The 71,456-nt window shown below is 43.1% G+C and overlaps 2 protein-coding genes across 2 annotated transcripts; both read right to left on the minus strand.

Annotated features, from left to right (window-relative positions):
* Nucleotides 1-15,067: 15,067 nt before the first annotated feature.
* On the minus strand, nt 15,068-43,483 carry LOC309679055 (myosin heavy chain, skeletal muscle, adult-like; the record flags this gene model as incomplete). Its single annotated transcript, XM_082492286.1, has 38 exons — nt 15,068-15,208; nt 18,735-18,830; nt 18,971-19,075; nt 19,162-19,332; nt 19,427-19,552; nt 19,840-20,043; nt 20,144-20,452; nt 20,690-20,814; nt 20,976-21,141; nt 21,228-21,411; nt 21,797-21,993; nt 23,196-23,314; nt 23,485-23,611; nt 23,769-24,158; nt 24,247-24,337; nt 24,425-24,570; nt 24,656-24,832; nt 24,919-25,161; nt 26,045-26,300; nt 26,508-26,644; nt 27,374-27,497; nt 28,469-28,586; nt 28,678-28,765; nt 30,154-30,221; nt 30,311-30,617; nt 31,384-31,554; nt 32,608-32,757; nt 32,861-32,979; nt 39,476-39,614; nt 39,694-39,797; nt 39,891-39,989; nt 40,081-40,144; nt 40,765-40,857; nt 40,944-41,061; nt 41,159-41,186; nt 42,797-42,953; nt 43,047-43,190; nt 43,280-43,483. 38 exons carry the CDS (start codon nt 43,481-43,483, stop codon nt 15,068-15,070), a joined length of 5,805 nt encoding a protein of 1,934 aa, XP_082348412.1.
* A 25,095-nt stretch (nt 43,484-68,578) lies between these two features.
* Nucleotides 68,579-71,450, minus strand: LOC309678894 (myosin heavy chain, skeletal muscle-like). Its single transcript, XM_082492077.1, has 8 exons — nt 71,357-71,450; nt 70,911-71,219; nt 70,550-70,753; nt 70,155-70,280; nt 69,889-70,059; nt 69,698-69,802; nt 69,459-69,554; nt 68,579-68,874 (listed from the first exon to the last, which is right to left on the minus strand). Exons 2-8 carry the CDS (start codon nt 71,106-71,108, stop codon nt 68,719-68,721), a joined length of 1,056 nt encoding a protein of 351 aa, XP_082348203.1. The 5' UTR covers nt 71,109-71,219; nt 71,357-71,450; the 3' UTR covers nt 68,579-68,718.
* Between the last annotated feature and the right edge of the window lie 6 nt (nt 71,451-71,456).

A 71,456-nucleotide genomic window follows, 5' to 3' on the forward strand; every position in this document is an offset into this window, starting at 1 on the left:
CAGAAAATACTGATTCAAGCCGTTTGGGGTGCAAAGAGAATTTGTGAGACCACAGGGGAAGAGAGAAGCTCCCTTGAAGGAAGAGCCTGGAAGAGTTAAACTTAGCAAAGGCTTACTATCGCAGGGTGAAGGCTGAGGTGGGAACAAGAACTGTGAATAAATCTGCAAGATTCTCCTGACACCTCTTGTCTGGGGCAGCAAAGCTTGTGTCCACTCATGGAGATCACTGCTGCATTCCTGTTTGATGTCTTGCTCAGCGAAACTGAAGCTGTGACTTCTCACACTTGCAAATAACAATTCCAATGCTCAAGCAAACAAGAGCTGCATGCCAGGGAGAGGAAAGCAGGAGAACATAAACCACCTAATTCTTCCTTTCTGAAAGGACAGGTGTAAGCTTCTTGAGACAGCTGGGAGAGGACTGTGGTGACTACCCTAGGCCTAAAATATCTCCTTTGTAATATGTGATTGCCAGGGCCCAGGTGTCTGTGACGTGTCCTGACAGGAGAGAAGACGTCCTTAAGCTTCAACTGACCCCATAAAGGAGCTGCTCACCAAACCCCTGCTCAGCTCCAGACCCAAGGTATCATGCTGCAGGATTACCAGCTGCCACATGTTCATGCCACCATACTCGCTCCTGCCTTTGTCTGATATGGCACTTTTCTGGCCCCTCAACACTCCCAATGGCAGTTGAACATGTCTCAGGCCTGCCATCAGTCCTGGTCATTCAGCTCCTGCTCTTGCCAGCATAGCGTCCGTCTTCTGGAGCTGCTCCTTTGCTTCTGGGCTTTGGCCAGTGTCCAAGCAGCACTGCAAGCCACCTGCCTGTTTTTAGATGGGACAGATCCTTACAGCAGCTTTCCATCCACTCCATGAATGCACAGAGTGCTTCGCCTCTCGTGTGCACACTCTGCCCAGAGTCACAAGCGGTAGCTGCGTGTCTGATACTGCCTGTGCTCAGGCCGCCTGCCTGTGCAGACAGAGGGATGTCCTCCCTCCCAGGGACCAGAGCCTGCCCTGGCTCCGGAGCAGCAGCACCTGGCCTGCAGGCTCTCCGAGGGGGACCAACCCGCCTTGCTGCTGCGTGTTGGCTGGTGGTGACAGGCGAGTCAGGACATGGCAGTTGCTCTGGGTCAGTCCCAAGGCCAGCCCCGAGCAGTGTCTCCCTGGCAGTGGCTGAGCCTCGCTGGTGTCTGAGGCTGACAAAGTATGGGAATTATGTGAACAGACAGATGTGCTGAGGCTTTCCCTGAACACTGGCCCGTTCCCCAGGTGCTCCTGGCTCAGGCACATCCCAATCCTGATGCGTTTGTTGTGTGTGGGGTCAGGAGTCTGCACCTGGTTCTCCTCCCATGGATTGGTGTGGCAGCTTTTTGAATGAACGAAAACATTCAGTAGCCACTCTGTTGGTGGTGAGGAGCTGTGCAGATTAGTTATAAGTGGTTTGAAGAATATGTGACAGTAAATGGTCTCCAAAGGATGGTTCTTCTCATAGTGGAGGCACCCTCTGGGGCCATGAACATGCTCCATGGAGTATCTATTTTATTGACCCTGTAGCAGGCTGAAATGAGACAAAGAGCTCTTCCTATTCCACCACACATGAACTGTACATGTAACTTTTTCAAATTTATGTTGCTGGTTTGGAAGGACCAAATGACCTAATTTGATATAGACATCTGCACTGTCTTGGCCTCAGCAATTCTGACAGTGATACATCCCTAATGATCCCAGACCAGACAGTTGCTTTTATGGATGTTGATACCATTGCTCCTTGGGTTTGGGTTTCAGCAACATGGAGTTTGTTCTTCACTGACATCTTAAAATTTGAGAGGGTGGTTATAACTCTCTAGGGAGTGAGTTTAGCATTTGATTCTGTCAGCCGCACAGAAGATATGTTGTGTCTATAATAAGAACACAAGGGTTCATACAATTCAGGACATCATAGGTTCATCTAAAGTAATTACATTTTACTGTATTCAGGAAATTACAAGCATAGAAAAATTAATGTACACCCACATTTGCCCACGCACTCTTTATGATACTCTAACATTTTCCTTCTGTGTTGGTTCTGCAGAGCTTGGACTATTCCCGGGAAGAAATCTTTGCAGGAATGCACAGAGTGGTGACTTTTTTCTAAGAGACCCATGAATGTTTCTGAACACAAATTCCATGATTCCACAGTGTTTCATCTTCCTAGTCCTCAGTTTACTTACTGCCAAGTAAATTCATCCAAATACTCACCACCATTTTTGGTAAGAAAATTGGTTCCTTTGTGTCAGGGGGTGAAAACCTTTCCAGGCTGACATGATGAAAGACTTCATGGAACAGAGATTTCTCCACTGCTGGTTTTCCATGGAGGAGAGGGGACTCATTTTTGTCTTTGGCAGCAGGAGTCAGGTGGTAGAAATGTCCCCCTTGTCTGGTCTCCGTGGAATTCACCTGAACAGAAGTGTTCTGCGTAGCATCAGAGTTCCTTAGGGAACCAGGATCATCGGGTGTTGGGCACATCACAGGTACCACTGAGAAATGTCTGCAGCAGCTTCTCTGCCCCCTCTGTCTTCAGTTTCAAAGATTATAACAGGCAGTAACTCAGCTAAGTTGTCAGTGAGTTTCCTGAATTTTCCATGGAAGATTTCACACAGTAATGTGCTTCATGCTTAGGTGTGTCCTGCCCTCCCTCCGTTGCAATGTTACTAAGCAGTTCCCAGAGCTTTTGGGAAAAGGAGACAGTGAGGGGGGGTGTGGTTGAGGAAAGCCGTCCCCACAGCAGCATGAGGGAAAGAAGAATGAGCCTTGGCAGAGATTTGCTGTCTCTCCACACTGCGGGGCTGAACTCCTGTGCCGTATTCTGCTGTCACCTCAGGCCTACTGAACAGGGAGGAGTGGAAAAGCCTGAGACCTCACTGCCGCAGCCAGCCACAGTCGGCACGGGGCAGTTAGCCTTGGGGCAGACATGATTATTCTAAGGGGGCAGGGATAGAAGGAAGGGAAAACTGGGCCAGAGAGGAGTCTTAGACCTGCTTTGCTGCTGTGGTCCAGTGCAGCTGATGTAACATACCCTCTCCAGAGCATGAAAGCAACACTTACCCTGTGTCAATCTGACAGTCTTTCCCCTACCAGAGAAAAAAGTTCTGGTCCCCCGCCATGACAGGACATCCCTGTTGTGGGTCTCCCCATAGCTGTAGGGAAACACGGCTATTGATGTGCCTTGCATTTAGCTCAGGGGAAGGTGCTGGGCTTCCATCAGTTGTCTCTTGCCAATGCAGCAGTTCCCTCATGTCCTCAGCCGAGATGCCCGTGTGGCAGTCCTGCCAGCAGCAAAGGGCTTGTTAACATGCCCAGGAAACAATCCACACATGCAATGGCTACTTGGATTGTTTGGGAAAGCCTGAGTGGCATGGCATCTACTAAACAGTGGATTATCTGCATAACAAGGAAGTTTGGCTTCTGCTTTATGCAAAGCATTCAGGGCTTTTCTCATGCAGTCCAACGAAGTGTTAGGCATATGCAGGCAGAATGTGATTCCACTTTTAGTGTCACAATCAGGGAGTATAATGTGGCATGAATGGACCCTTTCTGTAGCATGGTATTGTATAACCTCCAGCGGGCAGCTCATCCAGAAGAGAATGCAGGTGGGTGCCAGAGAGTACAGGGAGCAGTAATTTCCTGCTAATAACATAAACAAAGAGAAGCAAAATAAAAAGGAAAAAAAAAAAAAAAAGGTAAGGATGTGCCACAGTAATTCTGGAATGAGGTCAGTGTATCAGTCATTTTAGAAGAACAGATGAAAAGGAACCGACAGTCAGTGCAATATTCCCACCCCTTGTTATAAATTCAATACTGCTATTGCTGAGTTGGGACCTTAGCATATTAATTTGTCTACCTAATAATAACACAGTGTGTGCTCTACGAATCTGGCAGACAGAGAAACTTGACTAATATCCCTGTCATTCATTTGTTATCCATGACACTGCCAAAATTTGTTGAGCAGAAGGGCATTGTACTCCTGACAGACTAGCTGGGACCAAAAAGAAGGTTGAGCTTTAAACTAAAAGCAAGAGTGCTGTCACTTGGAAAACAGAAGGGTGGGAACATAGAACTAGACACCTTCCCAGTCTGTCTGTATTAATCAACGTTTTACAATTAATCCTATAATCTCATCAGGTCCCAAATTACTATCAGTTATAATGAAGAACAATACAGGGGTGGAGAAAAAACTATGATATGGTGCTCACCACTGCAGTGACCAGAATTTGATGGCGTCTTTCCAGTTCTCAATTTCTACAAAATTTATTTGTTCACCTCTAAAATTTTTACCTCTAAAATTGTCAAAAGATGGATATAGCATATTGGTGTTTGAGGATCAGAAATGTACCTCTAATTCTCGAAATGAATTATCATAAGATCTCTTTACATTCGTTCATTTTACTAACATTTTCCTTCAGCCTAAAGAGATTTTTTTCCTCCTTGTTTTTTCCCCTTCAGTAGTTACACAAATAAATCCATCTCGTAACATCTTCATCTCTCCAGACTACACAAGCCAATCTTTTCAAGTCACTCATAAACTAGTTCATCCATTCTCATGGTTGTCTTAATAATGCTGAGCTGCACTTGTTTCAGATAAGTGAATTTTTCTCAACTGTTTCATCAATACTTGTTTTATTGAGATGACTCTATGATGAATGCATTCTTCAGTACAGCTTTTTTTTTTTTTTTTTTTTTTTTTGCTACAATTGACTCCAGGCTTGATAGACTCACATGAGCACAAAATGGCATAAATAATCTCTCAAGCTGGAAGGATGACAGCCACATTTTCCTACTTCACAGGAAGGTGTCTGCACCTTCAGCACAGGCATCAGAACTGACATACTGATAGAAGATGCCGCCTTCCAGCTGGAGCCACACGCAGCAGGATGGCAGAAGTCATAGGCCAGACAAGAAGAAGCCAGAGGCACTCAGAGTAGAGAAGAGGCACTCGAGTTTTAGTTCCTGTTCTTTTAAATATGCATACATTTCATGACTACAATTATGGAAAAACACAAAACAAATATGTAACACATAACATTCTGAAGGTCTTCTCAGCTATGTATCATCAGCTATTTCTTATTCCTTAACATTGTTTTCAGAAGTTAAAGTTTTGACTTGCAATCCCTTTCCAACTTTTTTCTACAGATCTCCTTGCATCTGTTGTTCCACATGCTTCTTCACCACCTTTGGGAGAGGAAGGAAGAATAGGAGTTTTTGAAATTTTTATTCTGTCTTTTGACTTTTTACTGGCCAAAGCATCTTTATCATAGATCTCATGCCTTTTTTTTTCAGGAAAGCTTGTAATAGGATTATGACAGCAGTGACAATATTTTTCTACATCTGTTAAAGCCACTATTCCTGCCACAGGGATCAAGGCATATCTCCTTAAGGCCCCCATTTCCCCACTGCTCCCTGGGAAGGATTCCTTGCATAATTGTAAGCACGGGTCTAAGTCTAAATCAGTTGTTACGTCCAGCTCAACTATCATGCTCCTGTTTGCAAGAACCTAGAGTTGCTTTCATAACAAGATCTAATATTTTAATATATGTGGAAATCTCAGACTTTGCCATTTTGCTACATTATCATTCAGTCTGCAGGATATCTTGTCCTCCTCCTGTTTTCATCAGCTCTTTGTTGACACTGAAATCTTTCTGCATTTGTGAAATTACAGCATCCAGTTGGTTCTGGGCTCCAGATCTAATAATAATATTATTCTCGTCATTCATAAGCCCAGTGATAATATTTGTCCATTTGCCTATTGAATTGCAGCTTACACTGATCTGTCAAAACCAAACCATGCCTAAATGTTCTGTATGAATTTTCAGGTGGTCCTAGAAGTTAAGAGGCTGCAAACATACCAGAAGGCAGTGCTGAAAAAGTGACCCTGGAAAAATAAACTGAAACAGCCACTTCATACAAAAGATGAAACAGGGACAAGTACAAATTCTTCAAATTATGAATAAACAATAAATTGCACAAGATGAAGAGCAACTGGTTAGGTCTCATTTTGCACAGAGAGAAGCAGAAATGCTGCTGCAGCAGGGGCTGGGCATTCCCTGTCAGATGGCTCATCATGGGTACCACAGAGCGCACTGCACAAATTATGTCTCAAAATGGATGATTATAGTGCCAAGAGGCAGCGTGTTAAAGTTTCCTGTTCAGTCAGAGCAATCTCACCTCCACAGCAAAGACAGAAAGAAATCTCAGCAGTGAGATTTTCTGTGATAGGGGTGTTACACTGACGCTGCTCCTCGTTGCAAACTGGAGCGATTACCAGGCTTCAGTAAGAGAGTGGATGAACGGGGTGGAACAGGAGAGACAGAGACAGATCTGTAGTAGGGACAAAGAGGCAGAAGAAGGCAAAAAGCAATAGGGAGGTGAGTAAAAAGAAGGCTGAGTTCAAGCATGGAGGGAAAGCCTTTACTGCTCAACAGTAACTCTAGTGCCCACCTTGTTCAGAGAGAAGTATTTCTTTCTTCCCAAATCAATCTTTTTAGTGATCCAACAATCACTGACTGGCAGTGTTTTCCACCCCACATAAAACTCCCCAGACTGGGCTATGGTCCTCCAGTGAAAAGGCTGGCAGTGTAAGAAGGACCATGATCTCACTGCTCTGTGCTTCATAGTAGTTTGCATGAAGGTCACACTCAGGCTATCTGTATCTCAGTTACCTCCTTGTAAAATAGGTTCTCATGCAGCACTCTTCCTTTGTTGTTTTCAGCCATTTCTTTCGACACCACGGCTCACAAGGACTTGGGGTGTGAGGAGGCACCAGACGCAGCCTGCCTGCCTGCCCCTCCTGCAGTGCCAGGACAAAGCAGATATTTGGCAAATGGATTTGTTTCCCAAGGCACTCTTTCAGTACCCAGTGAGACAGGCACTGAAGTACTCAGGCAATGGGCATGAAATGGGTGGAAGAACACAGAACCTGCCTAAGACTGGTAGATCTTTTTTTCAGACATTTACCAGAGATTCACCTCAATTCTTTCTCCTGGAGTTATACATTTGCCTTTAAAGGTTTCAAATCTCCACCCATCACTGCTTAAATAATATTTATTCATTCTAGTACCCTCTCTATTTTGAAAGAGCTCAGCAACATGTGCAAATGGTGAACATTCTCCACTGTAAAAAAACCTGCCATTATCAAGCCTTAAATTACATCTCAGGAGTCAGATGCAGTTTCTTCCTCAGCATCAGATTACTAGGGTTAAAGCAGTTTCACTAGTTAGTCTTCCAGAACTAAAGTCCCTCAAGAAAAAACACTTTCTGTGGAACTGAGATGTGTTCATCTAACTCAGATGATGGAAAAGGGAATGGAGTTCATATATACTAAGAAATACACATCACTTTCACATCAAGATTATTATGAACTCGAAAGTTTATGCAATACAAACAAGGTATCAGATGCATCTATTTTAAACTTTCTCTCCGAGATGTTCCTTTATGCCTATTATGGATCCATGTTTTTCCCAAGATCAGTTACCTTTGCATCAGCACTTCCCAGCTGACAGGCAGCCTGACTCCAGAAATAGTGTGTCAATGCAAAATGACTCCTGTCCTCCATGTATGGCAGCAAATCATAAAGCGCGGAGAAATTAATTTTCCATTCCACCTCTATTAATATACCATTTTGATCCCGATAATCCTTTGTACTTTATAGGGTGTCTAGTGCAGTTCTGCACAGTGCAATGTGTGGGAATTTTGTGTTTCTTGAATGTACCATTTATAACAGAAATTGGTATTTTTATTTTTCAAAATTTGCAGAGTTTTCCTATGCAATAAATTCCACAATATCAGTAATTTGTATAAAAAAGTGGAACAATAACTTATTAATAAATAAATAAAAATATTTGATTTAAAATATTTTCTGATTGTTTTAAAATAAGTATTATTATTTATATTTTTTATTATTATTATGGCTAATTATGAATTCCCCAAAGTATGATTAAAATCTTTGCCCTTCAGCAAATAGACACAGACCTCAACCTTTTCTACACTTCAAATACAACCATTTTTATGGATTCACAAGAGCAGAATGTAAACTAAAGGCTTCACATTCCCTCCTTTCTTTTACTCTGTGTTATGGAAGACTGTGGGATGACTCTGACCACTTTAAGTCCCTCTGGTGCTACTGGTATCCAGATACCAAATATTATCATTTATGCCAAATAACCCTTTACAGAGTTGAACTTGTTGTCCTCTGTAACATTTGGTGAAACAAAATTATATAAAATCATGGAGTGCTAGAACTACGAGATTGTAAGGGGTTTCAGGGGATTATCTAGTCCAAGCCTCCTGCTCAAAGCAGGATCAAATAGAACAAGAAGCTCAGCTGGGTTTTGAGTATCTCCAAGGGTAGACACTACTCAATCACTCTGGGTGACCTGTTCCAGTGTTTGAACAGTCCCACAATAGAAAACCTTTTTTCTTATGTTTAAGTGGAATCTCCTAAATTTCAATTTGTTCTCAGTGTCTCTTGGTTCGGTCACTGGATAGCATTCAGAAGAGTATGGCTTTAACTTCACTCGCCCCTGAGTCAGATATTTACACATATTGACATCATCCCCTTGAGGCTTCTTTTTTTGAGGCTAAACAATCCTGGCTCACTAAGCCTTTTTCCATAGTCAGATGCCCCAATTTCTTAAACATCCTTGTGATCCTTCACTGGAACTGTTCAAGGGTTTCCCTCTCTTACTTGTACTTGTGAGCCTAGAGCTGGACACACCACTCCAGATGTTGTCTCACCAGAGCTGAGTAGAGGAGGGGGGAGGATTACCAATCCCAACCTGCTGGAAACGCTTTTCATAATGAAGCTCAGGATGCCGTTGGCCTTCTTTGCCACAAAAGCATACTGCCAGCTGACATTCAACTTGGTGTCTTCCAGGTCTTTTTCTGTTTTCCAGCCAGTCATCCCGAAACCTGTGCTGGTACATGGGTTTATACTTCGTCAGGTACAGGAACTTTCATTTCCATTTTCTGAACATATGTCAGCCTGTTTCACCAGCTTGTCAAGCTCCCTCTGAATAGCAGTACAACTATGTGGTGTATCAACCACTTCTCTGAGTGCCGTATCATTTCTAAATTTGCTGAGAGTGCACTCTGTTCCAGCATCCAAGTTGTTAATGAAGATGTTAAAGAATGTTGGCGTTTGTTTTGACCCCTTGAGTACACCACTGTTTTTCTGACAAACTTTTTTTTTGTTTTTTACATCCAAGGAAGTCAACACATAAATAACATTCATACAAATCACTTGTGAGGGGCCACAAAAGTGTGCCACGCTGTTGTTCCAAACAATTTAAACTGTCAGACGCTGAGTTCAGGAAGGCAAAATGGTGTGTCTGCTTTTGCTGCTATGTTGGTGACTACATACCCTTGCACAATTCATAGTTCTCCTGCAGAATGACAGGTACAAACTTTTACAACTGGATTTTAATCTGAAGGGTTTAAGACTCAGATCAATCTGACATCTTGGGAGGGTGTTTTAGCTTGCTGGAAGGACAGACTCCTTTTTTCTTCCTTAACACCCACTGATATCCTCACAGAACATTGTCCTCAAGAGATGATGCTCAATAACCAACTCCCAGGATCATCCAAGATGGATCTCATATCTTTTAGCTGCAGTTTTAATCTGCTGGCTATCATGACTGTCTAGATATTCAAGAATAGCACTGCAATTCAGGACAGGTGACCTCTGCCCTGGAAGCATCCAACAGACCAGCATACAAATCACAGCCTGTCACTCTCTGTCTGCTTAAGTACTTAAATTGATCTTCAAAGTTCCATGGAGTCAAATCATTTCAATGTTGTAATAAAAATATTTTTCAGGATTTTTTTTTTGTTAATGCTAACATGGAGAAAACTATTCTGTAAAAATTATGCTATTATAATTCTGTAATGATCAATACACCAAAAGAGTAACCATAAACAGGCTGAATTCCTGGCACAGCAGTCTTCACCCCTGAGCAAGGTATATCAAAGTATATTCTTAGAACAAACCTTTGTCTATTCTGTGACAATGGAAATTGCTGTAACTCTCAGCAACAGTCCACAGGAAAACATCAAGTCTCTGACATGTTTTCCTGTACACAGATCTTCCTCTGGTTACGAGATTCTCTGCCACAGTTGAGTGCCCCAGACATTTCTCTTGCACACACAAAGTTACTGGGATGTTATCTATATTAAACTAAACATATATTATTACATATATTGTATATATTATATTATATATATTAACCAAAACATATATTTATATATATTAATAACATATTTATAATAGCATGTATTAATAATAATATATATTTATATATATTAAACTAAAAATTTTCTCAATTCTTTGCATAATCACAAGGTATTACAAGAATAAAAACGATCCGTCTAGATCAAATAGTTAAGAAATGCCAGGACAAAAAAAAAGACAATGGAGAGGAATCAGACAATCTGATACATTTTAGGCATGTGTATGAGTCCACTGGAGAAGAACTTCCTACAAACACTGGTTCTTAATAGCGCAGTTCATGTCCCATAGCAAGAGCTCATGCTGGATCAGCAGAAGTCCATTAGACATGACATGTTAGTAAATCACAGAAGAAATTCAACACCGTATTCCACAGTAAAAGAACAGGTGCATCACACTAATGTCTCCAGATCTTGGCAAATCTTCAGGAGTTTTTAATTTCATTTCACAACAGGCAAAACAAAGTTGATAATTTTTCAGATTGGCCAGTAACTTAATTGTCCTTTAACAAATTTTGCCTCTACGGTTACGCAATTAGGCATGCTGATAGTTTCAGAGTGGGACCATGGACAGAATCAACTGAGGCAAAGCAGCTGACAGAGCGCTAAAGCCATCCTAATCTGACATTTCTTCTTCATTTCAGTCTTGAACACAAAAGTGAGGCGTAAACCTAGGTAATGTGTTCTCATGAGACAGAGGGGACACATCTAGTCAAGACACCATTGGGCACCAGAGGATTTGGGGCACCAGGTGACATAATTATCAAGGAAAGATGAATCTGCCATCACCAGATTCTTACTCAGCATGGATGCTGATTTATGCAGGGCATGCAAACAAAACCAGAGGGAAGGCAAAACAAAAAGGGCTGAGAATAATTATGAGGAGTCTGAATGTAGCATTGAGCAAAGAAACAAACCATGTGGTCCTGGGAAAGAGCAGGAAGGAATCTGAGTGTGGAGAAAAGCCAAAGGTCCTGCTGCTGGGTGACAATGGGGGTCATAGCTCTCAGAGAACAAGCATGAACGGAGGAAAGGTTGCAGGAACTGTTTTTTAACAGCTAATTCAGGATGTAGTTCTGATTTTAGCTGCCACTTTTCTTAGGTTGGTCGTAACTGCTTTCAGTTTAGCCGTGGTTTGGAGCAGTGAGCGGCTAAGCCACTCAGAAATGTACCCTTCCCACACAGCATGACAGACTGCTGTGGATGCCACAGGAGATCAAACAGAAGTCTTTGCACCTACCTTAAGCTCAGCCTATTGGTGTGAAGGTAAACGACTATTCCATTTCCTTGTTGACAGCTCCATGGGCAGAATCTCTCATGCTAGACATTCCCTCAGAGAGGCACCCAGATCCACCAGTGACCCACAAGAGGGAAGACAAAGTATTCTTTGAGCATGCATTTGTTTATAAGACAAATCATCTGAGAGAGAACAGCAATACTATAGTGAGAATAACTATACGTTGTCGGTCATGGTGCCTCCAGGACCTCTGATGGATATTTTACTACGTGTTCAGTACTTATTTTCTTGGCTACAGTTTCTTAAGATTTGGTTTCCTTAAAATCATTCTTGAAACCTTTTTGCAACACTGATGTCTCTTTTTCCGTACTTTGTGTACTGAGAGGGAATGAAAAGTTAAGTTATTCAATAGACCGAGTAGTTTTGAAACTGTTAGGAAACTGCTCTCCGAGGTTAATGTACTCTGATCTTGGCAAGTTATCAGGTTCCAAAACCTCCTCTTTGGACCCATTTGGAAGGAGTTTGGGATTGTATTTTCTTTGAGTTTCCAGTATCAGAGATTCAGATTTCTGTGTCTGTCATTAACACAGCCTTCTTGCCCAGTCAAAGGAGAGACAGGTATCTAAGACCAGATTAACTATCCCATTTTTTAGCCCAAACCAACTCACAAGCAAAATGAGGGAGAAAGCTCAGATTCCAGTACATTGGTTCAAAGATTACATTTACAATATATTATTACCTGAGTTTGACATCTCATATTTAGTTTCACCTCACAGGGCTAATAGGAATTATCTGATAAAATAATGGCTCTAAGAAGAAATAATGGATGAATTTTTATTTTACTGTGCTCTATTTCTTTGATTGTCTCATTTGACATCTAAAAATTAAAGTCCTGCACCCCTGACGTCCCATCTTCTGAGCAATATTCTACTTTTTTTCTTAGGAATTAACACAAAACCCCTAATGATATAAAGAACGAATACTCCAGTATTTCCATGGGAGGCAACTTCAGGTCCACACAGGAAATATTGCTCTAGCCAACTGCTATTTAGTATCAAACTTCCTACTTCTGACTCTTTGAGAAGGCAGAAAAGGCCAGCCAAAAGCTATTTAAACCAAGATCATTATTCTAAAACTAGCACGGTCTGGCTGGTGGAATGAAAACACCCCTTTAGTGGCACTGATGCATGGTGCCCTGCTGCCAGGAGATAGATGCAGAAACATCCCTTCTCATACTCCTCCACAGCATTAGCACTGCCAAACATGATAGTACTGTTCAGCTTGAGAAAACGGGCACAGGCATGCTCTAAAGCAATCTGCAGAGTTCCAGAGGGGAAATGTAGAAAAGGCAAACAGCACATTTACTGCCGGATCCTGATCACAATCCCACAAGATTCAGTTCTCAGCTCCAGTTTAATCTACAACTGTGAGTAACTAAGGTAGCAATGTTAATTTTGTCTCCTGACATAGAAGTACACCTGCTAAGTCTTATCTACTCAAAGAAATATGTGGGAAGATTATGTCAATGGAAGTCCAAATCATAGCTATATAAATTATACCTTGTAATCAACATGCCTCCTTTAACCACATATAAACACAAACAGTGTAATTTAAGAGTCTGCTTGCTTTTGGTCACATTTATTATTATCATCCCACATCTAGTCATACTGTAAACCAATCTCAGTAGGTCTAGAATACGCTTGATTACTATATAACACACATGCAGGAAAACACTTATTATAAGATAGACAAACCATTGTTGCCTGGTTGGAGAAGTTTTCCTACCAAAATTGATATAACTGCTACACCTTGGTCTCAGACACTTTAAGTATGCTTTTTCTCCACTTATCCTGCCTTAACTGAATGCCAATTGTGTGTGAATTACTTTCTGATAAAGGATCAGGTGTGCACTAACCTTCACTCCAATGCATTAAAACAAAGGTCTTTACCCTTAATTTGTGCTGATGAACTTTCCTCATGCTATCTACATGCATTAAACTGTTTTTAAAGCTGAGCTCCAATGTAGATTACGCAAAACTTTCTTCAAGATCCTAAAGAAAGACTGAAGTAAGGCCATTCAGTATATATTATTCACTTTTCCCAGATATGTCAACTGATATCAGAACAGGCTAATATTATCTCTATAAAACATCCTTTGTCAGATTTTGTTTAATTTAGATGTGCTTAGTGTATATGTTGTTTCTTTAAGCACAGCCACAGGCTTGGGGGAGTGAGATGCTCCTGTTCTCAAGCAGTGTCACACCTGGTCAGGGTGTAGTAGGTAATGGAGGCACCGCATGGTGCCAGGAGCCTGCAGTTCACTGGATACTGCAATAGCCAGGAACAGCAGCTAGCCTGACGCCCGAGTGCAGGAAAGGGCAACCTCCTGGGCCCTGGTGGGACTGGGTGGACTTTGCTGTTCTGAAGAGAGACATACAAAATAACTAAAGCCAAGTTGGATGCAAGGACCTGCCTGCAAGGACCCTTTGGGCAGGTGGCCAGTTGTTGATAAGCTTTTGTTTGCTTCTATGTCTTCTCTAGTCTGTTCTTCTGTTTAATAATGTAAGCGCAAGTGAGTAAGCCTGACTTTTTATTTTATAAGCCTTTTGGTGTTTTGTGGCAGCTCATTACGAAAAGGTTTTTAGTTGTGCCCCAAGCTATGGGTGGCAGGAGTCCATCTTACTCGTGCCTTCATACAGCACAAAGAACAGGTAATTAGTATCCCACAGGGTGCATCCATGACCTGTTCACATCATGACTACTAAAGGCAGAAAGGATGTGACAGAGTAGGAGGACCACCAAGAATGACTAGAAAGGATCAACTGATATGTCACAGTGTAATATGTTCAGTTCCAACACGGGAAACTTCTTTAATCTGCACTGCTTAGCTTGATATAAATATAATGAAATAAAAATAAAATGAAATAAAACATAGTCTAATAAAAAACCACCTCTCTCCCACTGAGGAAATCTCCAACACAATTGAAACCTTCATCCCACAAACAGTTCTCCCCCTGAAATGTTAAAACTACTAACAGTGAAAGATCTGAATATAACATTACTTGATATAGCCCTGAAAGAAATGGAGATATTGAAAACAGAATAAAACCCATACTGGAGAAAACCTGCTTAGGATAAGGCACTTCCACAGTCACTCAGTGGCAAACAATAGTTTACCCACTTGATGCTTCACTGACACTACTTTCCATTGTCAGTCATGTATTGTGGCATATGGATTATACATATATAAACATGTGTGTATAATGGAATATATATAAACATACGTATATGTACTTACATATATAATAATTTTCCATTATTATATATGAGGATACATCATAACACAGGTATACAATAGACAACAGAGAACGTTGAAGATTTAGAAGAGATTAATGAGATTGTAGAAGAAAAACAAGAAGTCAATTGAAGCACTTACTATGCCAAGGTCTCTACAATCTTTATTTTCTACAAATTTCTAAAGGAACAAACTACAATTTCAGAAAAAAAGTGAGGGAGCTTCACATTCTGTGCATTCCCTAGTGACTTTACAAACTTTCTAGATTCTCATTCTTCTTAATTTTTCCTATAAATCTCATGACTCTTCATGCGGAGCTTGTTGACCTGCAACTCTGCAATGTCAGCCCGCTCCTCGGCTTCCTCTAGGTCATGATGGATCTTGCGAACCTTGATGAGGTTGACATTGGACAGCTCCTCCTGTGAGAGGAGAAGGATATGTGAAAACTGACACTTCCATTTTCCTTTACCTGTAGCCTTGGAATTCCTGAAGGAAGGGGAAGGTCCATAGCCTCTGTTCCTGCTTTCCAGCTCTTATCTAGGCTTTTAATATAGATCTTCTCCATCTTTCTGGTTCCTTATCTACAAAATTCACTAAAAGTTTCATGGAACTCCTTTTTATCGACAGAATAATACTAAAACTATATTTTTTAACCATATGCATATAGCAATAAGGAGACTGAGGACATGCTATGTTGTTTCTTAGAAGAACTTGTCAGATTGGGACTTCAGTGCATCCATGTCTGTCTGGATTTCAGAACTGAATTAAAAAGAAACAATTGCTGGTCACCTGAATATCTACAAATATGATTGTGTTGAATTTGGAATCCTGCTTTTCACTACCCAGACCCAATAACCTGCAGAAGCAACATTCTGTTTGATGCTCTAGACCTGATAAATTTTGGCAACATATTCACAGAAAATAAATATGTGAATGTATATAAACAGAAAGTGACTGTCTCAAAGAAAAGACACAAGAGTAAACACTATTCACTTCCTAATCCAAACAGTTATTAAACCCCTCTTTCCCTCTTTTTGCCTGCCTGCCTTCAGTGACCATCTACCTCTTGTTGATTGGCATGTGTTGCTAGAACAGGTACATGCTACCTCTGAACAAAACACTCGGATAATCATGAACAACTTTTATTCAATCCAAGGACTGGGACTTTGAACTTCGAGGTTGGCAGGAATCTCAGGCCACCATCCAGTTCAATCTCCCACTCACATAGGGTGACGAATGATAGATCTGGTTGCTCAGGGACTTGTTGAGTTTTGAGTATCCATAAGAATGAAGATTCCACAGCCTCTCTGGGCTCCTATTTCAGCACTTAAGCACTTTCCTGGTGAAAATATCTATCGTAATGTTAGTCAGAATTTTGCCGATGCAACTCGTGCCCTTTGGGCACCCATGCTTTGAATGTGCACCTTTGAGACAAGTTTGTCTCCTATTCAACAAAACCACGTTTGACCATTGCAGACATCATAAATAACTCTTCTTGATAAATCCATGCTGGCGGTTTCCAGTCACCTTCTTCTCTTTAATTTGCCTTGACATTACCTCCAGGAGGACCTGGAACATGATTTTCCCAGTGTGTGAAGTAAGGCTGACTTGCTGTGGCTTCCCAAATCCTCCATCTTGCCCTTCTTTAACTGCTTTTCCAGTCATCAGAGACTTTCACTACTTGCAATAACCTCCAAAGTTATTATAGAAATTGCAATGGTATTGGCCAGCTTCCCTAGCACAGTCAGATGCATCCGTCTAGGCTATTGGACTTGTGTATGTCCAGTTTGCTTAAGCGGTTCCTAGCTCAATCTTCTTCTCCAGTTCAGGTTTCTTGGCTCCATCCTTGTATGTACAATGTCCTGATAGTCCTCACAGGACACGCATCCTTGCTTCCACTTTCCATATATTTCCTTTCTCTATTTGAGCTTAGTTAGGAATTCTCTATTCAGAATATATAGCCTCCTGCCAAAACTGCTTGCCTCCTTACACATTTCTGTGCTCTGTAGAGGTGGTCCTTAAAAACACAGCACTTCAGTAATAAGAGCTAGCACACCGTGTCTATGACCTCAGGGAGGTCTATCTGCAGTGACTGTACAGACTTCTAATTCCTCCTGCATGTTCCCCATGCTGTATGAGTTTGTCTACAGACATATGAGATGGTTTTCCTGTCATGCTGTTTTCTCAGTGGAGGTGTGAGAATCTTCCCCAATGTGCTGTCCCCCAGATACTTCCTTCTTGCATTTATTTGTCTGTCTATTTGGGGAATTTTGTTACCATCCCCCAATAAACTAAGTTTAAAGCCCTCTTCATTGAAGCAGCATGCTGGCAAATATACTTTTACCTTATTTGTTCATATAAATTCATCACTCCCCAGAAGTTCTTGTTCCTTACTAAACAAGATGCAGTCATAAAAGCCTGTGACACCAGCCACATAACAAGCTGTTGACCTGAAGAATGCATCTTTTCATACCTGAGCAGTCACCTTGATCAGCAGAATTGGAGAGGACAACACTTGAGCTCCCATGCCCTTCACTGTAGTCCCCAGAGCTCTGTAATCTCTGGGCACTGTTACTGAGTATCAGAAAAAGTGATTAACTCATGACGAAAGGGATCTCAGCAGCTTATCTAGTCCTGCTTCCTTCTTAAAGCAGGACTCATATGCCTAGGAGTAACAACATTTGATAATCTGATAGCTAGCCAAGATTTGTTAGTCCGATTCTGGATTAGAGCCCTTGGCAAGTAGCAAACTTCCTGAGAAAGCAGATCTGGTTGTCAGATTAGTTCCTCCACCCTATTTGGAAAGGAGTGTCCGACCACTTTCACCATCACTTCATGACGCATGGACCCAGGCTCACCTGGCCCAGATGCCTCCTCTGAAGGAGCACATCTCACTTGTCACCAGATTCTGTATCATCCAATCTGTTGCTGTACATCTGTGGATGGTGAATGTGCCTTCTCCTAATGACAGATGTCAAAAGCTTCCAGCTTCTTGGACGTCTTCATCAAGTGTAGTCTGAGGAAATTTGTCCTTCCATGTAATGCAGGGTTTGAGTTCTTGCACCTCCAGGGTGTCTCTGAGGACCTGTTGATTATTCATGCCTGCTTAGCATTCCAGAAACAACACAGCCTGCTCACCTCTTCCTGAAGCTCCTTCACTTGACAATTCATCACCTAACAAGAATGTACCAAGCCAAGCCTCAGGAAGAAAACCTGTGCACTCCAGGGAGAAAAATCCATTTTTCCTCAGGATCTCTCTTTTGATTGAGAACTCTGAAGTGCTGGGATGATCATTCCACCTGGTGCTGGAAACTGATCTATAGCATGTTGCCAGCATTTTGGGGGCAATTCTAGGAGGCACCAACAATCTCGAGCAGCACCTCTGAGCCCCCCATCTGTATTTAATGCAGCATGAAATGTTAAAATGCTGCTTGCACATCGTGGTCTCTCATATTCCCTAGAAATGATATAAACAAGCACAGCAGCCTTGTAAGAATTCAACTTTTTCTCAAATGTACCTTTCCATATCACATGTAACATGCATAAGTCTGGCATGCTTATCACAAACACATTTCTATTATCAGGGGACAGAAATAACAAATAAGACCATGATATTAAAAAAAAAAGAACCAAAACAATTTAAAAATATTATATAAGTCAGAGAGCTAATAGGAAAGTACTTAATTACTGTGTAGGAGAGTTGAGAATTATTTACATTTGAAAATAATTTAATTTATAATCTGAAAAAGTCCTCATATTTTCAAATGTAACTATTTGCTTATTATTCTGTGAAATCCTAATCAGTCCCAAGGATACATTATCAAACCTGGAACATATAACGATAAAAAGAAAAAAAAACAAATCATAAATGCTCAAAATCACATCCTCAGTACCCAAGTTTCCCACTTTGAAAGTGTCTTTACCACCACTCAGAGTGATACTCACAGCCTCCTCAGCTTGTCTCTTGTAGGATTTCACCTTCATTTGCAGCTTGTCCACCAGATCCTGGAGCCTCAGAATATTCTTCCGGTCTTCCTCAGACTGGAGTGGTTGGCAAACAGGAAAGAGAGTGCATTGGTTTCCCCACAACGCAAAATTACAATTCTCCTTTGAGTTTATGTGAAAAAGCTTTGGTTTCCTGGGATGAGGGTGTATCAGCCCAAGGAGTCGTCCTGCCTTACCTGGTAGGTCAGCTCCTTCACCCTCCGCTCGTACTTGCGCACACCCTTCACCGCTTCAGCGCTGCGCTTCTGCTCAGCATCAACCTCCCCTTCCAGCTCCCGCACCTGCAACGAGAAGCCCATCTTTGGAGCTTCCCTGGTATCTCTCCAAGGGACATACCCACTCACGCACAATTACCAGCCCTACGCACTCTGGCCTCCAGCTTCTGGATTTGCTTCTTGCCTCCCTTCAGGGCCAACTGCTCAGCCTCATCCAGACGAAGCTGCAAGTCCTTCACTGTCTGGTCCAGGTTCTTCTTCATCCTCTCCAGGTGGGCGCTGGTGTCCTGCTCCTTCTTCAGCTCTTCTGCCATCATGGCTGCCTGATGAGAGCAAAGACTCAAAGATATTTTGCCGCTGGAGATATTTTTGGCAGAATAAATCCACCACTAGCAATGAAAGCAACACCCGACTCACATCTGTGATGGCCTTCTTGGCCTTCTCTTCAGCATTGCGGGCTTCCTGGATTGTATCCTCCATTTCACCCTGAATTTGGGCAATGTCTGTTTCCAGCTTCTTCTTGGTGTTGATCAAGCTGGTGTTCTGTGCAAAGAGAGATAGCAAGATTTTTATTATAAAGCCTACAATACCAAACCTTCAGCCTGAGCAAACCTTTAAACTTCAAGCTTGCAATTAAAAATCTGCAATCCTTTTTAAAATGGTTGAATATAAAATGGCAACCGTGGGCTCAAGTGATGGGTTCTGAAAATGCCTTCCCTGTAGGCAACAGCAGAGAAGTTATTCCAGATTATTCCTTACAATGTGACCTCTAGAATGTTTCAGGTCTCGACATTGCATCTACGTCACTTGTTTCCACACAATGCCCTTACCTGGGTATGTAGCAGCTGCACACGTTCGGTGGCATCCAGAAGCTCCTGCTCAGCCACTTTCCTCGAGCGCTCTGTCTGCTCCAGGGCTGCCTGTAGCTCCTCAACTTCAGCCTGCAGCAGGTTTGCTCTACGTTCCACCATGGCCACCTGCTCCTTCAGGTCCTCCTGTGTCCTGAGAGCATCATCCAAGTGTATCTGGGTATCCTGTAAAAGAGGCAAGAGACATTGCAAGGTGGCAGTGTGCCCTTGGGTGACAAAAAAGCCAGGGATGTCATTTCTCTTTCTGTAGCTTTGCTGAACAGACCTTGAGCACTCCCTGTGTGTTTCTCAAGTTCTTTTGTGCCTCTGCAGCCACACGGTTGGCATGGCTCAGCTGGATCTCCATTTCATTCAGGTCTCCCTCCATCTTCTTCTTCAGCCGCAGGGCTTCATTCCTGCTCCTGATCTCAGCGTCCAGGGTGCTCTGCAAGGACTCCACAATTCTGAGGTGGTTTCTCTTCAGCTGATCAATCTCCTCATCTTTCTCTGCTACCTTCCTGTCAATCTCAGATTTCACCTGGTTGAGCTCAAGCTGGAGGCTCAGGATCTTCCCCTCTTCGTGTTCTAGGGAGGCCTGAATAAGAAAGAATCACTGTGTCAATAAAAGGGTTTTACCTACAGCTGTTCTCTTCCAAACTACATCTTACAGGGGAAATGGGACTTTTTGCTCTGGATGATGTAGTAACTGAGGCCCAAGCTTCAGACCAAACAGGAAGAGAGCAATGACATTTCCTCAACAGTCCCAAGATTTTATCAATCACACTGTTCCTCAGTTATCACTCTATGGCAAATAATGATTATGGGTATGTACCTCAGCTTCCTCCAGAGCAGCCTGGATTTCAGATTTCTCCTGCTCAATCTGTTTCTTGATTTTCTCCAGCTCATGAATCGCCTTTCCTCCCTCGGCAATCTGCTCTGTGAGGTCAGAAATCTCCTCTGCAAGGAAGGATAAAAAGACAGAGGCAGAGACCTGCATGGGAAGGGCCCTGCGGTGGTGACAAGCACCTTTGCTGACCTGCAGGCACAGACCCATGCGGAATGCTCAGTAGACAAGACTGTGAAAAAGCCCTGCCAGGAGCAGAGGGCCAGGGACTTACGCTGCAAGTTCTTGTTCTCACGCTTGAGCGTTTCCAGGTGGTCCAAGGACTCCTCATAGGCATTCTTCATCTTAAACAGCTCCGTGCTGAGAGAGCGAGACTCCTTCTGGGAGGCTTCCAGCTCAGCCTGCGTTTCCTCATACTTCTGCTTCCACTCTGCCAGGATCTGAAGAGAAACGGGGCGTGAGTATGGATGTGGAAACCAGGAGGGGACGCTCTGCCCTGGAGCCCCTGGCCTGGAGCTCAAAAGACCTTGTCAAAGTTCCTCTGCTTCTTATCCAGAGCTGCGCAGGCAGCATTTGATCGCTCCACGTCAATCATCAGGTCCTCCACTTCATTCTGCAGCCTCTGCTTTGTCTTTTCCAGGGAGGCACATTTGGCATTCACAGCTTCCATGTGTTCCTCTGCATCCTGCAGGCGCTGTGCCAGCTTCTTCCTGGGAGGAGATAAGCAAAGCTCATAACTGGGGACAAAAATGGAGATTGTGCTGTTCATTTCACCACAGTGCTGAGGCACTTTACAGCATTTATTACCCACACACAAAGTACAGAGTCTGTCCCAGGCTATCATTATATCTCTTTTCCTTTCCCAAGTGTCTAGACATCCCTCTGCCTTCTGCACGCATTATACATTGCCTTTCTCGTGCATTCTCTGTCATATAGACTTCTGAGATTTTAAAACCACACCCTTTATATTACATATTTCTATTTGATGGAACTCCTCTCTAACATACTACTCAGCTTTCACCTTTTAGTATCTCAATGGTCTCTTCAAAATTCCATTATTAGTCCCTGCCAGCCTTCCTCAACTTTCCCACATACTTGGCCTCCTCCAGCTCCTCCGTGCGCTGGATCGCGTCTGTCTCATATTTGGTTCTCCACTGGGCCACTTCGCTGTTGGCCTTGGACAGGGCACGCTGCAGCTCCCCCTTGGCTTCCTGCTCCTCCTCATACTGCTCCCGGAGCAAGTCACAGTCGTGGCGAGAAGACTGCAAGGCGTGGGCCAGGGCATTCTTGGCCTGTGAGGACATAGGGATTGGTAACCTCAATATTTGGCTTGAGATGCCTCTTGATAATGAAATTGTCAGTGAAATTAGAATGAAACTCTTATTAGGCAAATGAAGCTGGGAGATGATGAAGCCTTCATCAATGTGTTCCAGAGCATCAGGATGTGTTAGTGACAGGTGCTCTGGGGACAGTAATCCATTGTTTCTGTAAGTGTTTCGACATATGTGTAAGGTCTTGCACTTGGGACAGTATAATCCAGGAGTGCAGCACAGACTGGGATCTACCTGGCTGTGGATCAGCTCCTTGGAAGGGGACTTGGAGGACAACAAGCTCAATATGAGTAAGCAGTGTGCTGAAATGGCAAAGACAGCCAACAGGATGGTGGGTTGCATCAACAAGGGTATCACTAGCAGAGATAAAGAAGTCATTATCCCACATTACTCAGCGCTTGTCAGGCCACATCAGGAATACTGTGTTCAGTTTTGGTCCCTGCTATGCCAAAAAGATGTGGACAGGCTGGAGATGGTCTGTAGGACAGCCACCAAGATGATCATAGGACTGGGAAGCCTGCCATATGAGCAAAGGCTGAGAGTATTGCGTTTGTTCAGCCTTGAGAAATGAAGACTTAGGGGAGATCTTATCACTAAGTTCCAGTATTAAAAGGGTGGTTAAAAACAAGATGGAGACTCCCATTTTGCAAGCAGTCACATGGAAAAGATGCGGGGTAATGGGTACAAGTTACTGCTGTGGAGATTGCAATGGGATACAAAAGGAAAATTTTTCAGAATGAGAATAATTAGCTATTGGAACAAACTCCCAGGAGTATCCATCAATGGATACTTTGGAGGTTCAGCTGGCCAGCCGCTGGGCCATCTTGTCTAGACTGTACTTTCACTAAGAAAGGTTGGTCAACATGCTTGTTGAGGTCCCTTCCAACCTGGTATTATATCAGTCCATGAGTCTATGATATGTGTCTGAATCCTGTCTTAGTGAATATCATCAGAATCTCATGAAAGCCTTGTGGATGATGTCCTCCAGCATCAAAATCATTACGCTTCCTTCCCCCTCTAGCTCATGAGTTGGGGGATGTGCATTACTGGTGTTCCCTCCAGTACTACATGTGTTTGGGGAAAGAATATTGAACCAATCTTGGATCAGACAGGATTCTCCAGATTCATTCAGGGGGGATGTAGGCAGTAGGGTAAGTCCAGACCTTTATTTCTTCCTCTAGATGCCTCTTGAGTTCCTCAATCTGTTGGGTAAATCCTTGCTTGCCCCTAGACAGCTGAGAAATCAGAGCATCTTTTTCCTCCACCTGGCGTGAATATTCACCTGGAAAGGGTAAAGTGACAAAATATATCAATAGTATGACAGTTTCTGCCTGTAAACCCATGCAATCAGGAGTGGCCTGGACAGGTTACAGCAGTTGTCACTTTGCAGCCTGTGCTATGCCCATAGCTTGCAGGTCCTCCCACTGCACCTGAGGAAAGAGGGTGTCTCACCTGATTCTGTCTGCAGACGAGCTCTTTGAGTATTGAGGTCATTGATCATGCGCTGATTCTGCTCCTCCTTAGTTTTAATCTCACTCAGCTGGTCTTCCAGAGTGCGGCACATCTTCTCCAGATTTGCCTAGAGAGCAAGCAAACACAAGGAAGGAAAGGACATGAACACCCGGACTCTGCCTTATCCTCACAGCAGGCACTTTTTTTGATGAGAATGTGGCTGGTAGATGTAGCCTCTGTGCCATACTGTGGCCCTGGGAGCACGTGCTACTGCAATTCCATACCTTGGCTTTGGAGACAGACTCCATGTTACTGGCCAAGTCGTCAATCTCCATCTTCAGCTCACTCTTCTCCTTCTCCAGCTTCTGCTTCACTCGTTGCAGGTTGTCGATCTGCTCCCCAAGCTCAGCCGTGCTGTCCGCGTGCTTCTTCCGCAGGGCGGCAGCCGTGGCTTCGTGCTGCAGTGTGGCTTCTTCCAGGTCACGACGCATCTTCTGAAATTCTGCCTCACGCTTCTTGTTCATCTCAATCTGAGCTGCAGTTGCCCCTCCTGCTTCTTCCAGGCGCTCGCTGATCTCCTCCAGCTCCCTCGAGAGGTCAGTCCGATGCTTCTCGGCTTTGGCCCGAGAGGTTCGCTCTGCCTCAATTTCCTCCTCCAGTTCCTCAATACGCGCCTGGGGAATATGAGGGACCCTTCACACCCATGTCCTCCTCCTTCCTGACCTGGGACTGGGTGAGAGAGGGGAAGGGGCAGAGACTTGCCTGCAGCTCCTTGATCTTCTTCTGTAATTGCATGCCCAGGGCTTGCTCATCCTCGATTTTGCTCTGGATCTGGCTGATTTCAAAGTCTTTCCTTTGGGCAAAGCAAACCGTGGTAGAGCTCACAGAGAAAAGACAAGTGCACCAGCCCAGCACTCAGGTGCCCCACAGCCACACTTACTTCTTCAATTTCTCATCCAGCTGCTGCTTGTCATTTTCCAAATCCATTATGCTGTCATGGGCCAGCTTCAGGTCTCCTTCGAGTTTCCTCTTAGCTCTCTCCAGGTCCATGCGCAGTTTCTTCTCCTGCTCCAGGGACCCTTCCAGCTAAACACAACAAGACCATCAGTGCTCCACCAGTCAGGTCTAACTCCATACCTGTCCTCTTCTTGCTCTATGCCTGTGGTCTTACATCATCCACTTGCTGCTCCAGCTTGGTCTTAGCTTTGGTCAGCGTATTGACTTTGTCCTCTTCTGCCTGCAGGTCATCCAGTGTCTGCTGATGGGCCTCTTGGAGGGCTTTCTTCTCTTTGGTGAGCTTGGCGATGGTCTCGTCTAGGGCTGCCATCTCCTCTGTGAGGTTTTTCACCTTTGAGAAGAAGAAAACAACCTTATTACAAGAATTGGGAATGGATCTCTTTTCCTTGAATGTGTGTCACAAAATCTGTTGTGTACCTTGTTTTCAGTGGCGTGCTTTTCCTTCTCCACTTTGGCCAGTGTTAGCTCAAGGTCATCAATATCTTTCTTCAGCTCTGAACATTCATCCTCCAGTTTCCTCTTCTTGGCTGTCAGCTCAGCATTAATTTCCTCCTCATCCTCAGCCCTTTCAGTCACCTCCTTAATTTTGGCTTCCAGCTGGATTTTGGTTTTGATGAGCTGGTCACACCTTTCCTCAGCATCAGACAAGTTATCTGCTTCCTACAGTAGAAACAATTCTTGAAGTTTTTCTTATCACTAGCTATATCCTTTGATTTTTTCACTCATTCAATTTTGTTTCTTAGAATATTACATATGATATAATCTGATTCATATTTTTCACTGAAGTTATAAGTCACAGCGCAGGTCTATACAGTCACATGTATTTTCTTGTTTTTTCTGCTGACCTTTGCTTCAGTGATCATTGCTAAGTAGCCTATTCTGGTGAGGATTTGGAACCTAGCATCTTGACTCCTAAGGGAAATGCTTTTTCAGAAAAATTGAATCTACTCAACTAAAAGTGTATTTTCAGTATAAGGATGTCTCCCATGCTTTTTATCATACAATGAAGCCTCTGAAATTCTGGGAATTCTTTCATATCTCTGTTTACTCTTGTTCCTATTAAAATACTTCAGACAAGATATTATTTAGTGTGTGACCATATGGTCATGTGTACGTGACATACATATATAATTTAGACTGTGTATGTATCTACATACAGTCTCATAAACTTTAGATACATACATTTTATATATATATTTTCTGTGTATATATACATATATATTCACAAATGTGTTTACACATAGATAGACATGATATCCATGTGATACATATGTTTCTATTATTTATATATTTTGTTTACACACATATAAGATATTTTCATCTTTACATTGAGTTTGTGGGGATATAAGATTGAAGTCTTTCCAATCCAAATGACCTGCCAGGGCCACACAGAGGACAGTCTTATGTTTGGCCCTTATTTATAATTTTAAGTTTCATCATGGTTGCTGTGCAGATTAATCTATTTGATTCTGTTCTTTGGAAGGTACGTTTGATCTTCATTTTCTACTAAAGAAGAAGTAGGAAGTGTACTGATGGTACTCACAGCCTGCACTTGGAGCTGTAGATCATTTTTCTCCTGCACCAGTTTCACCATTTTCTCCTCCAGCTCCTTCCTCTTGGCCTCAGACTTTGCAAGCTCTTCCTTGGTTTTCTCAAACTCTTCCTTCATGTTGGCCATCTCCTTCTCAGATTCTGCACTCTTCAGCAAGGGCTTGATCTTGAAGAACAGCTTCATCCAGGGCCAGTGCTTCACATTCATGAATGCACGAATGTTGTACTGCATGCAGAAGATGGCCTCCCTGAAATGCAAACCAAATAGGGTGACTAAATCACAGAATCACAGAGTGGTCGAGACTGGAAGAGACCTCCGTGGGACATCTTGTCCAACCCCTCCTGCTCAAGCACAGTCACCTAGAGCAAGTTTCTCAGGACACATAGGAAGAATTGTCAGTGTCACACCTGCAGAAACAATGGGCAATGAGATGAAGTTAAAGAAGAATGTCTACCTCCTCTCCACCATTCTCTGGTACTCCACTCTCATCAGGAAGCCCCTGCACCTGGCTTGTGTGCGAGTCATGAGCTGTGCCAGCTTCTCATCCCTCATCTCCTCCAGGAGACCTATCAGACCAGCTTTGAAGAACACCTTGAGAAATTGGATGACATAAGACATCACTCAAGTCATCAAAACACAAACAGATTACATTTCCATAGGGATTACTGTTACCAAAGTCATTGCGACTTTATAAAAGGGGAAGGCGATATTTTTATCTAGTTCTCTAAATTGACTGTAACCACTCACACTATCACACCAATATACTCACAAACATCAGTGTGTATGCGTCCAGGCAGTCTGAATGGTATGACTTGTCCAATACACATAAGACAAGGAATTTCAGCTACCAATTCCTCACTATGTCCCCTAGGTTTATCTTGATTGGCAGTCAGGAACTGGTAACTTTTATCCCTTTTAGGAATCAATGACTTTGCAGAATGTTCTTTCACCTCAGAATATTGCTTCATATTTCATGAAACTCAGGGAACGTTGCTGTCCATTTTCTTTTGTTTCCTCATTTTCTGTATCTTTTGGATGCAGTCTTTCTGTTGTCATCCTATTAGTTAATAGAGCATAGACTGTCTGCTGATGGGACTACCCTGTGCTCTTGGTGCAAGCTACATCTTCCTGCTACAAATGCTACCACTTTTACTGCTGCCAAACATATCCTTGGCTATTTATGCATGCTGTTGCTTTATTCCTTGCCATGATTTCTTTTCTAGTGCTTTTATGTATGTAAATTTATATTTATATTTCATTCATACCTATCTTAAAATTTTTGTAATAAATCTCTGTACTTTAACTGAGTTGTACTTGTACCTTGGTGTGACCAAATTTATATTGGGTGTGATCAATGGCAATGGATCCAAGGAGCTTCTCAGAAGCTTTCTTGCTATCCATGAACTGTCCCTCTGGGACAGCACTTGCATTCAATACCCTGTATCTGTAAGAAAAAAAACAGAATGTAACAATACTCTTATTACCCAAGTCAATGTTTTTTTTTAAGACAGGTTGCTGGCTTCCTGATATGTCAGGACAATGTCTTGGCTGAATGTTGACTGATTTTTTGAGACATTGCTTTATTAAATAGGGATACGTTTTCTGAGCAATGTGCGAAACTTTTGCTACAATTTACCCATTACAGTTCTACGTGGAGTAGATGATACTAAAGTATCCTTGACAATAAAATGTTAAAAAAAATGGGAACATGTTATAATGAATGCATTATTTAAATAACTAACATATAGAGGTTACAAAAAAGGTGCATTAGTTTGGAATTTGAGCTAGCTGGGTCTGGAAGAAAACCTGGCACACTATCTAATCTGTGTCTAAGTAACTATATAGCTCTCAGAGCCCTGAAGGCACTTAATGGCCCTGAGCAGCCTCACCTAGGGCCTCCACCATGGACCCATGCGCTCCACTTCAGCTTAGGCCTGAACTCATACACCTGTTGTATGAGTTATATCATAGCTGTTTTCCAGCCTAGTCTCTGGCCTTGCTTTCTCGGATCCCTTACCAGCTCCCAGCTCTGGCTACCATGTTCAGACCCTGTTGGACTGTACCCTGTTTGGGAGGGTATGCCTTGAGGTCACCTTCAGCTTCCAGTTCTCCTTCTCTTAGGGAGCACTTGGCCATTGTTGCTCCCTGATAGTTGCTCATACAAATTCCAGCGGTTCTTGCAACAGACAACGTCAGGACCTTTTTTGGGAGGATACCAGTATGTCCTGTTTGCTTTCAATGAGTCATGTAATACCATCAAGAGAACAGGTGAGACATAAGGTGCTAAGTGAAGACAACAAAGATTACTTCTCTACAAAAGATATATCAATGTCATAACATGGCCCTAAAATGCCCCACAAGGTTAAGATTGCATAGACTTAGCTATAATAAAACAGTATGATGGAGAAACCTGACCTCTGTTTAAAGTCAGCATAGAGAACTCTGCTGGGGAATCCTTTCCTGCAAATTCTGATCCCTTCCAACACACCGTTGCACCGAAGCTGGTGTAGCACCAGTTCATGCTCCATGACACCTAATAATTCAGAGCACAAGTGAATATTGTGGATTGCAACATAGAGATCTTCAGTATCACAGGAAAATCTGTATATACTTGAGGCCTTTACCGGGTGTTTTTGTTTCGTTGGGGATGATGCATCTCACAAAATGTGGGTGAGTGCTGCGCAGATTGGTCATCAGCTTGTTTAAGTTCTCCTGAAGAATTATGAACAAAAGTTTATATTAGTAAATGTTTGTTTTATGCATTAAACTTCAGAGTAAAACTACTACAATGTCATCAAACTTGATGGAACCATATGAATGGTGCATTTTATGAATACTGTGCTAAAATAAAATGTAAAATATGTTGCCATTTTGCTCTGGAAAGCTCAGAAAATGCTAATGATGTAAAATTATCTGAAATATTACTGTATTTGATATTTTTCACAAATTCTGTTCCAAATAAAGAGTTAATTTGAGTGAAGAGTGGTATTTATTCAAACAGCCTATGGTCCATGTTCCCTGTGGAGCCAAATGTGAAAGATGCTTTTTAAATATGTGATTCAGAGATAGGCACAAAGATAGTTGAGGAGAATGAGGCAACAGACTCCAGCTGTGACGCAAAGACTTGCAAACTGAACAGCTATCAGTAACATTCCCTCTGCCTTAAATCACATCTGAGAGAGCACATTCCCAATTTTTTTATCCTGTGTAAAGAGAAAAAAAAAAGGTATTTTTGCTATGTAGGTCATGTTTTTGAAAGGCCAGGTTTTGCAATGATGGTAGACACCAAAACAGAATAAAAACCAGGGTGGTAGAGGCTAACAAGTTTATCTTGGAAAACTCAGAGTTTTCCAAGTTTACATCAGAGTGTGATGTAAAACATGAGTTTAGCAGGAAAATCAGGAGGAGAAATAAGTACAGGAGGACAACTAAGGCGACATTTACAAATGTCCTTCACCCATGAGAGGTCTGCACCTGTCCCAGTGACTGCTCCTGGAGCCCAGACACACATGCCCATCCAGGGCAGACCATCCAGGGGAAACTGGACAAGGAGACGAAGAGCAAAATAAAAACAACTCAGGAAGGACTAGGCCATTCGAAGAAGGGAGCCCTAAGGTGAAGGATGAGTTTATGGTCCTGAATATCTGGAGGGAAGAACAGCTGTTTCACCTGGGAGAAGCATATGGAAAAGCCAGGCAGGAAGGCCCAGGCTTGAGAAAGAACTGTGTAAGCCTCTGACTTGTTGGCAGTCTTGAGCTCTACGTACGGGGATATTTCACACATACCAGACTAACCCTTACAGTATGCAGATGAAGTCATTTAACCAGAAAGCCAAAACAATATCATTACAAGACTATATTTCACCTTGAAATCTGGAGAAGAGGGAAAGAAGGTTTCTAGGCTATATAAAACAATTTTATTATGATAGCTGACAACATCATTGTAAATCAGGGGATATCCCTGTAACCAATACAACAGAGGTTAAATGACATAATGGACTTCCTTGCTATAAGAACATCGGTCAAGAACTCTAAAAAGCTATAACTACAACTTACCAAACTAGAATCAAGAACTACTAGAGATAACAATTTGGTACTTACCCGGAAAAGAGCCGAGACAGTCTGGAAAGAAGAACCCTTCTTCTTCCCACCCTTCTTGCCACCACCTTCTGCACATTTAAAATATATATATATATTTTAATTTTTGATTCTCCCTATACATTGTGCATGGATGAACCTAAAGATTTATAGAACTGACCTGCTTCTCCACCATAAGAGGCGAAGAGTAAGGCCAGTGTCTTCACTGATGATTTCTGATACAACCCAATGACGGTTTCATTCAAGGGGTCCTTGTTCTTCTCCAGCCAGCCAGTGATGTTGTAGTCCACCGTGCCAGCATAGTGCACCAGGGAGAAGTGGGCCTCAGCCTTGCCTTTGGTAGGCTTGGGCTTCTGGAAGTTGCTGGACTTCCCCAGATGCTGGTCGTAGAGCTTGTTCTTGAAAGAGGTGTCAGTTGCCTTGGGGAACATGCACTCCTCTTCCAGGATGGAGAAGATACCCATGGGCTGGAAGAAGCCAAAACAAACACAGATGTCAAATTGGCCTTTTTACACAAAGTTTTCTCGGCTTATCTCAATAGAGTATGAAATCATAAATAAAGATTGTGATATCAGTAAGGCAATACTGCTGTCTCTTTTCCAATCCAAATACTTACCAGGCTTAATGACTGGTGGAAATGTACATTATTTGTGCCAGAAAATTTGAAAAATAAAGTTAAACATGTCATATTCACAAAAACTCTTGGGCTAAATAGATCACAGTGTATGGATATGTCTTAACAAAAGTGCTCTTTGCTCAAGATCCTCCTAGTCACTGAATGACATGTCCCATAACAAACTTAACTGCTTTTACTGCTCCAATTGACACCCATGAAAGTATGACTATTAACTGGAAGTTGTGAAGTTCCATCTTTCATATCGCAAATACTAAAAAAAAAAAAAAATATCTCGTTTTAACTGTACTGCTGGGCAGAAATGAATCTATCAGAGCTTAAAAGAAACTTGCAGATTTTATAGTGGAAACTAAATCTAGCTGTTATGAAAGAATACTGTTGGGACCTTTGCAGTGTTTTGGCTCTTGAAAAGAGCTGCTGTCTACAGAGCTGCTGCTATGAAGGTATTGAAAACTCACAGATGAAGTAAGCTACATGTTCAGGTATTTTGAATAACCAAACGGAATGTTTGGATGTGAATGTGGAAGAGTCCTCTGAAAACTGATGCCAAGTAACTATAGAATTCCCAGATGCATAATGCACCTGAACAGGAAGGATACCTTCTCAATGAGCTCAATGCAGGCAGCCAGGTCCATCCCAAAGTCAATGAATGTCCATTCAATTCCTTCCTTCTTGTACTCCTCCTGTTCCAGCACGAACATGTGGTGGTTGAAGAACTGCTGCAGTTTCTCATTGGTGAAGTTGATGCACAGCTGCTCCAGGCTGTTGAACTGCAAAACATGGACAGATGCAGCATTTTTGAACTGTGTTCCTAGTCCTATAAAACAGTGAGATTTACTTCATTACTTTCCAGCTCTGACTAGATCTATGGTTAGATCAGCTTATAAATCATCTATAGCCCCCTTCTACAGCAACTTTCCTGTAACAAGCTGAGCAGCCTGATCCGTGATTTACTTAACAGCTATATCTAGTGGAAAGAGCCAATGGCAGGGCAAGTGTCCTTTTCTTAACACTGACTAGGGTTATTTGACATAGTGGGTGCCTATGGTCAGAGGAACTCTATGTAATTGCACGTCATGCATCTGAAGACTAGAACTGCAGTTCTATTCTTTCATGTCAGCAGTCTGCTCTTGTCATGCAACAATGGTATCATATGTTGAAAGAGGAGAAACTTGAGAAATTTAAATTCACAAGTTTCCACGGTGAAAACTACCCTATAATAAGTGTAATGTGCAGCATTCCCAATACCACCTTTCCCTTCATATTGAAGAAAGACTGACTTCAAAGACTGACCAAGGATTTCTGGTATTCTTTGCAACAAATATTCCTAATTCGTACACAGTTATAAAACATATTCAGGGAAAAAAATTAGAAGATTAGTCCCTATGCATGTTACAACACTTCTTTCTGATTCAATTTTAATCTTTCAATTATTCTATTCAAAGTTTTTTCTTCTTTTAGATCAAATCTGTGGTTTTCACTGCATCCTGAAACCCATAATTTTAGGTGCCCTGGTACATCAAAAGTGATGCTGCAAAAAGCCTGTGTTCTTTTGGCACAATTTTCAGCCTTTAAAAGCCCATCTGACAGTCCTTTAATACCCATTTGCTCTGCCTTATAAGAATTTTTGTCCTTCTGGAGAATGTTATTACTGAGTTGTTCTTCATGTAAATCCATAGCCTTTCTATAGCCATGTGCTTCTGAGCTCCTACAAATTCATAATAATTTTTCCACTATCATGTAAAATAAAACAACATATCTCAGATTTTCCTTAGTAGTTGGATGTCTCTTCTAAGAAGCACTTAACAAACCCTTTTCCTTACGTCAAAGATCTCAAAGCCAGCAATGTCCAGGACACCAATGAAGTATTGTCTGGGCTGCTTCGTATCCAGCTGTTCGTTGATGCGAACAACCATCCACAGGAACATCCTCTCATAGACAGCCTTTGCCAGAGCACCCACTGAATTGTGTACCTGTATCAAGAGTAAAAAAAGTAAGTAAAAGAGTAAAAAAAGTAAGAGAATGCTTATGATGTTAATTCAAACCAGAGGTTTCTAAACACGAACTGGTTGTTACCTGCTGCACAGTTTGACCTTTGGTCACATATTCATTCCCAACCTTGACTCGAGGGTAGCACAGCGCCTTGAGCAGGTCAGCTGAGTTCAGACCCATCAGGTAGGCAGCCTTGTCAGCAACTGATAACACAGAGAGAAGAACAATTATTGGATGATGCACAGGTTTTGACAAAATTATTTCAAAACAAAATATTCTCTAAAGCATAGTTCATAAATATGATAGACTGTCCTGATTTGAAATGCACCCACAAGGATCATCGGGTCCAACCCCTGTCTCCTCACAGGACAACCTAGAAGTTAAACCATGTATCGAAGAGCACTGTCCAAGTTCTTCTTGAACCCTGACAGGCTTGGGGTCATGATCACTTCCCTGCTGAGCTTGTTTTGATGCTTGACCACCCTCTCAGTGAAGAACTTTTTCCTAATATCCAACCTGAACTTCCCCTGACACAACTTTAAGCCATTCCCTCACATCCTATCACCACACACCAGAGAGGAGAGATCAGCACCTCACTCTTCACTGCCCCTCATCAATGATTTCACCCCTCAGTCTCCTCTAAACTCAACAAACCTAGTATCCTCAGCCATTCCTCATGAGTCATGCCCTCTAATCCTTTCACCATATTTTATGCCCTCCTTTGGACACATTCAAATATTTTTATATCATTTTTATATTGCGGAGCCCAAAACTGCACACAGTACTTGAGGTGAGGCTATACCAACGCTGAGCATAGTCTTCTTTTGCCCGGTTAGCCATACTGTGCTTAATGCACCCCAGGATACAGTTGGCCCTTTTCACCACCAGGGTACATTGTTCACTCATCAACCAAAACCTCCAGATCCCTTTCTGCTGGGCTGCACTCCAGCCTTTTGTCCCCCAGTCTATAGGTACATCAATGATTACTGTGTCCCAGGTGCAGAACCCACCATTTGTCCTTATTAAATTTCATGCATTTGGTGATTGCCCAGCACTCTAATCATAGAATCATAGAATCATAAAACCATAGAATCGTATGGCTGGAAAAGACCTTTAAGATCACCAAGTCCAACTGTTATCTAACTCTACCAGGTCCATTTCTAAACCATGTCCCTGAGCACCATATCTAGACAGCTTTTAAATACATCCAAGGATGGTGATTCAACCACTTCCCTGGGCAGACTGTTCCAGTCTTTGATAACCTTTTCACTGTAGAAGTTTTTCCTAATGTCTCACCTAAACCTTCCCTGGTGCAACTTGAAGCCATTTCCTCTTATCCTATCAGTTGTAATTTGTGAGAAGAGACCAATGCCCCCCTCTTTATGACCTTCTTTCCTCATTGTAGAGAGCAATAAGGTCTCCCCTCAGCCTCCTTTTCTTCAGGCTAAACAACCCAAAGTCCCTCAGCTGCTCCTCATAAGACTTATTCTCAAGACCCTTCACCAGCTTTGTTGCCCTTCTCTGGACACAGTCCAGCACCTCAATGTCCTTCTTATACTGCAGTGCCCAAAATAGAACACAGTACTCAAGGTGCGGCCTCACCAGTGCCTAACAGTGGGACAATCACTTCCCTAGTCCTGCTGGCTACACTATTCCTGATACAGATCAGGATGCCATTGGCTTTCTTGGCCACCTGGGCATACTGCTGGCTCATGTTCAGCTGTCCGTCAGCCAACACCCCCAGGTCCCTTTCTGCCAGGCAGCTTTCCAGCCATTGCTCCCCAAGCCTGTAGCATTGCATGGGGTTGTTGTGGCCTGAGTGCAGGACTCGGCACTTGGCCTTGTTGAAGCTTATACTATTGGCCTTGGCCCATTGATCCAGCCTATCCAGGTCCCTCTGAAGAACTGTCCTACCCTCAAGCAGATCAACATTCCCACCTAACTTGGTGTCATCTGCAAACCTAGTGAGGGTGCTCTCAATCTCATCATCAAGATCATTAATGAAGATATTAAACAGGAGTGGCCCCAACACTACGCTCTGTGGAACACCACTTGTGACTGGCCACTGACTGGATTTAACTCCATTCACCACCACTTGGCCATCCAGCCAGTGTTTGATCCAGCAGAGTGTACACCTGTCCAAGCCTGGAGTAGCCATTTTTTTCATGAGAATGTTGCGGGGAACAGTATCGAAGGCTTTACTGAACTCCAGGTAAATAATATCCACAGCCTTTCCCTCATCCACCAAATGGGTCTCCTTGTCATAGAAGGAGACTAGGTTCATTAAGCAGGACCTGCCCTTCATGAACCCATGTTGACTGGGCCTGATGATCTGGCTGTCCTGTAAATAGTATGTAATGGCACTCAAGATGATCTGCTCCATAAGCTTCCCCAGCACCAAGGTCAGACTGACAGTTCCCCAAATCCTTATGTAGAGTTTTGCTTCTCTGTGTTGCTGAGGGCATGTGTCCGAGACAATTACAGAGGTTGTTAAAATAATCGCAGTTGCATTGATCAAAGAGTAGGAGCAGCTTATGTCTCTTAAAAGATTTCCATGACTGTAACTTAATGATCTTTGTGAACAGACCTAAAGTTAAAAAGGCCCCAGGAGTCACATCTGCTAATCTCCAGTCCATTGGGACCTCCCTGGTTAGCCAGGACTGCTGATAAATTATGAAGAGTGATCTGGTGAGCACATCCACCAACTCCTTCAGCACTCTTGGGTGTAACCTATTTGGCCCCATAGACTTGTGTATGTCTAGGTGGTACAGCAGGTCAGTAACCATTTCCTTTTGGATTATGGAGGTCTCATTCTGTTCCCCCATGCCTGTCTTCCAGCTCAAGGGGCTGGATACCCAGCAAACAACTAGTCCTGCTATTAAAGACTGAGGCAAAGAAGGTGTTAAGTACCTCAGCCTTTCCCTCATCCTTAGTCACTCTGTTTCCCCCTGCATCCAATAAAGAAGGAAGATTGTCCCTAGTCCACCTTTTACTGTAAACATATTTATAGAAGCAATTGAGTTCTAACTGGGCTTTGGCCCTTCTAATTTTCTCCCTGCATAGCTTCATTGCATCTTTGTAGCCCTCCTGAGTGGCCCACCCTGTTATACAAAGGCCATAAACTCTCCTTTTGTTCCTGAGTTCCAGCCAAAGCTCTCTGTTCAGCCAGGCCGGTCTTCTACCCCGCCAGCCAGTCTTTCGGGGCATGGGGATGGCCTGTTCCTTCACCTTTAAGACTTCCTTCTTCAGGAGTGCCCAACCTTCCTGGAATTCTTTGCCCTTCAGGACAGTCTTCCAAGGGGCTCTGTCAATTAGTCTCCTGAACAAGCCGATCTATCAAGATGTCTCTGTAAGACCTCTCTACACTCAAGGTAATCACTGATTCCTCCTAATTTAATAACATTGGCAAACAACCTAGTGTGCACTTAACTCCCATTTTCAGGTCATTGGTAAAAACACTGAAGAGAATTGGGCCTGAAATTGAGCCCTGGGGAATACCACTAGTGACTGGCCACCAGCCAGTTCTTACCATGTTTACTACAACCGTTCGAGTCTAACCCTTCAGCCAATTGTTCACCCATCATATTGTGTACATATCTAGCCATATGCTGGATATTTTCTCCAGAAGGATACTGTGAGAGACAATATCAAAAGTTTTGCTAAAACTCAAAAAAATCACATCTATTGCCTTCCCTTCATCTACTAGGTGAGTAACCTTATCATAAAAGGATAGTAAGCTAGTAAGGCATGACTTTCCCTTCATGAACTTGTGTTGGCTTTGACCGATGACTGCATTGTCTTTCAAGTGTTTTTTAATAACTCCCAGAATAATCTTCTCCATATTTTTACCAGGAACTAAAGTGAGACTGACAGGCCTATGATTACCAGGGTCTTCTTTCTTGCCCTGTTTGAAAATTGGAATGACATTTTCTAGCTTCCAGTCAACTGGGACCTCTCCAGATCCCCAAGACCATTGATAAATAACAGAGTGAGGTCTTACAATATCGCCCAACTCTTTTGGTACCCTGTGATGAATCTCATTAGGGCCCATAGACTTATGTGCATTCAGTTGCAGCAGCAAATCCTGTACAAGTTCAAAGTCAACTAGGAGCCTATCACTCCCCTAGTCATGGTCCTCCAACTCTGGGCTCCAGGGTTCCCAGGGCCCATCATTGATGTTAAAGATCAAGTCAAAGAAGGCATTAAATGTCTCTGTTTTATATCTATCCCTATTTGTGAGCTGACCAACCTCATCGAGTAACAGACCACTGTTTTCTTCAGTTCTTCTTTTTGTTGTTAACATACTTTAAAAAAACTTTTTGTTGTTTTCTAGCACAGCACTGGCCAGCTTCATCTTCAACTGAACTTTGGCTGTATGAATTTTCTCCCTACAGTGGTGAACAGCATCTCTGCAGTCCTGCTATGTAGCCTGACCTTGCTTCCACAGTTCATACACTTTCTTTATCCTCCTAAGTTCCAGGAGATCCCTGTTCAGTCAAGCCACCTTCTGCTCTGCTTGCTTGACTTCTGACACATTGGAATGGCCTGCTCCTGTGCTCTTAAAAGATGAGTCTCAAAAAGTGCTGAGTATTTACAGGTATCAATACCCTTGAAAACAGATTCCCAGGGGATCCCACAAACTAGTTCCCTGAGCATCCTAAAGTCTGCTCTCCCAAAATCCAGGGTAGTAGCTCTGCTGACAGTTTTTCTCATATCATCAAAGATTTTAAACACAATGATTTCGTGATCACTGTGGCCAAAACAAGCACCAATCGTTACATCACCTGAAGAAGATCTCTACAAAAAACAGATCTAGGAGGGCAACTTTCCTGGTTGGCTCCCTTAGTACCTGTATCAGGAAGTTATATCTTCAACATGTTTCAGGAATTTCCTGGACCTGTTCATGTCTACTCTATGGTAGTCCCAGTTAACATCTGGGAAGTTGAAGTAAGTCATAAGGACAAGGGCAACTGATCTGGACACTTCCCTTAATTCTGTGCAGAAAAGTACATCAGTGTTGCCATTCTGGCCAGGAGATCTATAGTAAGCTCCCACAGTAATATCTGCTTCATTAGCTTTTCCCCTAATCCTTACACAGAGGCTTTCAACCATGTCATCCCCAAATGCAAGTGCTGTACAGTCCAACTCCTCCTTTACATGCAGTGCTATCCCTCCACCTTGCCTGTCCTGCCTCTCACTCCTGAGGAGCCTATAACTATCCATCACAGCATGCCAGTCACAGGACTCTTTCCACCAAGTCTCATGCCAGTGACATTGTAGCTCTGGGACTGAGCCAAAGATTCTGGTTTCTCTTGCTTATTCCTCATACTGCATGCATTAGTGTATACACGTTTCAAATGCATTCCAGAGCACTCAGTACATTGTGGAGAAGAGCGTAACTCTCACTGGCACACCATCCCTCAGATGTTGTCATGCCACCACATGGCTTACCTCTAGTAAGCCTAATTTTATTCCTTCCCCCTCTGAATCTAGTCTAAAGCTCTTTCAATCGGTCCCACTAACTCATGAGCAAAAATATTTTTTCCCCACCGAGGACGGTGAATCCCAGGCCTGGTGTCACCGAGATTATCCCATGATTGAACAACCCAAAATTCTGCTGGTGACACCAGTTTCGGAGTCAGGTATTGATAAACTGTGTCTGCCTGTTTCTTTGTCGTCCCCTAGAACTGGGAGTATAAAGGAGACACCATGTGATGTGAGACAACGGAGGAGATTTCATAGCCAAGAAAACAAAAACCTTAGAATTCAGGCTTAAAGACAATAAGAAGAAGATATCTAAGCAATGTTTTTGTCCTTGGAACCCTGAACTCAGATTCTTAAAAAAAAATAAACTGTTGTAGTAAAATTGTCATTAACTAGGAAAATTAAATGTAAAATGTAATTGAAGCAACCAGGGAAACCTGCTGCTGCTCAAGTCCTCTATACTGCCGCAACCCTATTCTATTATTTACCTAATATTAAAATAGAGAAATAATAACTAGACACAATTTATCTATGATTCAATTAAGGAACTAACCACCACACAATATAAAATTGTTGATAAACAGGGTATTTCTGTCAAGAGAGTGATGAACTGTAGCAGCTGGTCAGCAAACCAAGAAAACCACTTGGAACTGCCAAGATCAGAGGAGAAGTAGGTAAAAGGTAATTTCGGCTGGGGGAGATCATGACCACTGACTCATTGACCACCTACCCAAATGATACCACCTACTCAAAATAGAACAATGGAAGAAGACAGAGTCTGAACACGAATTTACATAGGTAGCAAAGAAATCTTGACCAATCATTAACGAGAATAACAATGCATAAGTATTAATTAATTATGTATTAATTAATACATAATACATAATAAAAGTAATTATGCATTAATTGTTTAAATACTTAATAATCAGTGTATAAAAATGGAGATTTTCGAAACTAAGGCATGCTCCTCTTTTGGGACAAGCAGCCCATTGTTGAGCATTAGTGGAATAAATGTGAAAATACCTCTGCTCTGTCTGCGATTGGCTTGCACACAGGGTAAAGAACCCAGATTTAGGACAACAAAATGAAGTTTCTTCTTAGAAGGAAAAAAAAATTCATTTTCAAAAAAACCCCACCTTTTCTACAGACTTTTAGTGTTACAATAGAAAATTTTGCTGTTAGTACAGAGAGATCAGTAGCAAACTATCCTAATACCTTCTGTGCCATCGGGCTCTGCCTGCTCCTCACGCTGCTTCTGCTTGAACTTCAAGTTCCCATAGTGCATGACAGCCCCGGTCAGCTTGTAGATGGCTGTTTTCTCATCAGCAGTGAAGCCCAGGATGTCAATGGCACTCTGGCAACAGAAACAGTCAAATAAACCTCTGGGCCATTAAGTGGAACTGTCACCATACCATATGCTCTGTGTCACTTACATCTGTAGCCATCAGCTCCTCCTGGTCATTAATGCTGGCAACAGTGATCTCACCTTGACTCACAAACTGGTAGTCATATGGGTTGGTGGTAATGAGGAGCATGTCTGTAAAAAGGAATAGGACATATCTGGCTGTAGGAATGAAGATAAATGTTAAACACGTTCAGATTCCATCAAGCAGTTCATCAGACTTCCTACCAATTAGCTCCGGCTTCTTGTTGGACATGATCTGATAGAATATGTGGTAGCTTCTTTCTGCCTTGAGCTGGAAAGTGACTCTGGACTTCTCCAGCAGATCTGGCAAGGAAGGTAGAAAGAGTTAGGCCTGCAAAAGTACATTGAGGTGGAAAGGAAGGAAGGAATGTGATCAGGAGAGGAGGTCTCTTACATGTTTCAATGTCAGCAGAAGCCAGTTTGCCTGTGGCTCCAAAGTGAATCCTGATGAATTTTCCCTTAAGAGAGGGCGAAAAAAAAAAGAGATGTCAGCTTTAAGGAAAGGATAAATAGACTGAGTTTGGAGACCAGAAGGGAAGCTCTGCTTCCAAAAGGGAGTTATAGAGAAGTCAGAACTAGACTTTTTTAGAGGTTTGCTATGAAAGTACAAACATCAACAGCAAGAGAAACTCTGACTAGGCACGAAGACAAACATTTTTACTGTAAGTGCATTGCGGTTTTAGGAAAGGTACCCAGAGGCTGTGGAATCTCTAGTCTTGGAGATTTTCAAAACTTTATCAAGCTCTGAACAATCTGATCTAGATTTGAAGTAAGTCCTGCTGAGACCCGAACTAGAGAAGGAACATTTTATACAGTGAAAATAATGCATACGTATCATTCTACCAGTTTACCATTTCAGGATATATTTGTATTGAATTAATACTTAGGTTCCATTTTAAGTTTTATTTCTGCCATTTATGTGTTTTCTATCTTGTGTTTCAAAACTTAGCTATAAAATGAAAAAAATATTTGAGGAAACACAAATAAAAATTTCTTATTGTTGAACTTCAGGAACGAATCAATATCGATACACTTCTTCCTACTTGTAAACTGAAGTTGGTTTTGACTGAAAACTCACAAAGCGTGAGGAGTTGTCATTCCTCACGGTCTTGGCATTTCCAAAGGCCTCCAGCAGTGGGTTGGCACTGATGATTTGATCCTCAAGTGTTCCCTACAGGATAATTACTGTTAAACCATGTAGTTTAATCCATGTAACAACTGCAGAACTAGATAAAATGTTAGTAAGTGGTAACTCACCCGCATTTTGCCAGTCGGCTGCTTCTCCTCCTTCTTCTTCTCCCCGCTGGCTGCAATTGTTGCAAAGTACTGGATGACACGCTTTGTGTTCACAGTCTTCCCTGCACCGGATTCTCCGCTGTCAAACCAGAGAGAGAAGCAGAGAGCGTGTGGTCAGGCAGGAGGTCCCCTGGCACTGGGCAGCCCACAGGGACCCGAGCAGGGGGTGTACATACGTGATCAGGATCGACTGGTTCTCGCGATCTGTGAGAGAGGCAGAAAGAAAGAAACTTTAACACTAAAGAACAACACAGAAAGCACTAAAAGTGGTCTAAAAATAAGATATCATGATAGTTGTCCATCAAAAACATTTGTTTGGCAGTAAAGTAACTCCCCTCATAATACTCTGACAGAAGACAGATTTTTGATTCTATCAAAAATGAAACCTTTCAGTAAAGCTGCCCCCCACGCTTTCTTTTTCCTTTCCTTTTTTCATTCATCTTTTTATCAAATACAGAAGAATTAATGTTTTCTAATGTATGTTTTTTCACAATCGTCATTTTCTCTTTATTTTTTGCTAGGTTTCTCGCAAATCTTCATTGTTGAATATGTCTTAAAAGTTACAGAGTAAAAAAAAAAAAAAGAGAAAAAAATCAAATGAAATTAAAATTGCAGGTTAGGTTAGGTTAGGTTACATGATAAAAACTTTTCTGCAGCCCTCAGCACAGACAGACAATGGCAAGTGAGGGAGTCCAAATAATACCCTGCCCCAGCTGTTTCCAGGCCCATCAAAGGAGCCATCAGCTGACTGAAAACATATTCTGTCTTTCTGTACTTTAGGCATTATTCTTTCAGGCATGTATATTCTTGGCTGCAAAAGATAGAAGGAGACATTTTACCAGGAAAATATTCCATAGTTATATCTAAACGAACTTTGCAATGTAATCCAGGGAGTGATTCTTATTCATTCAAGTCATTAACCCAGAGAGACACAAATCCATATGATTCATGGCCAGTTCCCTCTCGAATACAGTTTTCTGCTTGCAATTGACTAGCATTTGGAATAATTCCTGACTCAACACTCAACACCTATACAATGTTGCCATACCTGATCTTAATTCTTTACTCACTCAAGTCCACAACACACTTCCTTACACATGTCCAGCTTCTTGTTTCCAGCATATTATGCACATCACACAGCCTTGTGCATTCCATTTTTATCACATGACTAGGCAGGTACATGCAAGTCAAAACTTTTGACATTTTTAGTTTTCATTCTTTCAACTGGAACTGCTCAAACCTGTACTCATGCAGTCCACCCCACCGTGTCCCACAGGCAGCCAAACAGACTTTTACATTAAGGAACTCCTCAAATGGTTGGTTAGGCGAGGGTAGCTACAGCACACTGCTATAAGAGGAGGCAACTTTTTTGCCTTGAAATATTCTAATTATTTTCTTATGGCTCTTTAAGAATTAGTATCTTTTATACTGTGCCCAAAATAAGAAGAAAATGGCTTTATTGACCACCGAAATAATGTTTTTGCAACATAAAGCTCAGATGTGCACTCTTGAAACCCTGAAATGGTATATTATGGTGCTAAAACTCCTGTGATACCACTAAGGGACTTGAGGATGAAAAAAGATTAGGAATAATTCAGCCTATGCTACTTGTTATAATAGTCCTTAGAGCTAAACACAGCTTCTCTCAGGTTCAGTTTAAAGGGACATGTAGAACCTTTGGAGTAACATAATATGGGTGATCTGGGAAATGACCCTTGAAAGAAACAATCCAAACTGAGAGTTTAGACACAACCTGTTATTCCTCTGAAAGGTATTCACAGTATAGTTAACTTAAGGGAGTTACAGCCACTCACCAGTCAGCATGGACTGATAGGCATTGTCAGAGATGGAGAAGATGTGTGGAGGGGCCTCCTGGCGCTTCTTGCCTCGGTAGGCCAACACCACCTCCGGGTTGTACACCGGCAGCCACTTGTAGGGGTTGACAGTGACGCAGAAGAGACCCGAGTAGGTCTGCGAGGAAGGGAGACAGCATGTTGGCTTCCACTTAGCCTGGCACAGCAGTTCCTCCTCGCTACCCAACGGAAGACTGGTGCCGGTACTTACGTAGATCATCCAGGCTGCATAACGCTCTTTGAGGTTGTACAGCACAGCGGGTTCGTGGAGGTGGGTCATCATGGCCATGTCCTCGATTTTATCATACTTGGGAGGGTTCATGGAGAAGATTTGATCATCCTTCACGGTCAGGGTCTGCCAGATGAAGAAAGAGGTGCATGTATGTCAGCTAAGAGCTGAGACTGGGAATCAAATGGTGTTCTTCAGCCTTGTTTTTCACTCACCTCTCCACCTTCAGTCTTGACAGTGACCTTCCCTGTTTCTCTGCTCTGGATTGTTCCTTTCACAAAGGATTCCTTAGGATGCACCACAAAGACGGATGTCTTGGCATCGAACGGCTTGTTCTGGGCCTCAATTCTTTCCTTTTCTGACTTTCGGAGATACAGAGCTGCCTCCCCAAAGACTGCCATCTCAGCATCTGAAGACATGGCTTCAGTTTATTTGGGCTACACCTGTAGAGAACTGATGGGCAAAATGTTATCTCATGACAATACTGCCTACAAGAGGATTAAATCTCTCCTATCAGAAGCTTGCTTTATGATCAGTCTGGCGGGAACAGCATGGCCCTGTCATGCCATGGTGTGCTATTCCTCAGCTGCATCAGCACAAATATTCTTTTAATAAACATTAACTGCATCCATCTTTAGAAAATAAAAGAAAAAGATTGTTGCTTCTACTCTGGAGTTATGGGTTAGTGTGTGCGTGAATGAGCTGTGAGGAAGTACATGATTCTACAGTGTCCAGGGTTGCCTAGCATGAATAATTACAGCTTGAGTCTAATAATTGTAGCAAATTAATTAATGGTAGGTGTTCAAATAAATATTGGTTGTGATCTGTGTTTTCACTTGATTCAAACCCCTTACCAGCAGCTAGGGAATTTGCAGAACTAAGAGGACACTGCATCATGTTCGAAAGCTGATCAGCAGAACTTGTGTGTTTTTCAACACAATATATTTTAATAGAAAACATGGGGTAAAGCGATAGACTAACTCACATGTTTTTCACTAATGAATAAAACACACAAATATTTTCTTTTGGTGTAACCTGATAAGTTTGGATAATGCCAAGTCAAACATTTAGGGATAAAAAAACACACTCTGCTTTGGTCCATAATTAAACATGGGGCATCTCCTGGAAGTGGGTTTAAGTCCAGGTCAGTGGAATTATAATTGAATTTTACATAACAGAGACAGCAAACAGCTTGTCAACAGGAAAGAAATTCTATCTGAAATGGTCTGCTATGGTAGGTTTACAGCATGTTATAAAGCACTATGCGCTTCATAGTGTTTTGTGCACAGAACAACCATCATCAGCTCTGCAAGAGCAGCATAACTACATCAGTGTGCTCTTTTCCACCCAAATTACTGCATACTGCCAAAGAGCAGGATTTATTATCAAAAGTGCAGTGTGACAGTGATATAGTTATACTGCTTCTAAGACACGTTATTTTTCTTAAATGTCACTACATAATACTTCGTAGACACACTCTGCGGACGGCAAATGAACTCCCAGCATAATTTCCCTCTCACCCCCTGCCTTCCTCCAGTAAATATGTATGTAAATATGTACTTTAAAGTAGAACTGCTAGACAAGTCCAAATCCTTTATATGCCCTTATTATACACAGGGAAGGAATAAAACAGTGTCTTACCTCTTGTAGGATAGGATGAGTTACGTGTAGGCTGTTAGTACTGTAAAATGGAAAAAGAATTTCCCTTCTTATTGCTGTGCAGAAATTAAGAGTGAAGTTGCAGAATGAATATTTACAAATACCTTGAAAGCATATTTAAAACAGATCGCCTTCTGAAAATAAGAGCCAGGAGGAGCAGGACTGCAGCTTAAGAGAATGCAAGGCTCTATGCCCTCTTTGCTAGCCAAGACGCCTCACACTTACCTTGAAATTTTCTTTAAAGGCAGAGCTGCCTTGTCTCAAGGCATTTTATACTCTTGTCTTCACATGGTACAGATGCCCTTTCTTTCTTCAGTCATAACATTTTTGGCAAACTTTGTTCCTGGCAAAGCATTGTTTGGCAAAGTCAGCTAAAGGGAAAACTGTCAGGTGATGTGATCAGATATAATTAGAAATTATTGATATCTCACTGACTGAATAAATCCCCTATAAATAATATGAGAAGGTTCTAAAAGAAGGATTTGGACAAGTCCAGCAGAGACAGTTTGAAAGGGCCCACTAGGCTGGTCAGTGAAACACTGAAAATAATCCAGGGTGTGGGTTTGAGGACACAGAGGCCTTACTCTTGATGGAGAAAAATCACTGAATCCTGAAAAGATTTTGGTCAACATGTTCTCTGGATCAGGCTGCTCAGGATTATGTATACGTGAATTTTGGAAATCTCGAAGGAGGAAGTTGCCACGATCTCTCTTTCCAGTGCTTAAATATTTGTTTGTACTTCTCCTTCTCATAGCACAGTCTAAAGTTTATGAAGAAATGTGCTAGATGTTTTAAATAAAATCGCCATAAAGGAGCAAGTCATTTTTTGTTAGAACTGCTTACCATCTGCAATAGCAAAAGAGAAGAGATGATACATCAAAGTACAGGTTCCTTCCTGTGACAGTGTTGGCACTGGGGGTCCCTCACTATCTGAGTCCATGACCACGCTGAGTTTCTGAGCTAAAACTTCACATCAGGTGAATTCTGAGGTAAGTAGTTAAGTACATACATGAGTGTACACATCCATTTGCATGTGTGCACATGTACAACTCAGCCTTCATATTCTTCATAAAAATGGGAGATACTGTAGAAATGCTGCTCTGTCCTGGGTGATTAGTCTTTCTGAAAGAGTGTGCTTAGACCTGTGCCACATCAGAAGGCAGAACAGATGGCCAATGACATTGACAGTCTCTGACACAGGGTTTACCCCACACAGAGCAAGACCTTCCTTCTGACAGCTGTAACACACCTACATTGAAGTATCACACAGCCACAATTCTGCTCAGTGAATAAGCAATTCTTATCTGCGCACAAGACTCATCACCATGTCTCTCCATGCTGACACATGCTTGTTCCAAACTTTACCTCAGGACAGAGTCCAGGTTTGTGGTACCCTGAATGCTTAACACCTCCAGCATCTGCATATCTGAAGTCCAGGTTTGTTCACACATTTACATGCTCATGGCCTGGACAGGTGCACTCTTCGCTGGGTAAAAAACTGGCTGGACGGCTGTCCAGAGAGTGGTGGTGAATGGAGTTAAATCCAGTTGGTGTCCGGTCACAAGTGGTGTCCCCCAGGGCTCGGTGCTGGGGCCGGTTCTCTTTAATATCTTTATCAGTAACCTGGAAGAGGGTATCGAATGCACCCTCAGTAAGTTCGCAGATGACACTAAACTAGGTGGGTGTGTTGACCTGCTTGAGGGTAGGTTGGCTCTGCAGAGGGATCTGGACAGGCTGGACAGGTGGGCTGAAGCCAATGGTATGAGGTTCAACAAGGCCAAGTGCCGGGTCCTGCACTTGGGTCACAACAACCCCATGGACACTACAGGATTGGGGAGCAGTGGCTGGAAAGCTGCCCGGCAGAAAAGGACCTGTGGGTGTTGGTGGACAACCGGCTGAATATGAGCCAGCAGTGTGCCCAGGTGGCCAAGAAGGCCAATGGCATCCTGGCCTGTATCAGGAATACTGTGGTGAGCAGGACTAGGGAAGTGATCATCCCCCTGTACTCGGCACTGGTGAGGCCCCACCTCGAGTACTGTGTTCAGTTTTGGGCCCCTCACTACAAGAAGGACATTGAGGTGTTGGAGCATGTCTAGAGAAGGGCAACAAAGCTGGTGAGGGGTCTGGAGGACAAATCTTATGAGGAACGACTGAGGGAACTGGGGTTGTTTAGCCTGGAGAAGAGGAGGCTGAAGGCAGACCTTATCACCCTCTACAACTACCTGAAAGGAGGTTGTAGAGCGGTGGGGGCTGACCTCTTCTCCCTGGTGACAAGTGATAGGACGAGAGGAAATGGGTTGAAGTTATGTCAGATGAGGTTTAGATTGGATATTAGGAAGCATTTTTTCACTGAAAGGATTATTAAACATTGGAATAGGCTGTCCAGGGAGGTGGCGGATTCGCCATCCCTGGAGGCATTTAAAAAAGGGTAGATGTGGTACGTGGGGACGTGGTTTAGAAGTGGTTTTGTCAGAGTAGGTTAATGGTTGGACTTCACGATCTTAAAGGTCCCTTCCAACCTCAGCAATTCTATGATTCTGTGATTCTATGATCCCTCCAAAATGATGTGTAAACATAAGAAAATATAAGAAAATATGCTATTTAGATGTGTATATTTTCTTACTAGAAGATTCCAGTTTATGTCTTGAATTTCTGTGTTGTGAAAAAGAAGTAATTATCAGATTAAAATTAAAGCGCACACATTGTACTGTATTAGCATGCAAAGACCTTCTGAATGGTTGCTTTTCATTTCCTTGCTACTGCCTTGTTAAGCAGGTTACTGTCTGTGAAACTGTAGAAGGGTGTCCAGACATTAGCTACTGTGCCAGCGCTGAACCCATCTTTATCAGAAGTTGAGATTAAAATACAAGATGCTATAAGCAGTGGAGAGGTGTGGGAACACATTTCCATCTGTCAACTCTTCTCTGCTATAAGGACCTGTGAGACACCTGGGAACTACATTCCTAATTTGCTGGAGCTAAATCCAGCAAAGCTCATCTGTTGTACCTTACACATCAGCAGCTTTAAATCCTGCCAGATCTAAATACAGTCTTCTCCTCGTCATTGGCATTTTGGTTATTAAAAGAGCTCAGTGGATAAAGCTCAGTCAATAACACGGCAGCATGGTCAGAAAAACGACGCCTGTGATCCAAGGTAATATCCAACATTAGGCACTGACTGAGCATGAAGAGCTTATTCCAAAAAGGGCTCTGGCACCTACATTTTGGGTGTCTAGGCCCCAACCTGGAGCCCAAACCCAGAGCTGAGCTCCATGCTCAGGACACAGGGGGGCTGATGGAAACAGCCTGCACACTCCCAGCAGGAGCCCAGAGCCAGCCAGTGGGAAATGGTGAGCCCAGGGGTGCGTCTGAAGCCTGGCCTCTCTGAGGAGCTGGCACCAAGGGGTGCTGGTGGGGACACCTCCCTCCAGCGGGACCCAGAGCACAACTGTGCATGGGACCAGCAGGCGTTGCTCTGAGGGGCTCTTGCAGCTGAGTCCTCAGGGTGCTGGGGTGCCACGTGGCGCCCAGCAGCCCAGTGGCTATGGGTCCTGGCCGAGGAGGGGACAGGAGGGCCTTGGCAGCTCAGAGCCCGGGGTTACGAATGGGCAGGAAGAAGCAGGGCTGCAGCCAGCGCCCAGGTGGCAAGGGCACTGCCTTGACCCGGAGCCCTGGTTCTCTCTCTATATTTTCCCAGTTTATCAAATTGATATTTTAAACGCTCTACATAAAGAAATATTTTTCACACACTTAACTTCATGAGTGAGCAATACTGATAGTGTATTATAATCTTGCTCTTTTCTATACATGATCAACATGCTGCCTCTGTACATCTCAACTTGACAATTGTGACGTAAGGGCTAGTCACAACTACTACAAGAATTATTTATTTCTGTCTTTAGTTTATAACTCTTAAATTTTCCAGCCTTTGCTTTTTTTAAAGATCTGATGGTTTACATCCTTTAATCCACTTACTCATAACAGTTCAAAACTAAACACAATTTTCCTCGCTCTGAAGCAAATTTCATGACCTATGATACACAAATATGATTCAAGAGTATTTAATTAGAAAGTATTAAGGAAGTTGCAAATACTTCACAATCCCACAAAATTTGCTACACGTAGAATCAAAAGGATTTGAAGAGAATAATATTTAAACATGATAACCTGAATTTGCACAAAGGTATGGTGTCAAAGTTAACTACTTGTTAATCCAAATGCAAGGATAGACATAGTCACTGTCTCTGCACTGCTGGTTCAACATTTAATGACACTAAGCCCAGCTAAAAATACAAAGGCTCCTCATAAAAGAAGATATTTAACTTTACTTTTTCTAGAAGCCGAGTGGTCTATAGCAGAACTGTTCTACCTTTGGTCCATGACCTTGAATTGAAGGCTCAAAAGAGCTAAGGGATCTTTCGGGGTTACTACAAGAACAACAAAAAAAGAAGTAGCAAGATCAACCTGCTGTCAAGACTTCATAGAAATCCAGTGACCAGATGGAAGAAAAATTTGCTTTTTAGTAGGATCTTGTTTTGACATTTGTGTTGTTTGCTGTTTCTGCCCTCAGAGTAATGTTTAACTGACTCCTCCACAGAAAGGTTTGCCTCATACCAGGGATTACAAAGTTTCAGAGAAGATATTGGTCTTGAACATAATCAAATAATTTAGTATAAAATCTTCAGCAGCCACCTCATACTGAACTAAAGAGAAGCAAAAGTGAAGTAAAACAACATAAAACCCCAGCTCATTTTAGAAGACAGTTTTCCAAACCATGTTTAGAAAAAAATAAATGCACTGGCATGACAGTATTAGATATGCTACCACTCGCAGTAATGCGAAGGATCAAGGGGTCTATGACAAATGCAAACAGATGCAGAACTTATCTTCCCCTTAGGCTATCAATGACAGAGTGTTTCATAAGATCGTTGACTGCATTTTAATATGTATATAATATAACACACTGAGAAAATTTCCATTTGACACAAAAAATAAATACCAGTATCTGCTTAGCTTCAATGGAAAAAGACCATCTTGCTTGCCTGTGTAGACTCAGACATTTGCAGTATAGTAGGTGTCACTGTCTAAAAATTTGACTTCTGGTCTAATACGGTCTTCTAGACTTGTCTCCCTGTGAAAAGAGATAGGTACCTCTGCCAGTGATAAACCCATCTCTACAAAAGATGTCAAGTACATGGAAAGAAGCACCTTTCATAGTGACTTACATATCTTAAAGATTGAACTCAAAAGGAATAGCTTTAACCATGAGAATGACCGTTCTGTGCTGGACCAAATGTCAAGCCAGTTCAGAAGTTGCCTAAAGCAGTTTCCTACTGTAGTCCCATAGCGTATTATGTTTCCTCTTGTCATTCTTATCAGAAGGTCAGAAGCCTTGAGCTAGCTTAGCAATAAAATGACTCATGAGGGCTTGCCTGGACTTGTTAATTCTTGAGCTTACTTTGTTTAGCTTTGTTTAGCTGAAGCAGCAAGCTTCCCAACAGTTTGGAGATGAACACCTAACTTGTTTTTAGCTTTAGTTTAGTTTGAATGAAGAAATTATATTCTATATGTTAATTTCTAAGGCAAAAAAAAAAGTGATCATTGGGTAACTAGATTTATGGACTTAAAAAAAATAGCAACAAACTGTTCAATAGCAAATAAAAATAATGCCAAGAGGACCCAAGATGGAGGATGAAGAAACCCCAGCAGCAACATCCTGCTCTTCCTGGCAAAGAACTCAGGATGCTGAAGACTCACTGTATCAGGAAGGACCCTTGATCTCAGACGACTGGAAAAATGACAACTCAGCATTTCTAAAAGAGGAGCAATTACTATTAAATTTGTGATTTATTCATTTTGACTGTATCACTAAGCACCACTGGGAGAAATTGGGCAACTTAGATTGTAGGTATTAGTAACTGGACAAGTAATGTGTATTGTATTTTGATCAGACTGATGAAACACTGATTAGATTAACGATAAATTTTCTTGGATTATGTTTGTCTCACCACTGACATCTGGGGATGCACTGGATGTGTCCCTCCACCACAGAGATAGCAGGTGAGGAAATGATCCATATGGGCTGTGAAAACAAAGACAGCCCTTGCTCACAGGGGCAGAAGGCCTTCTACCATCCTGCTATCATTGCTGGTGCTGCACAGGGAGGGACATGTCCCCTAGCACCTAACACTCCTGTAGGAAGCTGCCTGGCTGTGTGTCCCCTGTGCTGGGAAGTGGGACTGAGGGTGGGGCACAGGCAGGGACATATCAGAGGGTGCCTCCCCTCTGGACACTGCCCCCATCCCTGAGGGGATCAGGAGCCAGGAGGCATGGAAGGACCCTCATACAGCAGTACCAAGCCTCTGTTCTGTCCTTTTGGGCATCTCCAGTCATCTTCTCTCTAAAAAGCACTAATTTCCTTACCTCATCACAACACTCACAGTGGCCCTGGGATCACAGTCAGCCCCCAAGGGCTGGTTCCAGAAAGAAGGGCACGGCAAGGGCTGTGCACACAGCTAGGCATACCTTGGGCACAGCAAGGCCCTTGCAGTGGCCACCCTCTTCTTGGCCCTGCAGGAAATATTGTCCTTCTCATGCTGGAGCAGGCATTCCTTTGTGGGACTGTGGCCATGCAAGGGCAAGGGCAAGGGCAAGGGCAAGGGCAAGGGCAAGGGCAAGGGCAAGGGCAAAGTCAAGGGCAAGGCAGGAGCTCATTGCAAATGTTAAATCCTCATCCAAAGGGTCAAGGGGTGGAGACTGTGACAGACATACCTTTAAATTGTTGTAGTCCATGATTTGCGTTATATGTTATAAGAAGTATTATAGCAGGAACCACACAAACCAGTGGAGGACTAGGCTCACAAGAAGACATGCAAGTGCAGCAGTGAGCCAACCTGAGCTGGATTTTGTGCCAAATAATTCCAAAAACCACACTGTTTCTCCTGTCTTAAGTGACCACTGTAATAAATGGAACCCAAGTCATAGATTATATGAACTCAGTGGATATTTTATGGGCATTTTATAGACATTTTAAAGGAGTGGCCCACAGACCACCCCTGTCATAGGAAATGACATTTGTGTATATATAAAAAGATGAGGAGGGGGCAGTGGTTAACAAGGATGTGTTGAATAGTGTGAGACCAGTGCATGAGTTAAATGGTTTGGAATAAGGGGTGGAGATGGGCTGGGCTCCCCAGTTCAAGAAAAACAGGGAATTGCTGGAGACGGTCCAGCAAAGGGCTACGAAGATGAGTAGGGGATTAAAACATCTCTCTTATGATGAAAGACTGAGGGACTTGGGTCTTTTTAGTCTAGAGAAAAGACGACTGATGGGGGATCTTATCGATGCTTATAAATCCTTAAAGGGAGGGTGCCAGGGGGATGGGAACAGTCTTTTTTCAGTAGTGCCCAGTGACAGGACAAGAGGGAATGGGCACAAACTTGAACATAGGAAGTTCCATCTAAACATGAGGAAGAATTTCTTTACTTTGAGGGTGGCAGAACACTGGAACAGGCTGTCCAGAGAGGTTGTGGAGTCCCTCACTCTGGAGACATAAAATGGACTAGGCTGACATGGGGGCCCCACAGGGTCTGACTTGTTATGAAAATGCCTGTTCTATACTGAGCTCAAGAATCCAATAGCAAACACTTCTCTAAGGACCCAGGCCCAGACAGTTATTTTTATGGATGCTAGTGTCATTGCTCCTTGGAGTTGGGTTTCAGCAGAAAGAAGCTAGTGTTTCGCTGACATCTTAAGATATGAAGGAGAGCCTTGAGCCCTCTGAGGAGTGAGTGAAACATTTGGCTCTACCAGCTGCACAGGGAATATGATCTGAGCCAAATATAAAAACTGAGGGATTTATACATTTGTTTCATACATCGTAAGTTCATTTTAAGAAATTATTCTGCCTGCACACATGCACACACATGTACTCACACCTGCGTGTACCCACACATCACCACATTACTTACTGTGCTCTAACATTTTCCTTTGGAGTTGGTCTTACTGTTGCTATGCAGAGTCTTCCTGGGAAGAAATCTCTACATGAGGTACAGAGGGGCTACTTTTTCCATAAACTTCTCTGAACATGACCATCATGATCACCCTCTTCTTTTTTCATCACATCCCCATCACTCTTCGGTAAGAAAATAAGTTCTTTGGTACAGGAGACTGAAAGCTTCTTTCAGCTGATCAGATAAAAGAATGCCTAGGAGGGAGATTTCTCCACCACTTTTTTTTTCCCCAAGGTGTGGATTTCCTGCCTCGGCAGCAGGATTAAGGTGGTAGATATGCTCTCCACAAACACACTTTGTCCTTTCTTGAACACTGCTGGAGGGAGATCTCATATGTTGCATCAGTGTTACTAAGGGAAGCAGCAGCATCATATGGTGGGCAAAGCACAGGTACTACTGATAAATGGTAGCAGCAGTTTATTTATCCCTTCGGTCTTTAGTACCAAAGGCCTTACAAAGCTTAAATTGGTAAAATTATGTGGGAAATTATCCTGAATTTTACAATGCAAGGTAACACTTATCAACATGGTCCGTTCTCAGAAGTGCTTTGCTATCCCTCCATTACAGCATTACCAATCAGTCCTCAGACCTTGCAGGAAAAGGATAATGTGAGTGCACTTGTAGTTTTGGTTACCTATCCCTACAGAAGCATCAGATGAGGAATAACAACCCTTTCTCATTGTTGAGTACCCTTCTCTGGAGATTGATGCAGTCCTGAGTAATGTGCTCTAGGCGATCCTGCTTTAGCAGGGGAGTTGGACTAGATGATGTCTAGAGGTCCCTTCCAACTCTGAAAATTCCACGATTCTGTGATTGTCTGTAGCAGGAACATTATGAATGGTCTGAACAGTATGCTTGCTCTTCAAAGTCATGGCAGCCAGCATTGCGGAGAACACTGCATATCTCCTTTTACCCCGAGTTACGTGGTCATAAGCAAACACCAAGAACTACACACACTGCTTCTGATGTGTCAAACAAGTCCGCCTACACACAAAATCAAGGATAAATCCTTCACAGGCTGATAAAGAAAGCTTAGTCTGCGTTGTAGTAGAAAGATGTCCAGACTGTTATTTACCCAGAAGTGCCCAGTGAGAGTGAGACAGATCTCTCCCCAACAGGGCACAAAAAAAAAAAAAAAAAAAAAAAAGAACCAATTTCCTTCTCATCCCAAGTCTTTTCTTCACAGGCAAGGTATGAAAAGCAGAATAGCAAACATCCCCAGGCCAGTATCTCTGTACTGTTCTCACACCAGCTCTGTTCCAGACATGATCCCTGGGGCAGAACACAGTTTTGTGCCATCCCCTTGTCCACACAGTAGTAAGCAAAGAATATGAGAGCTACAGAATTCTTCAGAGGAAACAGAGTCAAAAAATTATTATAAAATATATATAAGATTCAGAGACAACCATTGACATGCAGGTCATCTGATTGGAAGGGAGGCAGTCCTGTCTGTGGCTGCCTTGGCAGTGCATGGACAGGCAGGCCTAAAGGCATCAGGTATAAAAATTGCCATAAGGGTGACTTCCCCCTGAAGAGAAGCAGGGGCTGTTTGGACAGGAGACTTTGATACACTTCTGTGTGTATTCAAACAGATCCTGAACAGTCGATACTGCTGCTAACCCATTATTTCTTGCTTCTGATATGCTGTGCAGAGCTTACCCTAAAACTGCTTATCCCACCAGCCCGAGTGCTTCCTAAAGTACTTCTTTTCCATTGGTGTGCTTGTTAGGAACTGCTACCTTGAACTATACAGCTGGTTCAAGTGAAAATAATCACCACCACATGGCCTGTAGCTATAGGACAAGGGGTAATGGTTTTAAACTAAAAGAAGGTAGATTTAGACTACATATAAGGAAAATATTTTTTCCAATGAGGGTGTTAAAATACTGGAACAAATTGCCCAGAGAGGTGGTAGATGCCTCATCCCTGGAAACATTCAAGGTCAGGTTGGACAGGGCTCTGAATGTCCCTTCTCGGTGCCGAGGGGTTGGACTAGATGGCCGTTGAAAGTCCCTTCCAATCCAAATTATTCTATGATTCTATAATGTTGATGATTGTCTTACTCTTTCTCACTTTTTATATTGAGATAACACTGCACAGCACTGTGGCTACACTGGGTAGCATTGGGATAAAATACCGCCTCTTCATAGCAGTCATGAAAAATCATTGGTGAATCACAGGACTGGGCCAAGTCGTGTGGAAAACTGAATTTTTATCTCCTCAATTAAAATCTGCAAAGTGCCAGACTTTTCTCAGTGGTGCCCAGTGATAAGGCTCTCTCATGCTGAGAGAGTTGGAGTGGTTCAGCCTTGAGAAGACAAGACTCCAGGGAGACCTTATAGCGGCCTTCCAGTATCTGAAGGGCACCTACAAGAAAGCTGGAAAGGGACTTTTTACAAGGACATGTAGTGATAGGACGAGGGGGAATGGCTTCAAACTGGAAGAGGGGAGATTTAGAATAGATATTAGGAAGAAAGTTTTCACTATGAGAGTGGTGAGGCACTGGAACAGGTTGCCCAGGGAAGTTTTGGAGGCCCCATCCCTGGAGGTATTCAAGGCCAGGCTGGATGGGGCTTTGAGCAACCTGGTCTAGTGGGAAGTGTCCCTGCCCATGGTAGGGGAGTTAGAACTAGATGATCATTAAGGTCCCTTCCAACCTAAACAATTCTATAATTCTATGAAGATAAGAGGCAATGGGAATAGTATTTTTTTTAGAATTATGTAACAATAATTGTCCAAAGGGGACTATTGTACCTACTTTGTGCAAAGAAATGTAGTTCATTTATGATCAGCCATACATTGCCTCATGCTGGCACCTAGGAATTTCTGTTACTCAGAAGACAAAATGATTTAATGAAGTTTTTGCTTGAATTGTTTCTATAGCTCAAAATAACTCTTGAATAGAAAAGAGCTCTTCTTGACTACATATGTATCCTTTATAAGCCAAATGCTCTTTAGATGTCTTCTCCATCTGCACTGATCCCTGATGGAATAGTTTCTAAACGTGTCTGAATTTGGTTTAATAACTCAGACTCTATTCAACAAGAAGACATAAGACTCAGAAGTAAGACAATTTACCTTCCTGAATCCTATCTATTTGGAAGGGTTCTTCACCCTCCTTCTTTGACTGATTTACTTTCCAACAAGCTTCCTACCTGTCAACACTGACTTGTTAATTACTGTGTTTAAAATAGATGAGAAATGCTAAGATTTGTGTCTTACAAGCCAGTCAGACTGTGCAGCTTTCCAAACATGCTTGTCACTCAGTGGTTATCTAAGACACTGCCAAAATATCTTTAGACGTGGTTATTGCACTTCTCCCAGTCCAGCTAAGGCCAGCTAAAAGGTTAGCTTTATCATAAGAAAACAAGCCTAGATGAAAAGCAGTATAGGAACACTGAATCAGCAGAGTCTCACCCTCTTATAAGCCTCAAAACTACAAATAGAGGAAAACGGCAACTGCCTAAATTCTATTAAACACAACAATCCTGACTGCCGCCTTTGTAGCACTAGTTAATCTTCGTATTGCCTAAATGCCTTCTGGAACTGTTCTTAGATGTTCTGTGTTAGTTGATATGTTCACTGAGAAGCAGCCTCAACCTGGGGAGACAGGTGTCTTTTTGCTCCCTAAATCTTTTGAGATCTAGTTTAGACAGACTGTTATCTACAAATCTCTTTCAGTTTTCAGGGTGTGTAATCAAACGTATGGTGCAGGAATGCCTGGTGATTACAGCACATGCTGAGATAGTGAAAGAACTGTGCTGTGGGCTCTCGTTAGCCTGAGTGACCATCAAATAACATACTCTGACAATACTGTAATCGTTAAGATACAGGCCCCCTCATGTATTCAACTTTCAAGATTTGTGGACCAGAATAGCAGACGTGAGAATACAGTTTGCAGACCTAGGTCTGTTTCCTGGTAAGATGTGAATTCTTAGCAAGATATTGGGAGTGAGACCTAAACCCTAAGGATGCCCAGCAAGTTTGCAGCTGCAGTATAATTGGATGATTTTATATTAACTTCTTTGACTGTTAACTTGAGCCAGTTTGTCACAAAATCAGGGGTGTTAGAGGGTATAAAAGGGAAGCATTTGGGGATGGGAATGGTGTAAAAGAGAAAGTACTATTCATTTTTTATATGCATAAGGTAGCAGAAGTACAATTTCAAGTACAAAAGCAGGGTAGAGTGCAACTTCACACGTAGTCGCTGTGAAACAGAATGAGCCTCAGTAATGAGGCTGCCCAGAAAATTGGTTACAGGCATGTTAGGCAAGTATATTCAGGATGAAAGATTGCTCAGGCAAGACTCGTTAGCCAGGAAGTAAACTTCTGCTTCTAGACGTTATCTAAACAGTTTTAATACATTCTAAGAGCAGCAGGACAGAATGTGAACACTTTTGTTCATAGAAAAAAAAAAAAAGCATTGCAACGGAAAAATTTTGAAAGAGTCAATACTGACACAGATCAATGTTAACACAGCATGAAGGAAATAAGATCGGAATTGTTAAGTACTTCCAGTTCAAATCATATGAACCTAGACTGGCCAGTCACTGGCAGTCCATGTACCTGAAAGCATTCAGCCCAGCTCACACTGCAAACAAAATTTTTAGGATAAAGCCAGAATAGAAAAAGCTATAGTTGAAAAAAGACTAGATAAAGCCAGAAAAGTACAAGTTGGAAACAGAAGTAACTGAAGACTTAAGGAAGCCACTTAAAGATCATCAGAGGAGACCTGAATCTTTGAAGTAAGAACTACGGACCATTATAGCCAGAGATTTCTTCAAAGTACAAGAAGAATGGCTCTACACCAGTTTCTGAAGCAAGCTCATGGGCCCTAAGTCTGTGCCTTTGATTGTCATATAAAGTTAGCTAGTCTGCTGGTAAAGAGGGGTTCCTAAAACATATCTATCCTCCAGCAGAATGACCTAAAATCCAAATGAAAGCCAGGTAAATGTCTGGTTGCTTTGTTAGCAAAGGGTTCAGGAGCCCAAGGCTTTGCACACAGAGAAGGGCAGATCTGAAAGCAGGATATATTCTAAAAAAACCTTTGTGCAATAGGCATTGCAATAAAGAAAGGTTAAAAATCCCATTAACCAAGGTTTGAGCAGTACTAAAGTTGGAGCACTCCTTTCGGAAGAAGAGAGTATTCCATTACCGATGGGGACCTATATTATTCCTCCCAACTAGTCAGTCCAATAAGCTGCACTGTAGTTAAGAAGGCAGGTAATGGGTATGAGGTTGGTCTCTTTCTCATTCACCAGCAAGTTTCTGCTGTTTGATTAGCCACACGGACAAAGAAATGCAAGGTCAGAGGGATCCACAGATCTCGCTGGCAATTTATGGGAAAGCAGTCCCAAGTCTCATGTGGATCCAAGCATTACATACGTTCAATCGTCATGTAATTACTTAAAATTCACAATGGACCCGATACAGTGATATGTGCCAAAGACCTGTAAGTTTCAAAAAAGTGTTATATGATAAAAATACATAAATATTGTAGAAATATGAATGCATCCATTTCAATAGAAAACTTGAAGGTTTGAGGCATGAAGGGGGAGGTTGAAGTAAATAATATTGTTGCCTATGATATTAAAAATCCTCAGAGCTAGATCATTCAGCTTTTATGGATGAGTAGGTTAACGCCTTATTGTGGTGGGGTAAATAGAGCATATAGTAAAGAGATATTGCAGGCTATAGACATTGCTAGGTCTGTGTACTGATGGTTCAGAAGAAATCATCACAAATTTATAATTTGAGAAAGAATTAAATAGAAAGGGAAACCATAAGTTTATGCAGAAGGATCAGAAGACTTTTTTTCTCGAGCCAGGTTTAAGATAAGAGTTCATGCTACTCTCATCAGAGACAGCCAATAGACATTTAAGTGTATCCAATTCAGGTGATTTTGAGAGTAAGTCTGTAAAGAATGCTGGAACTAAAGTGGTTCAAGACTACTGACAAATCGCACTGAAAAAATAATTTTCAGGAAATTAGCCTGCATTTACCACTGACATGGGACAATGAGTTTAACGCAATTCTTTCTAGATAAAAAAAGAGAATAACTTTTCTGAGATCAGTCAGCTGAGTGTTTGTAGAATACTTTTCTTGCTTCTGCTGATAGTTCATCCACAAAATGCAGCCTACCTTTTTTCCCATAAAAAGAGATCTGGAACAAAATCTGTGTTTTCTTGAGCTGATTGGCACAGTCATTTTAAAACCAAACCAAAACAAAACAAAAAAGCCCAAAACAATCTTTGTGTGATCTACAACTTGTAAATGTTGTTGTCAGCCATGCTATCAGAATTAGAAAAGCATGCCTGGAAAGATCAATATGGCCTGTAAACCATCAGTGTATATGGTATGATGTAGGAAGCATAGCCACACTCTGCTGTTCCCTGGGTAAAAGGAGAGCTCCCAGGAATGTTGGCAGATGATAAGCAGAAATGCCAGAACACTAATCCTTGAGAGCAAACCTTCTCATTGCTACACTTCGACTAACATGTTGCTGTGAACGGGACCTGGAGATGGTAAGGACACACTTTCTTTATGAGATTTGATAAGTATTGGATCAGACTAAGTTAATTACAAGGAATACCTTCTATATCCCCCATGAAACTTGTCTGTTAAATATGAAGCTTAACATGTTGTGTTACCTTCTGAAGATGCCTCTAAGAATCTGTTTGAATGTTCCTTATAAGGACTTCATGTGCTGGGGCCGGGGTGGCAGGAAGATGGAATGTTGAACTGATTTCTTGAGATAACCCAGTAATTACCATTAATAATGTGAGTCGTGGAATAATTCTCTAGGAAGAAAGGCAGTTGGGACCAATAATTTTGTGCATATGTAAAAGACAATGTCTAGGGCTAAATGTAAATCTCACAAGAATATTACCGATGGAGACTAGCTTGTGATACAGTTCATACAAGGCAGCGGCAAAGATGTCTATCTTCTTTCCTAATCCTGCTCTTGTCTTCAAGAACTAACACCTGCAATGCATTGTGCATTTGTAATTTAGCCTCACTACATAAAAAGGGGAGCAAGCATTCCATGTCTCCACATAGGGAATTTGGAAAATGGACTTTCATACACAATAAGTCTTCTCTTTCCAGCTGTAACTCTCTGTTCCACACATAGACTAAAGCAGCTTAGTTGCTTGGAAAGGTCCTGAAATGGCCAACTGAGAAAAGAGAGATGGGTAAATGTGCAACCTGTGATTGAAAATGGACAGTACTGAACGTGCAGCCAAGGTGAGCAATGCACGCACCTCCTATTTCCACAGCAAATGTTAAGTAACTCCTAGGTGACATTCAGAATGCCATTTCCTTCACACATTGAAGCAGCTGAGTGACTTCAGTTACAGAACAGGTGAGGGAAGCAAAAAGACTTCTCTGAGCAAAGTGCAGAAAGCAGAGGGACAACAGGTGGCAAAAAGAGACTGAGAAGGACAGGGAGGTGGATGGAAGGGAAACTAGGGTTGCATCATATTAATATTAGGATGCAAATGACTCAGAAAAAGAGGTTAGGTGGCATGTTCCTTAGCTGACCCTCCATCTGTCACAGAATTGGAGAGGTGTCATGATGCCGGCAGATTATCATAACTCTAATGTGGGACTCTCAGACACTATAAATGGAAAGTACAAGTAAACTATGCTTTGCCTGAACTTTGTGTGAATATTTCCTATCCACTTTAATCTGTAAAGAGTGTTTCTCTCGATCACTGATTTACCAAGCACGCAGGCAGAACCTTTGCCTTCTGCATCCATGTTGACAACTCCCTGAAGCTCCCTCGGGGATTTCTCCAGCTAGCCTGTGTCCTCCTGGAGCAGGGTGACCTCTAGGGGCCTCCGGGCAGAGCTGGCATGGAGGGAGCACGTCTGTGCTCTGCCCCACACTCTGCCTTGCACGTTTGCAAACCTTGGACTTTCCCTATTAGTGCCCCCAGTCATTATGTATGTTGAATCATATATTCCCAGCAGTATTGCCTTTCAAAGAGCTGCCCAGGTAAGTGGAATAACATGCTTCAACAGACTTCGTCCTTTCTCCCTTTCGTGAGAAAGACAGGACCTTTTTCAGCCAGTAGAAGTTTCCTCTGGGGTTTGAACAGACTTTTAAGTCATAAAGAACTGAGTTGACAAATTTGGTTTGTCAGAACTCACTGACTAGAAGTTTCTTTCTGCAGAACAGGAATATTTTCAGTTAATGTTATGCTCTCAATGCAATTTACTTAGGAGGCACATCACTGATGTCCAGATTATTACAGCTCCACTAGAGTACACCAGCTGCATCTATTTTAAACTTTCTCTCAGAGATGTTTCTTTATGGTAACTATGGACCAATGCTTTTTTCAAGGTCAGTGACCTTTGCATTACTTACCAGCTAGTAGGCAGTCTGACTGCACAGGGTGTTTATACAAGCTGATTCTAATCTTCAAGGTATGGCATCAAACTATAAATACATGAGAAATGAAACACACTTACATTTATATGAATGAATAAGCGATATTTCCCCAATATAAATAAGGAACATTTCAAGACTCACAAGAACTAAACAAGTGTTTAAGACATAGTGTTTATTATTTAACATTTTCTGGACTTATTCAGCCTGGTGGCATATGCAGGTTGAATTGTTGCTATTAAACACCATCACCATGGTAAATGTTCGGCATGTTAATCACTAATATAGTTTAATATTTTACTTTAAAAAAAAAATGAGAAGAAAACTTCTATTTCAGTTATGGAGTACTCATCTTCTACTCAAAGAATTAACCAGATTAAACATGTAAAGTCATTGTAAAATTTCATTACAACACCACGGCTCTGTGTATGAAAGCTATGAGGTCTGCTCATTGTACTCTACCAAGATAATTTTTCTGGTCACTGAACAAATGGTAAGCAGATGGAAAACAAATAGTTTTGTTATAACACCGCACCTTTCCAGCCCATATTTCAGATATTTGAGACATTGTCAATTCTCTCCTTATCTCAGACCTCCTATGTGCATATGCAGTTCCACAAAACTGTTATGGTTATTTCTGCCCCCACTCATTTCTCACTCTATTCTATATTTCTGTCATAAGCCATATGGAGTAAACTCTGGCTCTTTATGCTCATATACCCTAATTCATCAGGACGTAATAACTACCTGAGGATGCCCACGAGAAAATTTTGAATGTGCATTTCTTATGCCAGACTCTTGTGCCCTTGGAGACCCAGGTCTCTGGCAGGCTCATGCTGGAACAGCCTGTTACCATCTCAATAGCTGTATCATGAAGGAAATGTCACATTCTGGCCACAGACTCCTCCTTGGAGAGACGATCCGCAAAACCAAGGGCATGAAGTGCAGCTCGCCTAAATAAGGCATGTATCTGCCTAAATAAGGCATGTATCTGTTCTTGGCTTTCCAAAGCCCTCTCCTCCTGCAGCCGTGGCTAGCTCATTGCCACATGCCAGGGCAGAAGTAGAGGGAAGACTTCACCCCTGTCAGCAAGAGGAAGGAGAGGATTTTAGGACACTGCAGCCAGAGGGCACTTCCGTCCCTGCAGTCTCGGCTGACAAAGGCTCCCAGACTGGACCGTCCCCTTTGGGACAGGGACAGCGTCTTTGGTGGTGGGTGTCTCCCAGCCCCTTCCTCACCCAGGCTGCGCCCATTCTGCCATGGTGCAAGCAGCATTAATTACATGGGGAGTATTTGAGCATGTCTTCATTAACACTTAGCGTCAAACAGGAAAATGCTGTTGAAGCAGATCTCCCTGTTGTCCCACACTGTGGTTTGCATGACAGGTGTGCTCCAGGGACACATCTAGCATGCTCCCACCTCAAACAGGCATTCAGCTCTTGGGACTGCCACCCTTTTCCCCCTGAAACCCATTTAGTCTAGGTGCCAGGTCCTCAGCACTTGCTCTTCTGCCCCACCGATCTTCTCCTGTTGTGCCGTTCTACCCGCTAAATGAGGGATAGCCTGCGTTTCAAGTGTGTGCTAGTGACTTACCCTGCCTCTCACCACAGCCCTGTCTCCCAGGGAGCTGATCCTGCTGACAAGTCCCAGAGAGAAAGGGGATTGCTCTCACTCCCGCCCCAGGCTTCCTCTGCAAGAGGAAACCTCAGGACAGGAGAGGCAGACGAGGGAGATGAGGGACAGGATTTCTTCTTCCCACTGTAGCTCTGCTCTGCTATTCTGTGTGAACAGCGAAGGTGGGTTTGCTTGGGTTCACAGTGCCATTTTCACATCTACTTCATGGGGAAGAATATTGTGATTACTTGTTTGCTTTGAGCCAGCATAAAGGTAGACCATGGGAATGACTCGTCTACGCTTCAGGCTGCAAAGGGTATTTGCTTTCTCACCCTTGCTGGCCTAAGAGTCTAGGAGGTCTTCATCTGTGGTGGCTGGATCTCATGGTCGTCCTCAGATGAGTGAGGGTGATCCAGAGTCCTAGGCCACTCCTGGTACCTGCAGTACGAAGGTCTAGCCAGATCACAGCTGTCAAAAGAGGTGCTGCAGTAGCTCTCCTCAGGCTGCTCTACCAGGTGTGTGGTGGAGTTGGCAGGGCCTTGATTCATTCTGTTGGCCTTGCGATAGTCACACTGACAAGTGACTGCTTCTGTCAGCTCAGGGTCTTTTCTTTCAGCATTGATGACCTGAACATTTCCAGACCTTCTTTGACCCATTCCACCTGTCTTTGTTCTCTCCCAGTGGTGAACGCATGACACTGGCTCACACACCTGGTTGGATTTTAACCCATCTGGTGGGATTCAATCCTAACATGTGGGCCAGGAAGTTTCAGCCGTTTTGAAAGCACCCATTTTAAAGTGAGGCTTAGCTGCCGGTCTGTAGCAGGCCAGCCACCCAGAGGAGGTGGAGACATCCACCTGGATGTCTCCATGCTGCCACCCCGTGGCCATGGGTGCCTCGAGCATTGGGCCCGGTCGGCTGCTGCCTGGCTGAGCTCCCTGTGACTGACAGGAGCCTGCTGGAGCCCCAAGCTGAGAAGAAAGCTGATGGGCCCTGTGCCCTCATAGCAACAGCCAAAATGGTGAGGAAAATAGGCACAGCCACCACCCCAACTCATGTCTCTGGGTCCTACCCATCCAGGGGTCTCACCACAGCTGGCTGCGCTTCCTTCACATGTCACCAGTGCCTGGGGCAGGTGTCAGGGCAGGGTAGCAAACCACGGTGTCATTGCACCCATGATCTCCTTAGGGCCTGTCCACCTGGTGGTGGTGAGTAGGCAGACAGTTCCCTGGAAATCCCTACCAGTGCTCACCCCATGGGCTGAGCCTCCACAAAGTTGCATGCTGCTTACCTTCCTGCACACTCCCTGTCGCATTGGCTTGGGCTCCAGATTGGAGCTGCCCTCTCTGATGTCTCTTGCCTCATTTGTACCATTTCAGCCTGGGAGAAAGAGCTAAGCCGTTAGAATCTGACTGGGTTGAGAATATTGATTTTGTGGGGACATGGCACAGTAGCTTGGCATCACAATATAAGACACAGAAGATCGTCTACCTCCAGCCTAGGTTTCTAAGGGAAGAGGATAGCTAAGGCAAGTGTGACCCGTCTAAGCAGGTTGTCAACAATCTGTGTGTCATGACCATTAATTTCAGTTGCTTAGTTGGAACTAAGGCACAAACGAGGCCAAATGTTGAAAACTTACCAAAATGATTTATTCAACAACTTGAGTGCCCAAAACAGAGGGGAGGGGAGGGGAGGGGAGGGGAGGGGAGGGGAGGGGAGGGGAGGGGAGGGGAGGGAAGGGAAGGGAAGGGAAGGGAAGGGAAGGGAAGGGAAGGGAAGGGAAGGGAAGGGAAGGGAAGGGAAGGGAAGGGAAGGGAAGGGAAGGGAAGGGAAGGGAAGGGAAGGGAAGGGAAGGGAAGGGAAGGGAAGGGAAGGGAAGGGAAGGGAAGGGAAGGGAAGGGAAGGGAAGGGAAGGGAAGGGAAGGGAAGGGAAGGGAAGGGAAGGGAAGGGAAGGGAAAAGTAGTCACCACCTGTGGATCCAGCAACGCCTCATTGGTCCTCTTTACCCAGGGTACGGTCTGGGGGGGCGCTGCCTGCTTAGTCTGTTTGGCCATCTTTTATACTTTCGTTTTTTTGGGAGGTGACCCTCATTTGCATTCGGAGCATGGTAGGGTGGTGCTAAGGTGTGGTTAAGGCAGTGTGTGGATGGTGAGAGCTAGAGTTCACACAGGGGTCTTTCCCCGCCTACTGTACAGTGTTCAATACTTAAACTTTTAGCTGTTGCAAATGCAGTTCATGGTTACTATGTAAAATACCCCAGCAACAGTGACGAGGGGGTCAGCACAGTCCCGCCCCTGCAGCACCGAAAACTGACTTTGTATTGTGCATTGACAGTGTCTTGTGGCTTCTTGCACAAGCAGTGTACAAGCAGGGTTTGAGGCAGAGTCTCAGTTCAGGGTCCCACACTGTGTCTCCAAAAGACTCTTTGCAAGTACTGAGAAGAAAGCCAAGCATGTGCTTCCTGGTAGTACAGCCTCTGCTCACGCTCACCTGACAGCTGTTAGGGAGGATGTGCTTCATACCTCGGAATGGATTAGGTTTTTCCACTGCACACATGCAAAAATATTATTGGTGATGGCTCAGAGAAAAACTTTTCAGACCTGATTTAAGTATGCAACTAAAAGGGGCACACCAGATTTCTTCGGGCTTCCGTGTATGGGCTGGAGATGTGCTGCTGAGGTAGAACCTCCATGTATTCATCCCAAGATTTTAGGTCCACCTGCAGGGTTCAAATCTGTATGGCTAGTTCCTGGGATGGGAAAGGATCTGCTAAGTCATTTTACACATTTCCAACAAATAATGCATCTTCTTGCAGAAATGCAGTTTGTCCTTTTCCATCTATGCAAGGTTCTCTTAGAAAGTTTCCCAAAAAAAGGGAAACTGCACTTGACCAAGGCTTAGAGCACTCGTTCTTGCGCTCCTTTCTAATAGGGCAGGTCCCATTGCTGATACGCACTGAAGATTTCACAGTAACTTGTGCATTGTCTGTTGAGTGTAATTTTAAAACGTCTCTAAAATATATTCTACATGGAAAATCACACATCCTGATAGTGGAAGGAGATATTTCCTTCTATGGGCAGTTTGGCACATACCATATATAGAATCATAGAATCATAGAATCAGTGAGGTTGGAAGGGACCTTTAAGATCATCAAGTCCAACCATTAACCTACCCTGATAAAAACACCACCACTCCTAAACCATGTCCCTAAGCACCTCATCTACCCTTTTCTTAAACACCTATATGTGGATCTTAGTTTCCATTCCAGGCCTAATAATAAAAATAATCTCATTCATATTGAAAAGTCTCATTAATAAAACAGTTAAATTTTTTTTCCAAATGCTTTCTCATAACAACTTCTGTTGTGTGATATTATACTTACACCCCCAATGTTACTTTCTGTCCTAAGGTTGACTCTTCAGTCTTTCTTAGGAATGATGGTGCAGCAAAGAGGTAGCCTATTATGAATTATCAGCATCCTCAAGTCTTTGACTTGAGTATAGTAGGGATTTCTTCCTACTTGGTCCTGGGTTTGCTTGGGTGTATTTTTATTTATTTCCTTATCACAGTCTACTTCACTTTCACTGGTTCCTAACTGAAGTTTAAAAGGTGCGGAGTAGCTTCCCCTGCTTCAGTTATCATGACAGTAATTCTTTATTGTGCAGTGACCCCCGAGGCTTGTCAGACCTTTTCCATATATGGCATTCATAATGCTTAAACCAGGTTAGGTAATAGATGTTTGACTACTACACAGTTACTAAAACAAAATAAAACCACTTCAGGCCCAGACAAGCCCCAAGACCATGCACTATCAGGCCAATACAAACCCTCAAGCCTTTTGCTATTAACGGAAAAAAGTCATATTTACTGCTCTACAATAATATAGATTCTAAGGAACTGAAGCATCTTAGTATAGACAGAGAATGGTCAGGTATTCAGAAGGAGGAGTGAAAAGAAGATAAACTGACAGACTGACTAAACAAGGACTATCAGAAAACAGAGTCAGGCTGGTCTCTGTCAAGGAGAATGACTGCAGAGAATAAAATGGAATGAAAGAAATCTGAAGTCTCCTAGGGAACCATAGGAAGCCTTCTAAGATGTCATGGGAAGGAAGAGCTAGGCTGGCATCCCTGGTAGGTGTTAGATGGATTTATTGGGCTCATTGTGGCTGAAAAGTGATCAGCTCCAAAAAAGCTCACCCTCATCACTCTTTCAGATAGCAATGACAGAGACATCTGGGGTTTCTGCTTTCTCATCCTTACTACTGACAGCAGGACAACCTCAAAATTTCTGGTGTGTTGATGTGTTTGGATCCTGGAGACAGATAATTAAACATTCATTTTGATGATTCTGTCTTAGCCATACAGACACGGAGCTCTCAGCTGGAAGTTTCCAGCAGAGTGAGCAGAGCTCACTGGAAGCTCACTTTGCTCTTTGGAAGAAAAGCCCATGCTATGACAGTAGTTTCTACACACACTGACTGAGGGACCACTGTCAATCTTCAGCGTTTCCCAGGAAACTTCAAGAACTCCAATAGCAGGGTCTCCTTTGAAAGCTTTGTAGATTAATAGAGCCAGAGCTTTTGGGGACCACTGACCTCAGGCCTGGGCATAGCCATGGTCTGCATTCTGTGCCTGACCAAGCAGGTGATATCTTCCCCTGCATTGTACTCTGCAGCTCCAAGGCAATCACAGTCAGAGACAGAGCTCACATTTTTTTTAATTTACCTTTTAGGCAAGACCTAAACTAGGTGTTAGGAAACCCGGGAGCAAGCTATGGAGACCATAAACTGTAAACTCATGAAAGCAAGCCAGAATCCTCCATATCCTTCTCATGTATGTGTGTGTAAATCAAATTAAACTAACAGAAGGCAAGATATTCAAAAATCATATGTTCACCCCTCTGCTCCTGACTGGCAACCTCATTTTCCACCCCCAAACTGACTTGGATGAGAGGATCCGCTCCCATCCCCCAAATGGATTTGTCCTCTGCTGGCAGTATATAAGCTTGTAAGAACAGAGAAATCAAGCATGCTGTTACTCTCAAGTGCTCTCTGAAACTGTCTTTCTATACATCTTTGAGCCTTGGCACCTTGGACAGGGTTTCTATGTAGTTGGTAAATTGCAGTAGCTTTTTTCTCCGTGAACATGTCCGAGTTTCTTTTGAATCCACATAATCCTTCAGTTTGCAGGAACTGCACCACCTCACTGCATTCGTTGGGAAGAACCCATGTGTCTCTGTGGTTTTTAATACCTTGCCTTTGGGTAGTTTCATTTGATTTACACACACACACACACTCTCACAAACACACACACACACACTGTCCTCCACCTTCTGCCCTCTGTTCAATGTGGAAAGAACCACAGTGAACAATTGGGCTCTCATCAGGAAAGAAAGATTCCCCTAGGCATTGTAGGGTTTCAGAGGGTAGTGCCAGGTAGAGGGGCAGAATGACCTCCCTTACCCTGCTGGTCACACTTCTTTTCATGCAACCCAGGATACGGTTGGCTTTCTGGGCTCCATCCATTGTCTGCCCAGCCTGTATTTGTGCATGGGATTCCCTGATCCACATGCAGGACATAAGATGTTGTCTGGCACAGAACACTAGGAATACTGAACTGGAAGAGAATGTCCATCCCTGATTTCTTCTCATATGAAGTTAAATTTCTATTCATGCCCCAGGCACTAAGTAATAAAGAAGGGATAAGTAGTTAGAAACGAGATGACAAAAAGCTGTACTGTGATATAGGTACACTAAAGTTAAAAATCAAATCTGTGACCAAAAGCTATTGATGCTACAGGCCTAAACAATAAAAGAGAAACCAACGTAAACTGGTTCTCGTGGTGTGTATGCAAAGGAAACTACGGTTTTTATTCTCTAGACACTATTACAAAGACTAATGACAGAAGAAAGTGACCGAGACGTTCACATTTTGTGCGTCCCTCAGGTCACCTCTTTGCTGCCTCGCCACATTCTCACTCCTCCTCTTCTATCTTCTTGCCGTGAAACTCCCGGCTCTTCACTCGCAGCTTGTTGACCTGCGACTCTGCAATGTCAGCCCGCTCCTCGGCTTCCTCCAGCTCGTGCTGGATCTTGCGGAACTTGGAGAGGTTGACATTGGACAGCTCCTCCTGTGCGGGGACAGGGAGTCGGTGGTGAGGAGCCCAGGGCAGGGGGTTCACTCCTCCTGCGCCTCAGCCTTGCGGGGCTGCGCCTCTTCCCTGGGCGAACACACAGACCCCCATCCCCCACCCACCACTGCTTACACAGAAGCCTCACATAGACCTGCTCATCCTCTCTTATTCAGGAACCACGGTGACAAGCTTCTCCATTGCTGTATCACTCTTGAGGAGCTATTTTGTCACTTAGATTTGTCATACGAGTCCCTATTCTCCCACGACTTGCTGCCCAGCTACCTGTGTGACTTCGTAGGTTGAGAAAGACCCCGAAGCCTTCTGCTGTTGATCAGCAGCAGAGGTTCATGAACTTCTCAGCCCGTGGATGTGGCCCCTGGGTTTGTTTAGTCTGACCTCCTGTATAAAACAGGCTGCAGAACTTCCCTCACTTCATCCCTGACTGCAGGGTGCCCAGGATCTAAAGGACTCGTGACGTGATAATAAACCCGCATGGCTCCTTCCTGGTATTCATGCTCATCTCAAAGAGCGTGCTGCCCCGATGGAAGGTGGCTCTTGCCCATTCTCCAAGCAATACTTACAGCCTCCTCAGCTTGTCTCTTGTAGGATTTCACCTTCATTTGCAGCTTGTCCACCAGATCCTGGAGCCTCAGAATATTCTTCCGGTCTTCCTCAGACTAGAGTGGTTGGCAAACAGGAAAGAGAATGAATTATTGGTTTCCCACCAACTGAGGTCAATGGCTCCCCTTGGGGGTGGTGTGCACAAGATCTGACTTGCTGTGAGAAAACCCTGTCAGCCCAGGGAGGCCTCCTGCCTTACCTGGTAGGTCAGCTCCTTCACCCTCCGCTCGTACTTGCGCACACCCTTCACGGCTTCAGCGCTGCGCTTCTGCTCAGCATCAACCTCCCCTTCCAGCTCCCGCACCTGCAATGAGAAGCCCATCTTTGGAGCTTCCCTGCTGGCTGCTTATGTGACATATCCATTCATGCACAAGTAAAAGCCCTACGCACTCTGGCCTCCAGCTTCTGGAGCTGCTTCTTGCCTCCCTTCAGGGCCAACTGCTCAGCCTCATCCAGACGGTGCTGCAAGTCCTTCACTGTCTGGTCCAGGTTCTTCTTCATCCTCTCCAGGTGGGCGCTGGTGTCCTGCTCCTTCTTCAGCTCTTCTGCCATCATGGCTGCCTGATGAGAGCAAAGACTCAAAGCCATTTTAGGGCTGCAGACACATTTTGGGAGAATACATCCACAATCAGCAATGAAGGCAGTCCCCGACTCACATCTGTGATGGCCTTCTTGGCCTTCTCTTCAGCATTGCGGGCTTCCTGGATCGTATCCTCCATTTCACCCTGAATTTGCATGATGTCCGTTTCCAGCTTCTTCTTGGTGTTGATCAAGCTGGTGTTCTGTGTAACATGAAAGATGTGATTTGTACTTTTAGAACTGATGCCTCCACATCAAGAGTTGAAACTGTGAGTACTGTTTATGAAACTCTTAACTGCAAGAGCCCTCTGTGGAGCCATAGCAGCAAACCAGACACGGGTGGCTGGCTGGATTGGCCATATTTCGGTATAGCTCTTCAAGCGTTTACAGAGCAATCACTTACAGGATGCATAGAAATCGCGTTCTGTGTTATCCCTTTTTGATGGGATTAATTTCCGGCAGAGTGCCTGACCTGGGTATGGAGGAGCTGCACACGTTCGGTGGCATCCAGAAGCTCCTGCTCAGCCACTTTCCTTGAGCGCTCCGTCTGCTCCAGGGCTGCCCGTAGCTCCTCAACTTCAGCCTGCAGCAGGTTTGCTCTGCGTTCCACCATGGCCACCTGCTCCTTCAGGTCCTCCTGTGTCCTGAGAGCATCATCCAAGTGTATCTGGGCATCCTTTAAGAGGAGAAAGTGAAGTTATAAGATGGAACAGCACTGGAGCACTGTTGTACAGTGACTTCTATGGATCGTTTACTAATGTGTGTCCGTGATTATGATGTTGGTATACTACTTGGCAATCTAGATACCTGCATGCTCATATTTGCCTTCATACCTTGAGCACTCCCTGTGTGTTTCTCAGGTTCTTTTGTGCCTCTGCAGCCACGCGGTTGGCATGGCTCAGCTGGATCTCCATTTCATTCAGGTCTCCCTCCATCTTCTTCTTCAGCCGCAGGGCTTCATTCCTGCTCCTGATCTCAGCGTCCAGGGTGCTCTGCATGGACTCCACAATTCTGAGGTGGTTTCTCTTCATCTGGTCAATCTCCTCATCTTTCTCTGCTACCTTCCTGTCAATCTCAGACTTCACCTGGTTGAGCTCAAGCTGGAGGCGCAGGATCTTCCCCTCTTCGTGTTCTAGGGAGGCCTGGAAAAGCCAGAAGGAAGAGTGACTTAAACTACTGCTTCCTTTCTAAAGTAACCTCTTATTTCTTTCCTGCCATTTCTGCAGAAAACTACATCCATACTGTCAGTCTAGGCACCAATTATTAGATCTATGTCTACCTCAGCTTCCTCCAGGGAGGCTTGCAGTTCAGATTTCTCCTGCTCAATCTGCTTCTTGATTTTCTCCAGCTCATGAATCGCCTTTCCTCCCTCGGCAATC

Source organism: Vanellus vanellus (genome assembly GCF_965231255.1).
Source record: "Vanellus vanellus genome assembly, chromosome: 17".
Lineage (NCBI taxonomy): Eukaryota > Metazoa > Chordata > Aves > Charadriiformes > Charadriidae > Vanellus > Vanellus vanellus.

What these genes read in the sequence shown, in the direction of transcription:
- LOC309678894 (XM_082492077.1), bottom strand. Translation starts at nt 71,108, where the DNA reads ATGAAGAGAAACCACCTCAGAATTGTGGAGTCCATGCAGAGCACCCTG. An exon ending in CCAAGAAGGCCATCACAGAT is followed by an intron (nt 70,060 to 70,154) that starts GTGAGTCGGGGA and finishes TGCTCTCATCAG; the next exon opens with GCAGCCATGATGGCAGAAGA. An exon ending in TGAAGGAGCTGACCTACCAG is followed by an intron (nt 69,555 to 69,697) that starts GTAAGGCAGGAG and finishes CAACCACTCTAG; the next exon opens with TCTGAGGAAGACCGGAAGAA.